The sequence below is a fragment of the Adiantum capillus-veneris genome, chromosome 2 (assembly GCF_014529385.1).
Source record: "Adiantum capillus-veneris isolate H3 chromosome 2, ASM1452938v2, whole genome shotgun sequence".
Taxonomy (NCBI): domain Eukaryota; kingdom Viridiplantae; phylum Streptophyta; class Polypodiopsida; order Polypodiales; family Pteridaceae; genus Adiantum; species Adiantum capillus-veneris.
In genome coordinates, this window is record NC_140932.1 from 96,136,849 (window position 1) to 96,207,731 (window position 70,883).

Sequence of the window (70,883 nt, forward strand, 5' to 3'; positions counted from 1 at the left end):
AGTTGTAAAACCTAAGGATGTGATCCGTGTCATGACTACACAAGTAATCCCACCAAACCAGGAACTAAAAGAGCCAGATTCTAGTCATAAGCACAGACCAAACCTTAAAGACCTAGCATTAGAACCAAGGATAGTACTGAATACCATGGATAACTCTTCCGAGGGATTTCACCAAGCTATACCTGAGGATTGTAAAGAGATAGATGGTCTTGACGAATTGTGGAAACAAGTTAGAGAGGCCAATGAAGCCGATGACCTAAGAAGACGAGTAGACAAGACTGGTGATGAACGAGGAGTGTTTCTACCACCAATCGAGGAATTTGAGACTGGATCTCAAATGAATCTAGACGTGCGATCGTATTGGGGCGACAAAGGATCTGTACAATCTATGGATAGTCAACCCCATTCGCTAAGAACACTACCTTCCTACATGGGAGAGTACGAGACCAAGTCAGATGTGGTTGCAGTCCCATCACAGAGACTGTCTCCCAACAAGGCCATCGATTCAAAGGGGCTAGTAGATATTCTATCTACCCCAGTCACCTGTACAATAATGCTAGCCGAGTTGCTCAGAATAAGACCAAACATGTGGGCTAATGTGGGTAAATGTCTAGAGAAATTTGGTGTAAAAACCCCAATGACTCAAATCGAAGAAGGCATCAAAGAGCTTGAAATGCCTCAACTAAATACTAGGCCAGTGCCATTAAACAAGGTAGGCGAGTATTACAAGGGAGAAGATGGAAACACCACCCTTCCTGTGGAATTCAATAATGTAAAAACCATGGCAATTCTTGGCAGTGGAGCTGGTGTGGCCATTGCAACCAAAGAGGTTTGGAAAAAATGGGGAAACCTGCCTTGATATCCACACGAATGACCCTGCAGCTTGCAGACGGACACAAGGAAAAGCCCCTAGGACTGCTAGAAAAAGTACTTGTTACTTCTTGTGGCATTAAATATGAACACACTTTTGCTGTTGTTGACTTTGGAAAGAAGAACAACTATGAAATCATTCTGGGAAGACCATTCATGCGACAATTGAAAATGGTCCAAGATTGGGGTTATGACCATATATATACCTGAGACATATGGAAACCATAACAAAGGTAAACTTGAGGGACCATAGTTATAGGGATGTGACAAGAACACCGGTTGAGGAGTTTGATTCCTCCACAGTAGCAGGATCAAAACTTCCAGCTTGGTTAGGTAAGCCTAAAGAACTGTGGATGTGTGGAGCTTCACAATGTGGTAGCTTGAAACGTGAGGAATGTATCCTAGAGCGGGTTATAGAGGATAGCGACTATATCCCAGAACCATTTCTTGAAGAAGAGTTAGAGACTTTTGGATGGGAAGACATCTTGGCTACTCTGGACGTGTGCGCCGTGGAGGATGCTCCCACAACAAAGCTTTGTGATGAAAATGGCTATGATGTCGTTCCTTATTTTGCAGTGAGTGTAATCCAGGAAAACGAAGAGAACCAGACATCAACAAGCTCTCGAAATAAGGAGCAAACAAAGAAATGTGGAGAATCAAAAGATGAAGAAGACGACGAGTTCTATGACTCTGTAGAACACTTCGAGCTTCCAGAAGATCAACGACCCGGGAATCAATGTCATCACTACACGAATAAAGTGCATCAAAAGTGGATTCCAAAGTCCTCGGTGAAGACACAGCCACAAGCATCCTCATACATGGCTCCTAATAAGGATGCAAAGACTCAGCTAGGAGGAATACGACCAGAGCAACGAGCTAACAATGCTCTAATCAATGGGCTAGAAAAGTTCTCCAAGAAACTACCACCCACGAGCAAACAGAAAGTAACTTTCCACTACCAGCCAAAAAATCAAGGGAAAGTACAAGAAGTCAACCTTGCTGAGGATAGTAGCGATAGTGATGAATCTTACGACATCCCCTATCATCAACTCAAACCATCACTATCACCAACCCCTTCAGCAACAACCATGACAGGTCAAAAGAACAGGACAACAAGTCAAAGCTAAAAAGCTCGACAAATCTGGATACCCAAAAGCCAGATCGGCCAAAAACAGATATGGATCAAGAAGACAAAGATCTCTAATGACAAATCACAAGATCCAACACCAAAACAAAAACAAGGAAAGCGTGCACAAACGGGTAAGAATATCACAAAGTCGCAAGCTTTCACAACTCAGGTTTGGGCTCCAAAGAAGTTGATTCAAGCACAAAAAAGTCAGGAATTCATTTGGATTCCAAAACAACCACAGTATCAACTTTCAAAGTCTAAATCCCGTCCCCAACCAAGCGTACAAGGGCTGAAGCAAAGACCACTGTCGACTCACACAACAAAAAGGTGGATCCCAAAGAAGTCTCTTCAAACACAAACGATGCACGGGCAAGTATGGATTCCCAAACGAGAGCCAGCAACAAAACAACCAATAATCGCAAAGAAATGGGTCCCAAAGAAGAACAACAAAACTGCTGTCAGTGCATCGCCGCTTGAATTCTTATAATTCTTCCTACGATTACAGTATAGTTAGAAGAGAGCAAGTCGCTTCAATCAAGCAACAATACAGGAGCTTCAAAGACCATTACATTGCTTAGAATAGGAAGCCTCGCCAAAAAATGTCAATAATCAAATTGCTTATACCCACATCTTGCACAACATAAATCTTTTCCATGCATTGACTGTGTATGCATAATAGGGGTACATTACAAGGCCTGCATAGGCACAACTTTTAATTGCCCAAGCACAACACATACCCTTTGCGATACCCTGTCGTAAAGGATGACTCCAAATAGGAAGGGGGGAGACATTCTGAATGCGGACCTAACATTATGACTAGTAGAGAGCAATGTTTTGTGAGATGCATTGAATTTTTGCGTTTTATTGTGATAATTTTTTGACGAAATTTAGAGTATATGCCCTCATAGTAGTGTTACAGAGGAGTATGGGGACAAAATCCATATATGAGCCCCTAGGGACATGTGTATACTGTACATAGCATTTAGATTTCTATTTGAATGATTTTTCTTTTGTTAAGTTTTTTTTTAAAGATTTTCTTTGTTTATTATTAAGAAAAAAATAAAAAAATCCATAATCCACATGAAGAAAGGACTGACGAGAGGCGTGAGCACTACAAAGAGAAGAAGGTACAGGAAAACGATGAAACTTCACGAAGTATGTCTCAGCAGCCACTACAACAGCCGAAGAACTTGTCACAAAGCAGTGTCAAACAGGAAACCGACAACTCATACAAGTCAGAGTCGAGTAGCTACGCCACAAAATGAGTGAGGTGTTAGTCCCAAAGCTTTAAGTAATATTCTCCGTGGTCTAAGCGTCTTAGCTATTCTAGGTACTGCTCGAGCTGGAAGAGTTGAGCATATTTACGTTGTGTCTCTCATGCTGGTATAGGTGAGCAAAAGAGTTGAAGTCTAAGTATTTAGATCTGGTGAAGTGAAGGAGAAGGTCCAAAAGACACTCACATACTGAGCACAGTGAGATACGAGTGGAGAAACTTCTATATCGAAAACCCTTTTTGGAAAGGTGGAAGCTATTGAGACATCTTTTGATGTCACATGTGCTACATTTATTCCTCGAAACACCCATCATCTCCTTCTTTCACATTGCATGCTTTTGTTGACAAATTTCTCATATGCATATAGAGTGTCCCATAATTGGCACTTGCATCAGGCACTCTTTCCGTGTTTCACCCAAGCACTCACCTTTCATGAACATGTACTTCACGTTCAACTGCTCAACTCCAATAAGAGCGTATACCAAAGGCATTTTTTTTCCCACCGGGTTTTTTCCCTTTGGTCATCCAGGTTTTAAACCCTAATCTAAAGACACCTATCACCATACTCTTGTACATATTCCTTCTACATCAACAATAAGGAAATGCTACTCAAATCAATTGACAAATGAATTGGAGCACCAATTTCAGATCATAGCATACTTCTCCTCAATGGCGAGTCGAAGAATGGCCTACAATGACAAAGTTGCAGACAACACTAACAACATGATTGCACAAGAACAAAGAAGTCCCAATGAAAAAGAGCAGACAAAAAAGTAATCAGAGGATCTCAAAAGATAAATGGTTATGATGATAGATGTCCGCTCTAATGGATCATAGTTCTTGTTGTGGTTAGACAAAGTTACAAGCAGTGCAACAGATGAAGCCAAAACGATAGCAAAGACCACATCGTCATCGACAATCAGGTCATGTCAGGGATGACATGAACACGGAAGGGGGGAATGTTGACCGCTGGGTCAACAACACAACATAACTCAAGTTTCGTACCAAAGTCTTATCTTTTGCGAGTTATGAAATGTTGCGGATTATGGCTATAAACGTCATTTGTAATGAGTAGTTATTCTAGTTTCAGAAGCTGGGGTGCAATGGCACTTCCAGATTGTAAATACAAAGCCATTTGACCCTTTCAACCCCATTTTTGGTTAAACCTAAGGTAGCCTTAGTATATAAGGTACCTAGGTCATTTTGTAAAGGAGACTTTTATCATAATCAAAACTTAGCGTTGCCGTCTACTGTGTGTGAGAGAGAAAGAGAGTGAACGTGAGCTTCATCCTCTCGCTACGCCCGGCTCGCTCAACACATTGGAGATCTGACTGCACCATTGTTGTAGGCTCGAGGAGAGCTACGCGACAACGCCAAGCATTCCACGCGAGACGAAGCGCACACACCGACGCATCTACGAGCTATTTGTGGCCGTAAGTGTATCAAACAATGTCTGTTTTCTGCGTGCTTGTAATCTATAGAATCGTGGCGACATAAGCTACGCATAGGTACTCATAAATTTCAGTTTCGGGCACTTTCAAAATTCTGCTCTGTCATCCTACGCGTTTTCCGCAGATGGGTTTAGAGTGAGGATTTTGAGTGTAGAAGCGTAGGGACAGGTGTATCCTAGTGAGGGGATGGTGTTCCTTAAGTTTCGTATGAATCTGGCATGATTAGGTGAGTTACCTTCCGTATGTGTGTATGCGGCTAGGTGGTGTAGTTGAGAGCAGTGAGGTTCCTGATTATGGTTTAGTTGGCCTTCCAGAGTGTTGTATGTGTAGGATGGTCTCAGCCTGACAAGCTTAAGCGATTTCCTCCGTGTGCCTATCGTGTCATCTGTGTCCTCGATTGACATTATGTTGATCTAGGTAGTGTTTGCATGCACTTCATGGGTATGTGAGTCGCTCCCGTCCAACAAGCGTCTCGAGGTAGTCTATTGCATCTGAGGTAGATAGAAACTCAATTGTTTCTACCAATCTTTGTGCACATTGTCTACTCACAATTACTCTTGCTTGGTATCTTTCGGCCCCACTGACCTGCAAAAGCTCTCAGGCTGCTCGTTACTTCTACCAAAAGCTCAGTATATTTGTTGCCTACATATTTTTGACTCATTTGAATTATGGCTTTTAAGGTTGGGGTTCTCATAGTGATGGAGCAAAAGACATCATGCACACACTTGCACACCCTCACACCTTAACACAACACAAAGAATTCACTCAATTTCCTCACCTCACACACAACCACTCAAGAGCTCAAAGAAAATCCTCCCCCCAAACCCAATTCAAGCTCCAAATGTCTTGACCTACAAGCCCTTGCTTGCCACATCGAACTAATCTAGTTTTGAAATCACACTTGATGGTGATCACAAGTTACAAGAAAAACCATAAAAACTCCAATCACAAAAGGCCTCTCTCAAACCATTGCAAAAGCTTCACCAAACTCCACTCTATTGGACTCTTTGGTGTAGCCTCAACCCTAATGGCATCGATACAGGTCACATAGTCTTACAAAAAGCCACACCTTCGTCCCTCAATTCCTTGCACACACACATCCATGGAAACCTCAAAACTTCCATAGACTCTCTCAAGTGCAAAATTGAAGAGAAGAAACTCTCATTCACTCATCCACACACTCAAAACAAGAAACGAACAAGACGAGACTGCATAGAATCACCTGTAGTAACCCTACTTCCTCCTTCACATCAACTCCACATACACTCCTCAAGCCTTGACACTCATGGAATCATGAGTGATGTGGCAATTTTTAGCCATTTTCACACCATTTTCGCTTTTTTTTCCTTTAGAGCTAGTTTTAGCCAGTTTTGCAATTCAAATGGATTGTACCTCTGGGGGAATGAGGATCCACTCTTCAACTCAACCATCCTTAAATTTATGTAGTGCTTGTGGGGGCTGCACAGACTCCTACTACCATATTTCTATAAATACTTCAAAGATCCCAAATATTCTAGCCGATTGATTTTGGGATGCTCAAAGGGTTCATCAATGATATCAAGATGCCAAAGAGCCTACTGGGGATAAAAGAACCAATCATTGTTCTATTAGTAGTGAAAGGTGACTGTTGTAGAATCACTACCAATCATACAAAATAGAAGATGATTTGGCAAACCCACCAAGCCAAGGCATCCAATTTTAGCAAACCATGATGACCATTAAGAGCCAAAGGTAGATTTAGTTATGAACCTTCAACCTTGGGAAAATGTGTGGGTTACCTTTTAAACTATGCTCTTTCAAGGAGTTTTAACACCCTTGCCACAAAAGAGAGAGGAAGAGGAGGAGGAGGAGGCTCACACATTCATATACATAGACCATAAAGTCGACCACTTTTTTGTATTTTGACCTCTACTACTAACTTGGGAGCTCTATTGGCAGATTATTTTGCATTGTCATAGATCTCACACAAATTTATATCAAGTCTAGCTAGAGGGAGTAAACTGTTATTGATAGGCAAACAAAAACTCTCTCTCAATCAAATATCTTCTGAGTAGGAAGAAGGCAAGGAGCCCTGCTACCTCCTCCTTTTTCATTCCCATAGAACAACAAACTTGTTAATAAAAGTGGCCAGATTGGGCTTTGTATGCAATCTCCCTTGGAGGTGAGATGAACTTGAAAGAGGAATGGAGATAAAAGTAAGGATGTAGAAGCTATAATTCATTGTTGCTAAGTTGCATGATATGCAAAGACTAAGTGACAAAGAAATGGGGCACATAGCCCTCCCTTCCTACCAGCCCAACAAGAGGTTTGTAATTCATATACGGTGCTCCATTGACCCCCTCGTCAGCCTGGTCCATGTCCCTTTCCAAGTGCCACCAGTTGCAATCCATTGCCCCATTTAGGCTAGCCAAGATGCTCTATGCAAGGGCACAGAGTGGAAACAGGAGTGAGTGAGATACTTCCAACTAAAGAAGAGAGGACTCATATAATTACTCCCCCACCTCAGCATTACCAATTACAACACATAAAACAAGAACGCATGTGTTACCAAGCCACTAAATGTTTGTGATTTAGACTTGCGCTATAGATGAACTGCCAAGAAGTATTGTGTTAACCACTCATAATTAGCATCTTGAACAAAAGAGCATTCCTGCCATAAGAGTGTCTAGATGGGTTCGATTTCTGATACTAGTGCAATTGTACCTCTTGGTGTTTTGTACCTGTGTGAGGCTAGGTGTCCCTTGGGATGAAGGACTCAGTAGCTCCGGTCGGCTTTTCGTGACTTCACCCAAGCCCTCCCCCGTCTTTTTGGATGACATGATGGAGGCCACCCCTCCAAGCTCTTTGTGCTGATGCAATGGCTGTCAAGATTTTTCCGTGACTGTCTATTCTTGTCAAAGTGTGCCGGTGCCTGTGAAGGGGTGTGATGTTGGTGGCAGCTTCATCTCACCATGTGGCCTTCATGGGGCAGCTTGACTTCGAAGGTCGAGGGTCAAAGAGCGTGGTCATCCTTCATAGATCGAGATCAGTTGGTGCAGCTACTACTGATGGCGGTTCAAGGATGGTTTTTCGGCTATAGTTGGGATGTTTTTAGGTGCATAATGTGTACAGTGGTAGTGGTGCCTTCTTGATGGCACCCGGGAGATATCTTGATAATGGGACTTCGGGTCCCGCCCCATCGACATTATATTGGTATGTTTCTAGTATTGATTGAGTACTCCAATAGTTAGTTATCGCTTGTTTTTGTCTAGATCATATGGATTATCTTTGGACTTGGTGTGGACTTGGCATCCATGGCTCACATTGAGTATGAACTTCTAGTTGTAAATTTTTTTATGGTTATACAATATAGCTCTCTCTATATAGGGGGTAACAGCTGGAGTAAATTCAAAAAAAGGGGAATCTTAGTTGATGCGAGGTGATGTCCATAGAATAGGGGGCAGTCCAGATAAACGAGGCAGGGCTGCGAAGCGCCAGTCCACGCGGGGGAGAGACGAGGAGAGGCCACGATGCTTGCATTGGAGTTAGCGGTTAGGGGTGCAAATCACATTCTTTTTTTTTAATAATGTATGGGTTACCTTTTGCAACGGGATCACGTGGCCTCGTCACTATATAGCATGGCCATATAGATTAGAGGGGATCTAGGGCAAAAATTTGGGGGGGCGAGGCGGCTTTAATCTCAGTCGTCGGATCATGCAGTGAACTAGGGATGGGTGAACTAAGGGTGAACTAGGGTCAGGTAAACTAGGGTGTGATCATGTGTCATGCCAACATGGGCAATGACATGCGCTAGCGTGGTGGTAGGGCATTCATGTGCCAATCGAGAGGTCCCACGTTCGACCCACACCCCACGAGGCAAGTGAACCAGGGGTGACCTTGGGTGCCATTTTTGCCCCGAGTTCACCCTTAGTTCACCAAAGATTGGATGGCTGAGATCAAAGCCGCTTCACACCCGCAAACTTGGGCCTTAGATCCCCCCTCATTGACCCCGTGTAAGATAGTGACGAGGATCACGTGGGTGGTGTGTTGGCTATTAGAGCCATCTCAAAGCGCAGCTCCTTCAAGTCGTGCTTGAGGACCAAGATAAGGACTATTAGGTTATGGCTAATGATAGCTTTTTTACCTAATCTCTAGGGCATTGCCCAGTTGTATTACAACTTTGTACTGCTCAAAGGAGGGTCTCACTTTGAGCATTTTTAAGGGGTCTTCCAATGATAGAAACTCGCATTGTTTTCTTTAGACACACACACACACACACACACACAGATAGAGAGAGAGAGAGAGAGAGAGAGAGAGAGCGGAAATGGAATGGAATGGAATCTTATATTAACATCTTCTAAAGGCCAAAATGACCTATGAGACCAAAGAGTTAAATCATGGTGAATTTGATACAAGCTCTGAATAGAAAGAAAGAAACTAACTAAACAAAAACACTACTAGAGCTATAAAAGGTGGGTATCAAGAGCCTAAGGGGTACATATACAAAAGGTGGGCATATATCTCATAGAAAGATTAAAAATGGTAAAGATGTGTTTATCAAAATCCGGAGATGGCTTGCATTGGTTGGTGCATGATTGTGTCGATGTCCTCCATGGTGACAGTCTCCACATTACGTCTCCCATGTCTTGCCAATATAGATCCAATCCTCTGCTACAACCTCCTCAGGTGATGGAAGCATCTCCTCATCATGGGCCTCCTGGATCTCCCCAAATATGCTGCTTGATCACTTAGTATACATCTGCTAGTGATATGCCATGTATCCCTCCATTGTGGATGCTCTCGTCTCTGCTCAGTCTCTGGATGGAAGAACATTGTGATCTTGTCCTTGGGTGTGTCTCCCAGTATGTGAGCCTCTCTCTCTCTCTCAATAGCCCTACTCAATGTCGATGAATCTCCAATAGATAGAGTCCAAGACATCTCTGATCTTTGTATCTCATAACTCTAGATAGAGGCCCAAAACCCCCTCTAAAGAGGAAATGAAAGTGACACATGTATCGCATAGTATGTTGTACAAGGGCATATATAGTGGAGCTCTATCTCTAGCTCTCTCTGGCACAACTGCCATAACCTAGCCTTAGTTGAGATGCCTCGATATCCACCAATTTCAATCTCCAACAGGTGTGATGATGTCCAAATCTATCCAATAGCACATCGTAAGCCATGGGACAAGTGAGTGTCCATTTAGGCAAGCCTAGATAAGAACCCATCCTCAATAAGCTAGAGAAAATGCTCTATGTATGTAGTCATCTTCGTGTCGTGGGACAAGTGAGTGTCCATGTAGGCAGGCCTAGATAAGAACCCATCCTCTATGAGCTAGAGAAAATGTTCTCTGTATGTAGTCATCTTCGTGCCCAACTCCTGTATAGGTTGTATCCATGTCCTTTGGTTATCCAACTGAACAGACCCTATCGTACAAGTCTAGTGGCCTCCCTCTATGTCACACACTTACATAGGGTGCATCTAGAGAATACTGAAAGGGGGGGAGCATGTTCATAGAGAAACCATGTAGCTCAAACCATGCTGCTATGTGTGCATACCAACATGATATTTATCCCTGTGTCGTCAAGTGTTGTGAGGACTCAAGAGCCAGCTGAGCATAACGATCTTGTGGCAGCTTCCATAAGCTCTGTATGAATGTCGTTGATCTTGCAAGAGCCCGTCCACCACTAGAGGAGAGGTAGCCAACTATGCTTTGATGATCGCATGGGGAACCAAGACCTTAGCCTTTATCATCTTGGAGATTGTGGATAAGTAGTCTCTCCATGTCTCATCACCCATCTGTACATCCATGCTAACGACTATGATGACATATTGAGGGTCTCCATATCTGCACTCCATTCAGCATAGCGAGGCAACATGAATATCAAAAGGTCATAGCTTGGTGCGAGGCTCCTAGAACTGAACCTGTGAACACATCCTCTCCAAACCTCCCAAAGTTGTGTATGATCTAGTTAGTCTAGCCTCTGTCAGTCTCCTCATGGAGAAATTTGGGCCACTAAAAAACACCCCACTATAAGTGTACAAATCCGTATACTCCACAATCATATCCATAAGTAAAACTGGGAGTTGATCTCTTGACCCATTGCACTGTAGTATTGAATACCATGACCTTAGTCTTCCCAAGGTTAACAGACATACCGGTACCCTGCACAAATGTATGTAAAGCATCAAGATGGTGTTGCATCCCCTCAGGTGAATCTAAATAATCATAATACCATCCGCATACAACAATAAGGGTATCAATGTCCCTGCGAACTATGCTCCTTTGTCACCCTCTCTCTTTATGTAGTCTAAAGCCTCATCCACATGCATGCCAAAAAGAGTGGGGGATAGTGGGCAACTTGTTTCACCCCAATGGTGAAGTGAATAATCTCAAACAACCCCAAGGGCATATGCACTCAAAGTGTAATTGTCTTGTACAAGGCCATGATCCCTCGTATGAGCTCTAGAGGCACTCCCAGCTCCTATAGCGTGTGTATCGATTTGTCCCTTGGAACTGTATCAAAAGCTTTGCAAAAATCCAAAAAGCTACAATAAATCCTGCTCTCATGAAATCTGCCCTCCTCCATGATGGCTCGTAGTGTGATCTAGGGTAGAGAAAATGTTGCATACATATAATTTGGATGGTATGTGTCCAATCATGATAGTGCAGTAATGCCCAAGCAAACTAGGTCACCAAATTTGAAAATAGGTACAATTGTGGACATACTCCAAGTATCAGGGAAACCCTCACACATAGCTCTATTGAACATAAAAGCAAGAAGATTATCCAAAATATCCTTTGCATGTATAAAATGCTCAGTTACCAAGCTATCACAATTATGTGTTCCTCCACTGCTTATCCTATCGCAATAGAATTATCTCCTACTGAGATAGGTAAGGTATTGTCTTTCATCATGCAAGGTGTTGAAAGGTAATCCATGACTATATGTGAGTGATGATGCCCATGAGCACCTCCCTCTGTAGTGTGACTCTCGTCTCTCTACACTCCTCATCATGCCAACTATTCTGGGGCATCTTCCGAGAACAAAAGGGTGGCTATGTCGGAAGGCATGTGTTGTTGCGTCATGTAGTGTCTTTGTCAAAACCTATGTGAGCTCAAGAAGAGGTCGCCCTGGTTCCTCCATGCAAAGGTGCATGTATATCCCATCAATATAGACAAGAGTATGTCTCCCTCCTAAATGTATAGAGAGTCTTGGGTGCCTATGATGGTGCAACTATATTGTAAGAGAACACAAGTGTAAAACTCATGACAGTGTGATCCATCGCCAACCCAAACTAGCAATGGCCCACCACAAAATCATCAATACATGGAATGAAGATGAGTATAGTCTGACTCTACTAGCTCCATGGTGATGGGGGGCAACAAGTGAAACCGCTCGACCATAAGGAATTTCTCAATACTATTTAGGATGGCTAAACCATGTGCACTACCCATCTCATCCATCTATTCTCTAGCTTGTGAGACTTTAGCCAGACTCATGTCAGTGGTATCAAGCTAGCTCAGCATCTCCACAAAGGTGTCGTAGAAGACTGACTGGCACTATGTAGTTCTAGCATTGAATTCTCCCATTATCATGATATCACCATCTCTGTATGTCCTCATCAAAAATGGTAAATTGTGATTGCCCTTTGAGCGCCACATAAGTTGGCGTACTTGGTTCAAAATAGCATATAGCAATATATGGGTATTTGACATTCCGTGGCCTCAGTCTCATCCACATATACCTAGCATGATCATCGATGCGAGAAATATGTATCATTGGTTTTAAATACTTGCTATAGAGCCACTCTGCCATACCCTCGTCCCCTAAGCTCTGATCTTGTCTGCTATCTATTGGCCAACTCCAGCTATATCCACTAACATGTGTTAAACTCTATTTAGGTGTTTGATGCGTCTCCAAGTAAAATAGAATGTCCCTCCCAATGAAATTGTCCAAAGGCTCCTACATCCATTCTTAGAGAGCCTCCTACTATCATGTGGTACGCTTCTAATCACATGGCAGCCGTCTCTATAGAAATCCACCTTCTCCTTCTCCCTTGCCGCCTTGATCTCTGGCATGAGCTCCATTATGTGTGCAAGGTGTGCCAAGGTAAGACCGTCTCCTAAGAAGACAATTGCCTTCCTTGAAGTTGGCCTCCTTTTTAAGATCTCTTTCTTTGCTTCCATTGAAGGGAAGCGCAAAATAAGTGCCTTTTCTTTGATCGAGGATGTGCGTATATTTGCCTTCTTTTCCCCATCCTCCATGCTTTGGTATGTGTGGGTGCTACCACCGACGTCATTGTCGTAAGCTCATTAACTTCCTCACCCGCATCATCAACTTTAATCTCGAATACATGTACATGCATAGATCGTATCCTCCTTTGTTCTTCCTCCAAAGTCATGCTAATGATAGTTGGGGTAGGCGTAGGGTCCGTGGTCTTCTCTTTCTTGGCCACTTCAATCCATTTTTCACCTTCCTTTCTTGCCTTATGCTTGAGGTTCGTCTTGACAACTTCAGCCCATTTGTTCTTCGCATCGAGCTTCTTCTCAATTCTCCCTATGATCTCCTTGGTCATCTCTTCTTTGATGGCTTCCTTGTCATTGAGTATCTCCCTCTCTTTTTGTCAAAAAGGTAGCAATAGTGCCTTCCAAAAGAATGATTCTCTCTTGGAGACTTTCTTTCTACTCTCTCTCTCTCTCCCCCTTTTGTCATGCTCGCAAAGAAAAAAAAAATCACGTTTCTCCATTCTTCTTCCATCTCCTTCCTCCAAGCTTTCATTTATATCTCCAATTTTGAAATGCCCTTGTCTGTGAGTGCCAATTTCAGCCTATCGTTGTTCATATCCGTGCTACTACTTGAGAGAGAGAGAGAGAGAGAGAGAGAGAGAGAGAGAGAGAACAAGAAGAAGAAGAAGAAGTTATTTTTAACGTCGTGGGTGAAAGCATATATAGGTGGTCCAAAAAGGGTTGTCTTGGACGCTCCTTTTTAAAGTAGTATTTGGGAACTTTTGAGTCTACATTTGATTTTTGGGGGAGGAAACTCAGTGATGAGTAACGAAGATGGAAGGAATCTTTTTAAAAAGAGGGGTATGCAATTTTTACCACCCCCGGTAGTTCTTGGACGTGTTCGACGTACACCCCCTTTGTCTCCTTCTCTGCGTGCGGGTTTTGCACAAAGCTACATGTTTAGGTATTCTCTATGCACGGTTTTTGCATAGAGCATAGCGCCTTTCACTCCTTATCTGTGCGGTGTTTTTGCAGCACATTCCCTTTCTTTCCTCTCCGCGCGGTTCTCTATTGTGTGTGTTTAGTTCTCTCTCTCTCTCTCTCTCTCTCTCTCTCTCTCTCTCTCTCTCTCTCTCTAGATAGGATGGAGCCTTCTCTTCAGTTAGGTGTGTGTAAGTGTCTGTGACATGTTTGGTCTTGTTGATGCCTGGGCTCTTCATGATGTATGTTCATGCGTTGAGCTCTTTTTCTTCAGGTTTTCTTGATTCGGCTCCGTGCCCACCAGTACACAATCGAGCAGAGTTTCTCGAGCAGTTCAAAGGTTGCTTAAGCGATACTGGGCGACAAATAAAAGGGAACAAAGAGAGAAGCAAAGGCAACATACTCTCTGTGCTAAAAAGCGGAAGGATGTCGAGCTCGATGAGAAGCTAAAAAGGAAGATTCTTCATGACATGTCAAGGTGCTGGCAAGAGTAGACACAAGGATTGGCAATTAAACTCCAAGGAGAGATTTTTGAACAGTTACTCTAGCAACCAATAGTTTGCAACCTGTATATGTAGTTTCGATCTCATAGACCACCTGCAAGTGCTATCTAAACCACTAGCAAGTGGTTCTGAACCACTATCAAGTGCTATCTTAACCACTAGCAACAACTGGTTTTGAACCACTAGTAAGCATTATCTTAACCACTTGCCAGTGGGTGGTTAAGAACCACTTGCCAATGGTTCAAAACCACCTGCAAGTTCTATCTAAACCACTAGCAAGTAGTGGTTCTGAACCATTAGCAAGAGCTATCTTAACCACTGGAAAAAGTCTATCTTAACCATTGCAAGTGGTTCAAAACCACTGGCAAGTGCTATCTTAACCACTAGCAAAAGGTTCAGAACCACTGGGAAGTGATATCTTAACCACTAGCAAGTGGTTCATAACCACTAGCTAGTGATTCATAACCACTTTCAAAGTGCTTGCAAGTGGAATAGAAGACTTTAGCAAGTGGTCCAGAAGGCCTTTGCAAGTGGTTCAGAACCTCTTTCAAGTGGTTCAAAACCTCTTTCAAGTGGTTCTTAACCACTTGCTAGTGGCTACCAGTTTACATAATGCAAATGGTTTTCAACCACTTGCATGTGGTCCACAGTTCACAAGTGGTATAGCTTACACTTCTGCCCACTAGCCCGCTGATTTTTATCTTCTACAAAAGCCCTAAGAAAAACTACTAAAACAATTTTAAATCAACTTATAATAAGACATCTTGCAAGGCACACAACAAAATGGTCGATTGAATAGGAAATCATGTTTCTACATTAGAAATCGGTATAGAATTCGGTAATATGTCGGTTTTTTTCCCATTTTACAAAACAAAAGAAGTTATCATCATGAGTTACACTATCAAACTCATCATGGGTATCTACATACATAATCACATGTACACAACTCTTAAGATTTTTGTTGAGAACGGAGATCAGAAGGCGACCTTTTATAATGTGGTAGTGGAGGTGGTGGAGGCAGCACTTTGCATTGGCCACTTGATAATTTTTCCCTCACAGATTCAACGTCCTGAAGTTGCTATCACCTTCTTCTAGCATCCAGTTTACAAGTAGTGATCAGCTCCGACCGATTTTTTATTTTCTTCCACTCATAGACAAATGGCAAAACTTCATGATGCATAAACCTCTCCCATTGGTCTTCCGTCTGGTCCTCTAGAGAAGGCAAGATAACCTAGGAGTCTTTGTCGTTCACGCAACACCTGGGATATTTTTCATCTAGCAGGACGGTGTTATCTTTGTTGAATTGTGGAAACTCTTTCCAAAAAGTGCCCAGGACTAGAAAGAGCATTTGTTCCCCTTGCTCGTCAAGCCATGAGCTTCTACTGCATGCTTCCTTTGCAATCCACCCATTCAAGCACTTGTGTACATGAGGCAAGCACAATTCTAACCTCTTTTCAAGGTCTTGGTAGCGGCTTGTGTTCCAGACGTACACTTCAACAATCTGGCTAGCCCAAAGAACAAACCACTCTACAAAATGGTACACATAGTGGTTCAGATTATTGTCCTGCTTCACCTTCCAAAAGTGCATCATGTCCACGTTAGGCGGGCTTGGTCCCTCTCTCTTGTCGGGAGTGACCAAAGCATATCATTAATATTAATGATCAAGGCAGGCCTATTATCCTCCAAAAGGTGAGGAACATGACACTGAGTTACTAGGGGTGTCTCCCGATCAAAGTGCCCCAGGTCTTCTTGAGCACAATGCCAGTGCCCAACATTACCAATCACTTGTATTTTTACTACAGCGCCCAAAAAAACACACTCAATAAATTGTAGTGAAGATTGACACCATGAGACAAAAAATATATCTTATATTTAAAATAAGTAAATAGCACAAAAAACACATGGAACTTAAAGTTTCCAATGTGTTCGGGTTTTGGGGGTTTTTGATTAGTACTTTTCTTTGTATTCGGATGATGCACTCCTTCCTCCTGTTGTCGCTTGTGTTTCTTCCTCAGGGTATCTGCAATTACTCGTAATGTCTCCACATCCTCTGTGTCCTCCACTTTATCCACAGTTTCCAATTTTAGGATCACAATAAGGTTTAGGGGGAAAAAACCGAAATCTGCTCGAACAAAAATGAAACACTACATATATGCACTTCATTACCTTCCTGGTTGTTGATTGAGAGCTTGTTAAAGTCATGCCCAATGGTTTCCTTGCCATGGTTCTCAACCACGAAGGGTCCAACCTCGGGGTCCTCCACTCTATCCCCACTTTTGACAACAACCTTGCCATGTTGAAAACCCTCAAATAGCTCTATGTTGTTCTCGCCAAGTTCAAACAGTTCTATATTGTTCTCATTAAGTTTAAGCAGATGAGAACTTTTGTCAGCATTGGTTTCTGTGAAGAAAAAAATCATGTTAAGGGACTTATCTCATGACAAGCAGATTTAAGCTAAGTTAAGCGGATCCATAAATTCTCTTCGAAACATCAAGTCTTCTAATTCAAATTCCAAAACCATATTCTTTTGCTACCAACCACATCATAAACAACAGTGGCAAAGAGTAATATCATTTCATGCTTGGATGGACTTAAGTGCACAAGCTTGAATGCTTCTATTCAACTTCTTCTAAAGAATTCGAAGCAAATTAAAACATGATTGACAAATCTTATCAAAATGCTTTCTAGGCATTTCTGAGAGCTTTCTAACCACTTGTTTAGCACTTCTAAACCACTTATTGAGCACCATTGAGCACTAGAGCACTTTCTAACCACCTGGTCACCACTTTCTAAGCATCTAGTTACCACTTTCTTAACAACATAAGGCATTTCAAATCACTTTCTAACAACCTATTTAGCAACATTGAGCACTTCAAAGCACTTTCTTACCACCAAGTCACCACTTTGTACTCCTTGTGAGCAGAGAAAGTGATTCGGAGTGCAGATTGGTTCCTTGAAAGCACTTTGAAGTACTTTCTAAGCACCATTCAGCAATGTGAAGCAATTCAAAGCAGTCTCTTCACTCAATCCTTACCACTTGGTCTAAACTTCATAACCACCTAGTAAGCAGTTAAGAGCTATGTCAAAGTACTTTCAAGAACCCTTTTAGAAGTTTCTCACCACTTTTTGACCACCTATTAAGCCCTTTCAAGCGTATTGTAGGCACCATTGAGCACTTCAAAGAACTTTCTAAGCACCTGGTTACCACTTTCTTGGCACCATAAAGCATTTCAAATCACTTTCTGAACACCTATTGAGCAACAGTGAGCACTTCAAAGCACTTTCTTACCACCTAGTCACCACATTTACTCCTTGTGAGCAGTTAAAGTGCTTCAAATTGCAGATTGGTTCCTTGAAAGCACTTTGAAGTACTTTCTAAGCACCATTCAGTATTGTGGAGCACTTACAAGCAATCTCTTCACTCAATCCTTTCCACTTGGTCAAAACTTTATAACCACCTAGTAAATAATAGAGAGCTATGTCAAAGCACTTCAAAGTACATTCAAGGACCCTTTCAACACTTTCAAGCACTTTCTCACCACTTTATGACCACATGTTAAGCACTTTCAAGCATATTGTAGGCACCATTGAGTATTTCAAAGCACTTTCTAACCACCTGGTTCTGACCACCTATTAAGAAATATTGAGCACTTTAAAGCACTTTCTTACCACCTAGTCATCACTATGTGCCCCTTGTGAGGAGTTTACGTGCTTCAAAGTGTTGATTGCTTCCTTGGTCAAAACTTTATAAGCAAGTACTTTCTAAGCACCATTCAGTATTGTGGAGCACTTACAAGCAATCTCTTCACTCAATCCTTTCCACTTGGTCAAAACTTTATAACCACCTAGTAAATAATAGAGAGCTATGTCAAAGCACTTCAAAGTACATTCAAGGACCCTTTCAACACTTTCAAGCACTTTCTCACCACTTTATGACCACATGTTAAGCACTTTCAAGCATATTGTAGGCACCATTGAGTATTTCAAAGCACTTTCTAACCACCTGGTTCTGACCACCTATTAAAAAATATTGAGCACTTTAAAGCACTTTCTTACCACCTAGTCATCACTATGTGCCCCTTGTGAGGAGTTTACGTGCTTCAAAGTGTTGATTGCTTCCTTGAAATCACTTTGAAGTACTTTCTAAGCACCATTCAGCATTGTGGAGCACTTCAAAGCAGTCTTTTCACTCAATCCTTACCACTTGGTCAAAACTTCATAACCACCTAGTAAGCTATATAGAGCTATATCAAATCACTTCAAAGTACTTTGAAAGACCTTTTTAGCACTTTGAAACACTTTCTTACTACCTATCGAGCATTTTCAAGCATATTGTAGGACCATTGAGCACTTCAAAGCACTTTTAGGTGCTTTTAAGGCATTTGTGAGCACTTTCTAGGCACCAGTGAGCACTATAAAGCTTTTTCTAACCACTTGGTCAGCACTTTCTACTCCAAGTAAGCAGTTTAGACCTATCCCAAAGCACTTCATAACATGAAGCACTTCTAGTTTAAAGTCTAACCACTTGGTCAACACATTCTACTTATTTAATGAGCAATTTGAATTTATCACAAAGCACTTCTAGGCACTTTTAGCAACAAGCTTACCAGCAAGGAGTCCATATCTTCTTTAAGCCGCCCCGAATCAGTAGTGGCACTTGCCTTGGACAGCATCTTGATGATAGTTGTGACCTCTACCTCTTTGCGGTCTACCTCCTGTGGATTTGAATCGGGTGAGGTCTTGAGCACCTCCAGCTCCTTGTTTAGTTGGTCCAATTCCCGGTAGAAGTCACTGTAAGCAGAAAAATGCCCTTCATTTCTAAGCCACAGGTCCCTCTTTTCCTACAAGCTGCACTTTCACCTGGCCCAACAACCTTTTTTGCTCATTCTCCTGGCCACTAAGTCCCTTCGCCATACTAAGCACCAGCTGAATATAAATTGGCGTCTTTATTGCCTGAAATGGCTGCAGCTTGCTTGTTGACATTGTCGGTATTGATGACAAGGCACCATCACAGATAGATGTTTCTATTTGAATGACACATGGCAAGCCATAATTGGTGCGAAACTTGTTGATCTTCCGCTCCAAACCCCCTTTTTGCATCTTGCAGTTTTCAAGGACGTTGCCACCAAACCTTGCCCATGCAATCTGATATCCAGTCGGATCACTCGCTGCTGCTGGACACCTCTCACCACGAAACCCCGTGCAAATTTTGCTAACAACTCACCATTGGATGGGGTTGCTTGATATACCTTCTGGTACAAAAGCCAGCACTCGTCAACAAACTCATCGCTCACATGGTTGAGAAATAGCTTTGTGATTTTCTTGTGCAGGCACTTGAAGACACTCAGCCACTCCTCATCGGAGATATCTTTATATGTGAGCTCTTTAGGTAGCTTCCCCTTTAGGCCGAGCTCGTACTCCTCATGCAGTTCCTCGGTCGAGAAGCAAAATCTTGATATCCACGGACACTCCAATGCTGCAAGCACCAGAAAATAGAGCTTGTTGAAAACCCAGGTTTGCAAGCTTTGCAAACATTGAAGCAATGGAAAAAAACAATGCAAAACATACACATGCATACCTTTGGATGACTTTGTTGAGAGCTTCGAGTTGGATGCAATGCATTCCACCAGGCACGGCATTTACCTCCACTTTTGATGGACTGCTTCGCGTCGCTTGCTCATTGGGTAGAGGGGTTTGATCTTGAAGTTCAAGTTCAAACATTGTGCCCTTCCCAGTCATGTGCCTTGGTAACCCGCGTGCAGGTGACTTCATCTTGCAGTCTACAGTTTGACTATATAGTAAAGAGGATGAGCTTATGAGCACGCAGAGAAAGACGAATGCCTACAACTCCAAGTGCTACAATATGATGCATGCAAAGCTTGTCTTCGGTAAAGCAGACAGGCAAAACGAGACATGCAAACATGTAAGCCTCAGCAGTTCAAAATTGTTTGTGAGCACGATTTGCGACCTCTGTTTACGGAAAGGATGTATGTCTTATGAGCACGAGGAGAAAGACTAATGCATGCATACAGCTCCAAGTGCTACAGTATTCATGATGCATGCAAAGCTTCACTTCAAAAGCGGCACATGCAGATATAGAAACCTCAACAATTTAAAATGGCAATAGGGTTTACCTTCTCAATCCGACAGAGCAAAGCCGAGAGTGAATGAGTTGAGTGTTTTGAGTTTCGAAGCTCAGGGAGATCACGTAGCACGTGGAAAGAATCTGTCAAAAGTTGACATCGTCCTATGACAAGCCATGATATCACACATATTCTTGAAATGATGACTAACCCGCCCCTCCCTACATTCAGTGACCCCTTCCAGCTACCAAGGCCATTAACATTTCAAAATTCCCCTTTTCTTTTTTGAACTTATCACAAATTCCTTTCCACAGCAATCTCTTGGTGGTACCCCAAAAAATGAAATAGTGGTACCATCAATACATGCATAAACTCTTGTAGGAAACTATCCCAAGAGACCTTAAAGATCTATCCAACGAGAAGAGTTGAACTCAAGACCTGTTATTCAAAAGAGAAATGGCATAACCAAACTACAACACTTGGGTGATAGAAAGGTTACCATTTTCCTCTATTTATTAGCGCGAGCGCGCACACACACCCGACAGGCCACAACTCTGGACATCTATCTGCAACCTGCACACACCCAAGAAGAAGAGAGTTTGAACGTATCCCAAGAGACCTTAAAGATCTATCCGACGAGAAGAGTTGAACTCAAGACTTGTTATTCAAGAGGGAAATGGCATAACCAATCTACCACACTTGGGTGATAGAAAGGTTATACCATTTTCCTCTATTTATTAGAGCACACACGCACACACCCGAGTAGAGTTTTAACGTCTTGGGAAACTATCCCAAGAGACCAGGGGAGAGAGAGAGAGAGAGAGCTCATTAGCTGTGGCCAACAAAGAGGGGGAGAGCATCAACTCGCCACTGTGGCACACAGAGAGAGAGAGAGAGAGAGAGAGAGAGAGAGAGAGAGAGAGAGCTCTGCGCAAGAGAGAGATCTGCCACAATCTTTAGAGAGCCTGTGGGCAAAGAGAGAGAGAGAGAGAGAGAGAGAGAGAGAGAGAGAGAGTTATAAATAACCATAAGCACAAAAAATTCATCCCCAATGTTATCGTTCCCATAATTTACTTTGTCATAATGGTACAAGAAACTATTTGCAATAAATTACATTAGATATTACCCATTGAGGTGGAAAATTTGCATACAATTACACCATATCCAGATTCCACACAGCTAGCAAAATAGCACTTCATAATAAATGCCGTCTCGTGCACACCACCTGTGATTGCACATGCTTATCATACTTTTTCAGAACAATACTTGACAGGGATACTTGGCCTAAAGACGATACATCAAAAACAGTGTCACCCATCACGTTCGAATGACAGGCCGTGTGAGACCCATACCGGACCCACTGCCCACATGTTTGAATACAGAGGCCTGCAAGCCTTCATCGTGGCCTGCAAATCCTGTTCCTCCCTTTTCAAGAATTACAACATGCTTGGACTTGCATGGCCTGCTGCATACAGTGCATGCATTATCTTTCAGCAAAAAATTATCCACACACTTTTTACAAAAGACGTGACCGCAGGTCTTGAGAGCAGCAAGCGTAAGAGTGTTGGTAAATGTCGTATTGCAGCATGGACACATAAACTTGGGATCAAGAAAGTTTTCTCCATTTTCCTTCGATAGCTCAGTGAAACAGACAGGAAAAAGGTCTTTCAATTTCAACTTTTCCTTCCCTTCGGGGCATACCGTATCCGTATTAGGTGCATCGACACGTTCCAGAGCCTCTGGAGTTGCAGATGGCAGCCAAAACGCTTTCATCGTCCTCAGAGCTTCCTCTTCATATGACGTCACCCTCACACTGTTGGCACCATGGAAGCCGCTGCCCTTGTCTGCCACCGCATTCTTTCCAGTGAACAGAGGATCTGCACCATTGTTCTGACGCTCAAAAGCCTCCAGCTCTTGCTCTTTCAGTGCAGCCTGCCTTTCCAGCTCCTCTTCTTGGTCTTGCTTCTGTTGAGCAGCAAAACTGGCAATCTTCCTGCATTTCGCTCCCTATGTTAGCATGCATCTCATATTCATAACAAAAATGACTACTACAATCTTATTCACCATTAATTCAAAAAACAAAAGTTAAAGTGCATTCACTACAAATTACCCGATTACAACCTTATGATCCGCATGGACCCCGCGGGGGCGGGGGCGGGGGGGGGGGGGGGGGGGGGGGGGGGGGGGGGGGGGCGCACCATTGTCGACTGGCCCTTGAGACTCTCGCACACCCCTAGGGCTCCGGCTGTCCCTCCTGAAGGGAGGTTTTTTTCCCCAGGCCAGATTTTCAATTTCTGCATTTATGGACTCTGTTCGAATTAGTTCTTACATAAAGTTTTCTGCCAACGTATCGCAGCTTTAGGCTGTGGGCTGCCCATTATATACAGTTTTTGTACTGCCCTGGGGGGCAAGCCTATTTTGGCATCCTTAGGAGTTTCCTGTAGGCTGTGATAGAAGCAGCCCTGTTCTTGTCCAGAGAGAGAGAGAGAGAGAGAAGAAGATGAGTATTTTAACCTCGTAGGAAACTATCCCAAGAGACCTTAAAGATCTATCTGACTAGGAGAGTTGAACTCAAGACCTGTTATGTAAGAGAGAGAGAGAGAGAGAGAGAGGTAGTTCCATTATCGTCCTCGGAGGTCACATATGACACATGTCACAAAGTGATGACGTGGCGGACAGCAGAAACCCTAATTTTTGCCAAAAACCCTAAAATTCCTGCAAACCCTAATTTTTGCCAAAAACCCTAATTCCGGAAATCGCGGAGGCTGAAAAACAAAATTTTGAAAATGATGAGCAACGCAAATTTCGCTTTTTCTCTACTTAATAAGAAAGAGAGAGAGAATGCTTTTGCTTTCAAGTTTGGACTCTCTGTGAGAGAGAGAGCAATTGCTTTTGATTTGAAGCTTTTGGGGCTCTGCTTTTGGGCATCTCTTGTAACCTTTAAATTAGTGGTGAGGGCCTCACTTCTTAGAGCATCTGGACGTAGAGTCTAAGAGTGAATCCCGACCCACTCTCTTGTACTTTGAACTGATTAATACAAAAACAAATACCGAAAGGGGCGCCAGTTTTTGGGGCCAATATCTCTAGGTACGGAACTCCGCTGGCCAGTGCAAATCTATTGTGATCTGTGAATTGTTTTGAAGTGGTTATTTGGTGCTGTCGCGATTGATTCTTGACTTGGAGTGTCCAAGTTTGTTACAGTGGTATCAAAGCACGGCCGATTTCTCTTCTACGGGAAATCCGATCCCCAATTTTTTTTCCGCGGCACCTATGGCTTCAGGCAATGATCAGTCGACACCCTCTGCATCTGGAGATGCGGGTAGGGATCACAACGAAGATTCTGGCACGGAGTATGGCCCGCCTACGCATACTCAGGCAGAGCAGCAAGAGATGGAGCGTCGTCAATCGATTGGCGATGCAACAAAGATGATGCTCAATTTTGCCAAGGATCCGAAGATGGCAAAATATATGAACCAGACCTCTTTGGAAGAGGTACAGACGGAGTGGCAGAGAACCAAAACACAACTCCCGAAACCCGCTCTCAAGAAACCTTCTGCCTCCAAGAAATATACGGAGAAGGAACTGGAGAACATGGTTGATGCACGGATTGCTCAGCTTTTCGACGTGCAAAAGAAAGACAAAAAACACGGCAAAAAGCAGAAGAAAGGCACTGACTTCCCGGGATATTTGGGTCGTCAGTCGACATTCGACAAGGCAAACAAACAGAAGAAGCGTGTCAAGTTTGAAGGCTTACCCAGTTCTTCTTCTTCTTCTGACAGTTCTTCTAGCTCTTCAGACTCGAGCGACGAAGATAGAAAAAGCAAAAAGCGAAGTAAGAAACAAAGCTTCGGAAAGGGCAAGAAAAAGGCAAAGAAGGCTACATCTCGCCCAAAGACTGACAGTTCTACTGAGGACTCGTCTACAGACAGCTCAGATTCCGATGACGGAAAATTTTACGCGAACAAGAAGAATTTTTTTTACAAAGCTAACCAGTATGACTTTCTCGAAGATAAAAGCAAGAAAGTCCGAGAGTTTAAGGAAGGTGGCCACTCGATCAAGTTTGATACTTTTTCAGGATACTCAGATGCTTCGAAGGCTTTGTCTTTTATACAGCAGTTTGACATCGCTTTCGCGGGAGGACGCTATTCAGAGCACTCCAAGATTCGGAGAGCTACCTCTTACTTTAAGAGGAAAGCTCGTACTTGGTGGTCCACACTTCTTTTAAACAAAACTGCGCCAGTTAAATGAAATATAAGAAGCTTTTTATTTCTTCTTGGTTGACGCAAGAAGATGAACGAGATATACGAGCTGCTTGGAACCATCTTCGGATGACCAAGAAAGATACAATCAATGCTTATTGTGAAAGATTCTGGAGCTCTTTTCTACCCGCCTCTTCATTCAAGAAGATCTCATTCAGACAACAGATTGAGCGGTTTACCTTGGGTCTACCTACAGAGATCCGAGATCACTGCTTGGAACAGAAGTCAGCTTCTATTCAAGAGTTGATGAGTCATGCAAAGCGGAGCTTTGCCATTCACTCTGGCAGTCTGACCAACCCCACAGATGAGGCCATGACACAACGGGCCGAACAGACTTCTGGGAATGAAAGTAGAAAGAAAAAGAGCAACCCAGAGAAAAAGGATGCACGACCCAAGCTTACTCTTGAGGAGAGAGCTCGCTTCATCAAAGAGGGGAAGTGCTTTGGATGCAGGGAACATGGACATATCTCCGCGAAGTGCCCTAAAAAGGCACAAAAAGAACAGAATGATAAAGACGACGACAAGCCTGAGAGTTCGAGAGCAGCTGAGGAACGTGGCAGAAAAGGCAGATAGAAAAACAAAACTGGTACCACATGGAGTGGAACCTGCACCGAATCTAATGAATGAAAGTACAAACTTTGCCGCTTTTGGGGCAAAGTGAAGGATCAGGAAGCTCTTTTGAAGGAGCCTAGGCCAACTTCTTTTCACTTGGAATTGGCGGCTCGATTTGGAAATTACGCCCAACAGACTGACGCCACAGACGGAGGTAGTTCGACTGGCACCCGGATGGGATGTTGCCATTACACCGAGCATTGGCAAATTTCGTTTGCAATGACAGGGGTGTTCAGGGCACGCGAGTGACGTTCTACTCAGGATCCCTTGGTACCACAAGAACTACGTCGTGGTTGACTACCAGGCCGAGAAAGCGACTTTGATAAATGAAGGGCTTAGAGATTGTACTTGATGAACTTCAGTTTCTTACTCATCCTTTTGGGAGAGAACTGAACGATGGATAAAGGTTGAATATGTTTTGACCTCATCAAAAGAACATCAAGATTTTTCTCCACACTCATGCCGATTGCTTTTCAAAGGGCCTCAAGATCAAACCATTGATCTGATACCTGGACGCACGCCACCGAATCAGCCACCTTACCGTGTGAGCCGAGTACAGAATGAAAAGATTATGAACCCAGTGAAAGACCTCTTGGAAAAGGGTCTTGTCCAGCCTAGTACTTCACCGTATTGCTCTCCAGTGTTGTTGGTTTTGAAGAAAGACGGATCTTGGAGAATGTGCATCGAGTATAGCACTCTCAACGAAATCACCATCAAGAATAGATTTCCGATTCCTAGGATCGATGATATACTCGACAGGTTACAAGGATCCTCGTGCTTTAGCAAGATTGACTTGAAGAGTGGATATCATCATATCAGGATAGCGCCAGGAGATGTCTACAAGACAGCTTTTCGGACGACTTTTGGGTTATTTGAGTTTTTGGTGATGCCTTTTGGCTTAACCAATGCTCTTGCGACATTTAACCAGATGATAGACAGGATTTTTCGAGAGTACGGGCTATTTGTTGGCACTTTCTTTGACGACATCATTCTTTTCTTCAAGAATGAGGCAGAACACAGAGATCATCTCCTTCAAGTCTTTCAGGCATTACAAGATCACACGTTAGTGATTAATGCAAAGAAAAGTGAATTTTTCCTACCAGAGATACACTTTTTGGGACACATTGTGTCAGCAGTAGGAGTGCAAATGGACCCGGCCAAGATAGAAACTATCCGTGATTGGCCCGATTTGAGGAATGTCCATGAAGTTAGAAGCTTCTTGGGACTGTGTTCGTACTACAGGCGCTTCATACGAAAGTTTGCAGAGGTTGCTTCCCCTTTGCATATCTTGACACAGAAAGGAGTATCTTTCTCATGGGGATCCACAGAGGTGACTGCCTTTCAGACCTTGAAAGAGAAATTGACTACAGGACCTGTTTTGACTTTGCCGGACTTGCAAAAGTCATTTGAAGTATATTGTGATGCTTGTGGTCGTAGTTTATGTGCGGTCTTGATGCAAGAAGGCCGTGTCATAGCTTATGAGAGCCGATTGTTCTCTAGGCCGGAGATGACAGCACAGATATATGAGAAAGAGATTTTGGCGGTTATCCATGCTCTTACTCAGTGGCGACATTACCTACTCGGAGCGGATTTTACCGTCTTTACAGACCATCAGAGTTTACGCTACTTCTAATCACAGAAGCAGCTTCCAGAAAAGCAGATGCGGTGGGCAAACATCTTATCACAGTTTCACTTCCAGATTGTCCATGAGCAAGGACAGAAGAATGTGGTGGCAGATGCTTTGTCTCGGAAGCCATTGGATCTCGCTATTTCCACGATACATCATAGGAGCTTCCAGGATATGGTCGATCAGTATGCCACAGATACAGATTTTGCAGATATTTTCACACGGATACGGGATGGGAAGACAGTAGCTGGATACTCCCTTCGAGAAGCCTACTTGATGAAAAAGACTATGTTGTGCGTTACCCAACCGTTGAGGGAAAAGGTTATGACTGAATGCCACTGTCCACCTTTTACGAGTAACCGCAGCATTGATACCACCATGAAGGGGTAGAGAGATACTTCTCTGGGCCGAGACTCAAAAAGGATGTGGAAGAGTTTATGCGCAATTGCTTAGTATGCCAGAAGGTCAATTTTGATAGGCATAAGGCACAGGGATTGTTAAAGCCTTTACCCATACCCACCCACCCCTGGAAAAGTATTGAAATGGATTTCATTTTTTATCTCCCGAAAACACAGAATGATCACGATGATTTTCCGATTACATGGCACGTCTGAGACCATTGTCTCCGACAGAGACCCCAGATTTATGAGTTTGTTTTGAAGGCAATTTGGGAGAACGTTGGCACGCAGTTGCAGTTCTCGTCATCGTTCCACTTGCAGACTGACGGGCAATTTGAGATTGCCAATTCAGTGGTTTTAGATTTATTGAAGTCTTGTATCTTGGATCAGAAGACTCAATGGGAAAAGAACTTACCTTTGGTGGAATTTGCCTACAATAACACAATACACTCTTCGACGGGGAAGACACCATTTGAGATTGTTGAAAGTGCTGCGAAGGTTCCATCCTTCCTGAGCACGAAAGATTAGATATTTGAAGCGGACAAATATTCGCGAGATTTGGATACAGCTTTTGCCAAGGTTCGCGAGACTTTGAAGGAGTCTCAAGAACGACAGAAAAAGGCAGCGGATCGCCATCGTCGCGACTTGAAACTGAAGAAGGATGATTGGGTGCTCTTACTTTTGAGAAGGCACGCCTAAGAAAGAAAAAGGGAAAGGAGAGGCTTTTTCCAAAGCTTAGTATGCGATACTACAGACCTTTCCAGATAACTGAAAAGATAAATGATGTCTCCTTCTGATTGAAACTACGAGATACTTGGAGGATTCACAATGCATTGCATGTGAGTCTCTTGAAACCTGTTAAGGGTGATGTGCCTGATGATGGGGAGCCTGATGAGCAACCCGCAATGGAAGAAAACAAGGAGACCCTTGTTCCTGAACAGATTTTGGCACATACGGATACGAAGAAAGGTAAAGTCCGAAGGCGGTTCTTGGTTAAGTTCAACTTTCCTACATTTGATGCGAAGTGGACGGAGAAGGAGGACCTAGCAGATACTCCTTGGATTGTGAAACTTTAACTCGATGTTTTGGTTTAGCATAGTCTACTCAAAACGAAACCCAGAAATTCAGCTTGGCCGAAGATCTAGTGCAGTGGGATGCACAAGAGGGGAGTTACTCCGCTCCTTTGTCAACAGATGTCTTGATTTTGATACTAAAGTCACTAATGCCTCTTTGAGCTTCAGGGATACTGAGAGCTGACAGTATTCTACTGGATGACTTTATGAAATGGAATTCCTGATAATGATACTGATTTGTTCTTGACTTCTTTTGAGTGTACAAACTGATAGACGAAATGATTGCAGCATTTTGGTCTACTTGATCTCGAATAGACATGGTTGCAATAGGGGTTAGTCAATCGGACATCGATGAGGTCCCGATTGGACCTAGATGTGATTGCTAGCTACATTGCCGATAAATCATGGTCTAAGATCCGAATGAATGTTGAATCTCATGTGATGTCTGGTGATATTCTGTGATGTCGTGTGATGTGACTGTCGATTTTGTACATGTGCTAGATGTGTGTTCCTAGTATGTAGGTACCAACAGTCGATGTCTACTAAGACGGTTTATGGCTTTTGTCGGTTTTGCAAGCGTAAACGCGGTCGATTACAATGCTTTCAAGAGGGGGGTATGTCACAAAGTGATGACGTGGCAGACAACAAAAACCCTAATTTCTGCCAAAAACCCTAAAATTCTTGCAAACCCTAATTTTTGCCAAGAGCCCTAATTCCGGAAATCGCGGAGGCTGAAAAGAAAAAATTTGAAAATGATGAGCGACGCAAATTTCACTTTTTCTCTACTTAATGAGAAAGAGAGAGAATGTTTTTTCTTTCATGTTTTGACTCTCTGTGAGAGAGAGAGAGAGAGAGAGAGCAATTGCTTTTGATTTGAAGCTTTTGGGGCTCTGCTTTTGGGCATCCCTTGTAACCTTTAAATTAGTGGTGAGGGCCTCACTTCACAGAGCATCTGGACGCAGAGTCTGAGAGTGAATCCCGACCCACTCTCTTGTACTTTGAACTGATTAATACATAAACAAATACCGAAAGGGGCGCCAATCTTTGGGGCCAATATCTCTAGGCACGGAACTCCGCCAGGCCAGTGCAAATCTATTGTGATCAGTGAATTGTTTTGAAGTGGTTATTTGGTGCTGTCGCGATTGATTCTTGACTTGGAGTGTCCAAGTTTGTTACAACCCATGCGACCAAAAAGGCATACAAAGGTATCTCGTCTCTCACACAGCAGAGGGGGAATGGTTGATATAATTAGCAGGGGGGCCTAAGGTCTACAAGATGGATGATAAATGGTGGTTTGATGATGTAAGGTGCAGCGGAAGTGAATGTTGTGGAATTCCGCCACTCTGTGTCACGTGTGCTCCCGCTCTTTCAGTTTCAGTTGTTATTGAAGTGCTAAAAGTCTGTTCAGCCTCTTTTTTTCTATTGGCACGTGGTGCTCGTCTTGTGACACTTGCCATGTCCTTGGAGCATGCGGTTGTGTCGTAATGAACTCCACCACTACATAGCATTATCTTTAAGATATCCCATTGCTCGAGAAATCTTTGATTCTTCCGTATAGTTCCCCAAAGCATAGATGTTGTCGAATTGTTGAAGGAACTGTAAAGCTCTCTTCTCATCTTTCACTCCAAAAAAGGTGAAAAATTTTACGATCATGCCACCATCTTTGAAATCCTTTGGCTCATGAAGCGCGTACCCCAGATACAGATAATCAGGATATCCATACGAGCTCCAATCATTGTATCCACGTGGGGGAGGTGGTGGCAACAGCGGTGGCAAGGGCGGTGGCCCTAAATCAAGGCCCAACAATTGCACCATGTTCCTAAAGACTCCCCTAATTGGAACACACGGCTTAGAAGGTTGCCGGTTGGGAGCTCTTGTACTTTCTGGTGCCAGAGGAGGTGGTACCACCTGGGGCATCAAAGGGGGTAACATGTAATTCAGAAACTGTTGGAAACTCTGCAGCATTGGGAGATTCTACTGAAAATTCCACGAAAGTATGTCGCGAAGCTCATTGAGAAGAAACAGCCGAATCCATAAACACCATCGTGCTCTATCTGTTCTTTGGTAGGACCAGTATGCTTTCTAAAAAGCACACGATCATAGCTCTAATATCACTGTAGCGGGAGGACACCACGTGCCAACGAAAAAGAGCATCTGAGATAACTTTAAGCATTTCAAAACTGAACTGAACTATGAGAGAGAGAGAGAGAGAGAGAGAGACCAACACATGAGACGCAAAGTGTCACAAACTGCTGATGTGCCAAGCCACCGCTCTGCGTCACAAACTGCTGATGTGCCAAGCCACCGCAAAACGGAGCTAACCTACAAATCCCAGCCGAGGAGCCTAAACCCTAGAAGCAGCACGTGTTGCCGAGTGGCCTATTTTTTTAAACAAGAGTTCCCACCAATTAATGGGACCCCGTCTGATGGGGCCCAAAGGACCTAAAGACAATAAATAAAGCAGGACCAACACACACAAATCTCTTGCGAAATTGTTGGTGACATGGCAGCTATACGGACGCCTGCGTTTTCCGCTAATGATGTGGCAGGCTCTGCGAGTTGCACCTGCAAGTGCTAAGTTGGCAGAGTTTTACGGAATTCCGCAAATTGCGTTGGATTGCTTTTGGGACCATATGCTTTTAGAGTTTGATGCTTTTCATGTAATTGCTTTTGAGAGGCCAAGGACCTTTAAATATGAGCCAAGGGCTCATTCTCTGGCATGCTTTAGCATGAAAGTATAGAGGATGGATGTAAGGTGCAGCGGAAGTGAATGTTAAACTTTGCTCAAGATGAGTGCTCCGAACTGTGCTCAAGGTTCCTTTTACTTACGGAAGGGAGAGCCTTCCGTTCCTTTAGTGAGACAGTGCAATGGACACAAACAAAGTGGTGAACATTGTGAATGAAGGTGCTGAGACTGAGAGATAGAGAGAGAAGAATACAACACCAGAATGTTGTCAAAAACCCTCCTCCGAAGGCCCCACTCTCTATGGCGAGAGCGGTCTACTTATGATTGCACAAATCTCTACAATGCTTGGACTTGCCGACGATGTCGACGACGATGAGGACGACGACAAGACGGCCTGAAATCTGAAAATGCTAAGGGCTGAAATCTGCAAATCTTTATCTGCTGAATTTTGACTCTATGTCGATGACGATGTCGATGGCGACGATGCGACGACGACGCGCTGAAAACGCAGATGCTGAAATCTGCGTTTTCCGGGCTGAATCTGCAAACTTCAATGGATCCTACTGTGCGGCGAGGAACTGCTGCGGGAAGGTGAAATCTGCGAGGTTCGGGACTTCTTCTGCTGTGTCTAAACGCTGAAAACTGAAAACGCTGGTCTTCTTGTTGACTTGTAGCGACGGAACTGTAAAAACGCTGGCTGTTATGCTGCTCCAAAAACAATAGGCTGATAGGGTGTCATGCGGGGAGAATCTGCTAACGCTAGGAGATCTGCTGTCTTGTGGTCGCCGGGGCTGCTCTGCAATGCAAAAACGCCAAGGCTGATCTGGAACTGAAAGCGCTAGCCTCTGCTGTTGGGTAAAAACGCTAGGCCTCTGTGGCGGTCCTGCTGAGAAGTTACATGTTGAGCAAGGTGCTCCTGCTGCCTCTTCTGCTAGAAAGTGCTAGCGCTAGGTTTATATATATACAAACTTATGAAATTTTCCCTACCTAGTTCCCAACAAAAGTCACTTAAAAATAATAAGTGAAAAGTGTCAAGAATAGGGAAAATAGGTCTATGCATTGTAAAAATGCTCCTGATGGATTCTGATGCAAACCTGATGATCATGTTGTGTGCAACCAGAGGATATGCATCTATTCTAAGTGTCTGGACATGCACGGTCTAGGAACAGACTCACAAAAGTGTCAGATCGCTTCCTATTCTAGACTGACTGAACTGAACTGAACCCTTGTCATGAAGTAGCTTGTCCACATACACATACGGTTATATGTCACGTGACATCCCCTCCTTTTCAAAGTGAGGTATTGATACCAAACTGTATGGCGTCGAGGGAGATCGCCAACAGCGTCTGGAATCCTGGAAAGGACTCTTCATCAGCCCACTCTGATGCGTGGGTCATGTGATACTTGAACTTCATAAAGGTCTGCAATGCTTGCTTCTTTGGGCCGTGCCGAAAGCGACACAAAGTCTTATGTGGCTCCTTCAATGCTTCAACTTCGTCGATAGTCATGCTTCTTCCTTCTTCAAAAATCTCCGAGGCTGAAAATTCCTGAAACCACTTCCAACACAAACATGAACATATCCATTCCATGTAAAGTGACTGGAAAAATACTATTCCTTCGAAAAAACTGTGCATGCAATGCAGATGAACAAAGTGACGGAGTGTCAAACTGTTCATCAAACACACGTCCATCTTTGAACAAGTTGATAGTATGTCCTTGAAAGCTAATTGTTGGATCATATTGGAATAACCAATGCTAACCAAGAATCATGTCGTAATAAGATAGAGGCATGACTCAAAATCCAATTGATCTGCATAAGTTTGAATCTCGAACTGCAACTGTCGAATTGTTTGATCACAAGCTAATTCCACATCATATAAGTAAGATGTCTTCTGAGTTGGTAAGCCAAGCTGTTGAACTATCTGAGTGCTGACGAAATTATTCGAACATCCGCTGTCCACCAAAATGTTGATGGAGCGACCATTTAGAGTTCCAAGAAGGCTCAAAACTTGCTTTGAGAGAGGCTCCAAAACTGAAGAATTGCACAGAGCGTGCTTCATAGGAATAGTCATATCCTCTGAGACACGAATCGTATTGACCACAGATTTTCCTTTATCCTTAGCAAAATCTGGTTGGTCAACATTTGATGATGTTTCCGCGTTGGAATTTCTTTTCAAATTAGACGGATTTGGTCTCTTTGGACATTGATACCATCTATGGTCACCACCGCAAATTGTACATAATCCTTCCTTCTTTAAAGTCGAAGATCCATTTGACGAAGAGCCTTGCTGAGTATTTGAATGCCGATCTTGAGAAAAATCACGTCCTTTACCACGATCAAGTGGAGGAACATTTTAAGAAGATCTGCTTTGAGATTGTCGATCTTGAGAATAGAACCTTGAAGTTGAATAAGTTGCGTTGCTTGCTGTCTGAACTGAGACTGATGTTGTTGACTTTGGCTATAGCTGTCTCTGTGATCGCGCTATGAAAAGCGAGCGTTGTTTGAAGATCTGTCACCAGAGAGAAAATTCCGTGTAGGGCGCCGATTATCGCCAAGACGCTCCACATCAGCAAGTGCAGCATCCAAGGAGGTAGGGTTGAATGTGTGCACAACGTCCTTCAGGTTAGGGTCGAGTCCGTCAATAAAGCTGTGAAGTTTATCAGAGGGACTAAGGGTCTCTATCTCCTGAGTTAGCCTCTGGAACTCTGTGATGTACGCGGCCAAGGAACCTGTCTGGCTCAGGCGGCAAAGAGAGGACCAGGCATGAAAATCCACGTTGGCAAGTTCGAACGCCTTGCGAATAGCACGCCGGAATTTATCCCAAGAAGATGTGTGTTTACCATCAGCAACCCGTCGTTGCCAATAGGGGTGTTCAGGGCACGCGAGTGACGTTCTACTCAGGATCCCTTGGTACCACAAGAACTACGCCGTGGTTGACTACCGGGCCGAGAAAGCGACTTTGATAAATGAAGGGCTTAGAGATTGTACTTGATGAACTTCAGTTTCTTACTCATTCTTTTGGGAGAGAACTGAACGATGGATAAAGGTTGAATATGTTTCGACCTGATCAAAAGAACGCCAAGATTTTTCTCCACACTCATGCCGATTGCTTTTCAGTGAAGATCAAACCATCGATCTGATACCTGGAAGCACGCCACCGAACCAACCACCCTACCATGTGAGCTGAGCACAGAATGAAGAGATTATGAACCAAGTGAAAAACCTCTTGAAAAAGGGTCTTGTCCAGCCTAGTACTTCACCGTATTGCTCTCCAGTGTTGTTGGTTTTGAAGAAAGACGGATCTTGGAGAATGTGCATCGATTATAGAGCTCTCAACAAAATCACTGTCAAGAACAGATTTCCAATCCCTAGGATCGATGATATACTCGACAGGTTACAGGGATCCTCGTACTTTAGCAGGATTGACTTGAAGAGTGGATATCATCAGATCAGGATCGCGCCGGGAGACGTGTACAAGACAGCTTTTCGGACGACTTTTGGGTTATTTGAGTTTTTTGGTGATGCCTTTTGGTTTAAACAAAAGCTTCTGCGACATTTAACCGGATGATGGACAGGATTTTTCGAGAGTACAGGCTATTTGTTGGCACTTTCTTTGATGATATCATTGTTTCTACAAGAATGAGGCAGAACATAGAGATCATCTGCTTCAGGTCTTTCAGGCATTACGAGATCACAAGTTAGTGATTAATGCAAAGAAAAGTGAATTTTTCCTACCAGAGATACACTTTTTGGGACACATTGTGTCAGCAGGCAGGAGTGCAAATGGATCCAGCCAAGATAGAGACTATCCGTGATTGGCCCGATTTGAGGAATGTCCATGAAGTTAGAAGCTTCTTGGGACTGTGTTCGTACTACAAGCGGTTCATACGAAAGTTTGCAGAGGTTGCTTCCCCTTTGCATACCTTGACACAGAAAGGAGTACCTTTTTCGTGAAGACCCACAGAGGTGACTGCCTTTCGGACATTGAAAGAGAAATTGACTATGGGACCTATTTTGACTTTGCCGGACTTGCAGACGTCATTTGAAGTATATTGTGATGCTTGTGGTCGTAGTCTGGGCACGGTCTTGATGCAAGAAGGCCATGTCATAGCTTATGAGAGTCGTTTGTTCTCTAGGCCGGAGATGACAGCACAGATTTATGAGAAAGAGCTTTTGGCGGTTATCCATGCTCTTACTCAATGGCGGCATTACCTACTCGGAGCGGATTTTACTGTCTTTACAGACCATCAGAGTTTGCGCTACTTCTTGTCACATAAGCAGCTTTCGAAAAAGCAGATGCGGTGGGCGAACATCTTGTCACAGTTCCACTTCCAGATTGTCCATGTGCAGAGACAGAAGAATGTGGTGGCAGATGCTTTGTCTCGGAAACCGTTGGTTCTGGCTGTTTCCGCGATACATCATAAGAGCTTCGAGGATATGGTCGATCAGTATGCCACAGATACAGATTTTGCAGATATTTTCACACGGATACGAGATGGGGAGACAATAGCTGGATACTCCCTTCGGGAAGGCTACTTGATGAAAAAGACTATGTTGTGCATTACACAGCCGTTGAGGGATAAGGTTATGACTGAATGCCACTGTCCATCTTTTACGGGTCACCGCGGCATTGCTACCACCATGAAGGGGGTAGAGAGATACTTCTTTGGGCCGAGACTCAAAAAGGATGTGGAAGAGTTTTTGCGCAGTTGCTTGGTATGCAAGAAGGTCATGTTTGACAGGCATAAGGCACAGGGATTGTTACAGCCTTTACCCATACCCACCCACCCCTGGGAAAGTATTGCAATGGATTTCATTTTTGATCTCCCAAGAACACAGAATGATCACGATGATTTTCCGATTACATGGCACGTCTGAGACGATTGTCTCCGACAGAGACCCCAGATTTATGAGTTTGTTTTGGAAGGCAATTTGGGAGAACATTGGCACGCAGTTGCAGTTCTCGTCATCGTTCCACTTGCAGACTGACGGGCAATTTGAGATACCCAATTCAATGATTTTAGATTTATTGAAGTCTTGTATCTCGGAACAGAAGACTCAATGGGAAAAGAACTTACCTTTGGTGGAATTTGCCTACAATAACACGATACACTCTTCGACGGAGAAGACGCCATGTGAGATTGTTGAAAGTGCTGCGAAGGTTCCATCCTTCCTGAGCACGAAAGATTAGATATTTGAAGCGGACGAATATTCGCGAGATTTGGATACGGCTTTTGCCAAGGTTCGCGAGACTTTGCAGGAGTCTCAAGAACGACAGAAAAAGGCAGCGGATCGCCATCGTCGCGACTTGAAATTGAAGGAGGATGATTGGGAGCTCTTACGTTTAGAGAAGGCACGCCTACGAAAGAAAAAGGGAAAGGAGAGGCTTTTTCCAAAGCTTAGTATGCGATACTACGGACCTTCCCAGATCACTGACAAGATAAATGATGTCTCCTTCCAATTGAAACTGCCAGATACTTGGAGGATTCACAATGCATTGCATGTGAGTCTCTTGAAACCTGTTAAGGGTGATGTGCCTGATGATGGGGAGCCTGATGAGCAACCCGAACTGGAAGAAAACGAGAAGATCCTTGTTCATGAACAGATTTTGGCACATAACAATACGAAGAAAGGTAAAGTCCGAAGGCGGTTCTTGGTTAAGTTCAAGAACTTTCCTGCATTTGATGCGAAGTGGATGGAGGAAGAGGACCTAGCAGATACTCCTCGGATTGTGAAACTTTACCTCGATGTTTTGGTTTAGCATAGTCTACTCCAAACGGAACCCAAAATTCAGCTTGGCCCGAGATCTGGTGCAATGGGATGCACAAGAGGAGAGTCACTCCACTCCTTTGTCAACAGATGCCTCGATTTTGATACTAAAGTCACTGATGTCTCTTTGAGCTTCAGGGATACTGAGAGCTGACAATATTCTGCTGGATGACTTTATGAAATGGAATTCCTGATAATGATACTGATTTGTTCTTGACTTCTTGTGAGTGCAGGAACTAATAGACGAAATGACTGCCGCATTTTGGTCTGATTGATCTCGAATAGACATGGTTGCAATAGGGGTTAGTCAATCGGACATCGATGAGGTCCCGATTGGACCTAGATGTGATTGCTAGCTACATTGCCGATAAATCATGGTCTAAGATCCGAATGAATGTTGAATGTCATGTGATGTCTGGTGATGACCTGTGATGTCGTGTGATGTGACTGTTGATTTTGTACATGTGCTAGATGTGTGTTCCTAGTACGTAGGTACTAACAGTCGATGTCTGCTAAGACGGTTTATTGCTTTTGTCGGTTTTGCAGGCGTAATCGCGGTCGATTACAATGCTTTCAAGAGGGGGGTATGTCACAAAGTGATGACGTGGCGGACAACAAAAACCCTAATTTCTACCAAAAACCCTAAAATTCCTGCAAACCCTAATTTCTGCCAAAAACCCTAATTTTTGGAAATCGCGGAGGCTTTTAACAAAAAAAAATAAAAAATTTTGGAAAATGATGAGCGACGCAAATTTTGCTTTTTCTCTACAATATGAGAAAGAGAGAGAATGCTTTTGCTTTCAAGTTTTGACTCTCTATGAGAGAGAGAGAGCTATTGCTTTTGATTTGAAGCTTTTGGGGCTCTGCTTTTGGGTATCCCTTGTAACCTAAATTAGTGGTGAGGGCCTCACTTCTCAGAGCATTTGGATGCAGAGTCTGAGAGTGAAACCCTAGCCACTCTCTTGTACTTTGATCTGATTAATATAAAAAGAAATACCGAAAGGGGCGCCAGTCTTTGGGGCCAATATCTCTAGGCACGGAACTCCGCCGGGCCAGTGCAAATCTATTGTGATCTGTGAATTGTTTTGAAGTGGTTATTTGCGGTTGATTCTTGACTTGGAGTGTCCAAGTCTGTTACAAATTGTCCAAGTCTGTTACATCTTCTTCTGTGCAGCATTAAGAATTTGATAAATAATTGAAGTTCGCGATTGTCTACCTCTTCAGTTGGATCTAGTTCCTTTGGTTCGTCCACTAAAGCTTCGGAAGAAGGTGTTGAAGATGCTGCATTAGTAGTCCGAGAAATAGCAAGACGACTTCGAGAAGTGTTTTGCGTCTGCATCTGATCCAAGCGTGTAAAGTGATGCGAGACTTGTGGAAAGTGTGGCCATCTGCTCCTTGATAAGAGTAAGGACGTCATCAGATTGACCACCTTCGTCCTAAGAACTCGGCATGGTTACGCCTCAAAGGGAACCCTCGAACAGGTGCAAGTTCTAGGACACGTACTCCAGGAGCGGAAATTATATTTAGAACAGGTTCTGGCTCTAGGGTCATGTAATAATCTCGAATGAACCACCACTTCGGGTTCCGGCAGGATTTTGTCTGGAATCTCGTCTATGTACGAGAGAAAGTGGATTGGAACATCGAAGGTATCGTCGGCCATGATGGCGAAAAGTTCCGCGAGCGAAGAGTGCACAATAGGCCAGGGGGCGAATGGGAGAGAGTGAAGCGCTGGCTGCAAATGTTCTCAGGAAAGCATTGTTGGCTGTTGGGTTGATGTTTTGTTCATTTTTTTTGAATAGGTATGTTCACATAGGCTTTAAAAAAGGGGTCTTGGGCGGCCACTTAAATCAAGTGAATTAAGGTCACTTTAATAATTGACTTGCTGCCATCGTAAATTGCCCAACGTAAAAAAAATAAAGGTCAACGCGTAGAAAATGGCTGCCGCTTGGGAAATATGTTGTCCCTTGGTGATGTGCCGCTTGGGAGATGTGCCACTTGGGAGAGGGTGTGATGCAAATTGACTCCGACGAAAGGGTGCAATTCAACCAGCTTTCCAGAATTTCCGCCAAAGGGTGCTCACACGAAAGGGTGCTCACGAAAGGGTGCTCACACGAAGGGGTACTCAGATGAACAAGTACACCTTGGAACTTGAAAAGGCAATCTTTCACATTGATGCTGCAATTGACCCATGCAGCATCAAGAACATGACCGGTACGCTTACACACAGCCATGCTGCTATCTATGGTCTTATGTAGTATGTATAATACTAGAACATAAGCAACTTTAGATTACCTCATGCCGAGATGTGTGCGTAGGCCACCGTTCTTCTGATTCCATACAACGCCGAGAGAGGGTAGAGTGTAGCGGCGAGGTTGAGAGGCTCACAACCTTCGGGTCCCCAGAAAAAAATTTGCTCTGATACCACTGTAAGGATTCTAGGTGCTAATCCTTAATTAAATACTTAAACTCATGATTAAGACTTAAGAAACTTGAATTGAACTCATAAACAAGACTTAGAAGACTCTGTGTTGATTTTGAATGTGCGATACAAGGCTCCTTATATAGGAGACGAAGAGACACAAATGAAAAGACACGTCTCATGATGAAGAGACGCGACTTTAGACGTACAGACACATCCTTTCGGCGAAGAGCTGCAACCATTGGGCAAAGAGTCGCACCCGTAGAGCGAAGGGGTGTGACCAATCGTCAAAGGAGTGTGGCTTTTGCGAAGAGGCACAGTCTCTTGAACGAAGGGGTGTGACCATCCAAGCGCAGGGGTCCTTGGCATGGCACTTTGCGTATCTGCAACTAGGAGTAGATGTAATACTGTTAACATAGTCACAATCGTGACAATTTTGGTACGGGTTTCATGAGAAAAGCCAATCGTCTTTTTCAAAATCGATTGATGTCGAGGTAGCTTTGAGCTTTGTTTGAGAATCTGTTTGTGATCCTGTTTGGAATTTGTTTGAAATGGATGGTATCTGTTTTAAACTTATCTTGGTGCCAATTTGAATAGTTTTGACTTACTGGTTTTAATAATTGGTAGTTTACTCCCGGGTGTAGTAGCGAGAAATGATGTTTGAGAATGCTTACACATATTCATGGCCTGGACCCTTGTGGTTATTTGCGGGGGGAGTATATGTTTGAAAAGTGTTGTTTTTACTCATGGTCCGGACCCTCATGGTTATTTACAGGGGGAGTATTGTTGTTACTCATGGCCCACACCTAGATGGTTGTTTACGGGGGGGAGTAATAAGAAGTCCTGAGTAGTGGTTACTCTCAGCGCCTCCAAACGACTCAGGCTGCGGTCAGGGGGGGCATTTGGTTGTAAAAGGCCTCTATATCTCATCGCCCAGACCTTTTTAGGTTCTTTGTGGGAGGAGTGATGAGGGAGTCGTTGAACACCTCATGGCCCGGACCTGGATGGTTATTTGCTAATCGACAGCTTTATGATTCAATGTCTTGTAACATGCATATGTTGATCAGCACGGTCTGGGTGTGATGGCTAATTTTGCTATGCTAGAATATCAAGAGCTCCGATCTGAATTAAGAATATACTCCTTATTGGATAAGATTTTTCTCGGAAGCTAACGACCAAGGATATCAAGAGCTCCAATTTGAAATGAGAAAACGATTGTCCCTCAAAATGACCCTTGAAAATTTATTTGAGCTAACTTGAGTTGTTTTGCACATATGTTGTAATCGCGGACGATTACTTTTTTTCAAGAAGGGGAAATGCCACAAACTCTTGGCGTGTCAAGCCACTAAAGAACGGAGCCAACCTACAGAACCCAGCCAAGGGGCCTAAACCCTAGAAGCAACACAAGAAGTTTTACCAATTTGCAAAGTGTTACCATATAGCCTACTTTTTAACCAGGAGTTCCCACCAACTTATGGAACCCCGTCCAATGGGGCCAGAGGACCTAAAGACAATAAATAAAGCAGGACCAACACACACACAAATCTCTTGCGAAATTGTTGATGACGTAGCAGCTATACGGACGCCCGCGTTTTACGCGATGACGTGGCGGGCTGTGCGAACTTCCACAGATTGCGTCGACAAGTGCTGATGTAACAAAGTTGTACGGAATACCGCAAATTGCATAGGACTGCTTTTGGGACTAGATGCTTTTAGGGTTTGATGCTTTTCATGTAACTGCTTCTGAAAGGCCAAAGGCCTTAAAATCAAAGTTACTTGGAATGGGAACGGGGAACCGGAACGGGGGGCTCCGAAACGGTACCGGAACGTATAGGCGGGGACCGGAACGGGAACGCCGGAACGGTCCACCAAAAAACGCTGAAATTAGCCTCAAAACAACCTATAAGTTAGGAAACAACTATAAGCCAAGCTTCTAACACCTACTTGGATAATTAGAATCATGTTCAAGCATGTTTTAAGTTTCAACATGTCGCTTGTGCGCGATGCGCGTTAGTGGTTGCGGATGTAAATTCAATTTACCGGGGTTGTAGACACCTCATAACATACTAAGTGCATCACAAATAACATTATCTAGGAAGTGCAAAGATTGAAGAGCTCAATAAAGTTGAATAGACAGAAAGACGGATTAAAAACTTAAAAGACTATGACTATAAATTCAAGTGTGGCTTATAAGGCCAGCCAAGGCACTACAAAAAGGTAAGCACTGAGAAAAGATAAGAGTCGAGGCTCAAGAGTAAAGACTAGCCACTATGGACTCAAGAGCTCAATACATAGATGCCAAAATGCCATAATGGAAACATGTCAAGGGCCAAGGCTCAAGGACCAGTGGCAGAAGAGCCAGCCTGCCAATCTGTAGTGGTGTCATGGAGATCATGGATGTCATCCCAATCCTCATCCCCAACAGGCTCGTCCGCATCATCCACTTCATGTAAAACCTCTGTAGATCCACCCTCCCCAAGTATCTCCGCCTCTGCCTCCATCTCCCACTGTAGAAAGGGATCTGATACTTTGGATGCCAACTTGCAAAGCATACGCAAGTTTGCACTCACAAATACAAGATCATTTGCTTTCTCCACTGCAAGTCGGTTTCTCTTCCTAGATGCAACATGGCTATAAACACTCCACAATTGCTCCAAGCAAGAGGAGCTAACCGCTTGGCTGAGGATGCGGATAGCTAGTCTCTGAAGCTCTGGCCCATCTGAGCCATAGTCCTGCCACCACAAAACTGAGGAGATCTTGGTGCGATCAACTTGGGCATCGGCAAGCCCAAATGATCCTCGCATATCCCTGTACATAGCAAGTTGATCCTTGATTTTGCGGCGCTCTTCTCGATCAGGGTGAAACATGGTCAAGATCTCGTTCCATTGCTTGGTCACCTCCCCATCATGCTCCTGTCGTGCACCTTGAAACTCTGGATCCAGCACAAAAGCCGCACCATGGAAAGGGGAAGCATAGGCGTCCCATCTGCTCTGACAAAGCAAGCTAATCTCCTCAAACCTATCTGCATCTGGCTCAAGTGTTTGGAGGGCCTCCACCATGCGATCCATGGCCTCATAAACCTTGCCAATGCAAGGTTGCATGCCATCAACTACTCGAAGCAAGTGGAGTACCGGCTGTACCATTTGGTCTATAGTCTTCAGTGACTCCCAAAACTGGGGATCCTCTGACTTGCTTGCACATAAGATCCCTGCGACTGAACCTGCGTAGGATGAGGAAGTATACTCCGTACTGATGAGGGTCTGCCGCACTGCACTCTGACATTCGCATAGGCGATGAACCATTAGGTAGTTGTAGGCAAAGCGGGTCTCGCAATACTTCAAGAGAACCTTACCCCCTGACCGCTTCAAGAATGCAGCACGAAGGAGATTGTGATTGTTGATAAAGGACACTATCTTGGACACACTTGTAATGAGAGGCTCAATCCAAGGTAGGCGCCCTATATCCTTTAAAAGGTTGTTGAGACAATGTGCCATACAAAATGACACTTTGATGCGGGGATACATGCCCTCCAAAATGGCGCCGGCTGCCCTGTTTGATGCCTCCCCATCCGTGACAAGCTGCAACACCATCTTTGGGCCAATGATCTCTATGGCAGACGCCCACTCTCCAGCAAGCACATCGGCGGATTTCCCTGTTTCTGTGGCGTCATGTGAGTGGGCAAAGTACATCTCTCCCTTGCAATAAGCCACAAGCCCATGAATGGATCTCCTCCTTGTGTCGCTCCATCCATCTGCAATGAGTGTCACTCCATACTTGGCCCATTGTCGCTTCATGTTTACGGCTGCCATCTCCACAACGGCCTTCTCTCTATCAAGAAGAGTAGTACGGAGGGCCTCTGAAGTGGGCGGCACGTAGCGTGGCCCGTAATCCCCAATCCTTGTGCACATTGCCTTGAAGTAGTCCGACCTATACAATGTACATGTCACAAAGGTCAAAAGAGAAGACAATGTAGATTGAAAAACAAACATACTAGTTATGGTCATTATATGAAAGAGCATTGAGAACTTGGAACTTACCGAGCCTTTATGAAAGGGATATGATCGTGATAAAAAAAGCGGGCAACGGCGGCATCCACATCCTCCTTCTTTTTGGGATCCCATGACGAATCTAGAGTTCGTTGACGATGGGTGGGATGAGAGGGAGTGCTCGTTTGAAATGATGATTGAGCCGCCGCACTACTACCTCCAACGGAAGCGTGCAAATGAGTGGTAGAAGAAGGAAAAACCAAGTGATTGGGGTCAATGACTTTCCGCTTGGGTCGATCATTTGCTTTGGCTCTTATGATGGCATCCTTGATCTCAAGCTCCTTCTTCTTCTCGACCGTCACATTAATGCAAAGTTTCACTTGCTCCCCCACTATGTGAAGAAGATGTGCTCGAACCTTGCTTGTCCCGGATTTGCGTTGAAATCCACATAGTTTGCACGTCCATGATCTTGCACCGCCTTCTTTGCCCAAGACTTCGGAGTGCACCTCATCCCACCATGAAGGCTCATTCTTCTTTCCTCTCTTACCAACCGAGGGACCTTCATTTGATGCGGAAGCTTGTGCCATGTTGATGGCGCTTGAGACTTGAGGCTTGAAACTCAAGAGAGAGATGGAGGGATGGAGCTTGAAAGTTGAGAGAGGGATGGAGCTTGAGAGAGGGATGCGATGAAGGAAATTGGAATCGAGCTTGCAAGTTGCGAGAGGGATGAAGCTTCAACCTTGAGAGCTTGTGGCTTCAAGCTTGAGAGAGAGGGTGAGAGGCTTGAAGCTTCAAGCTTGAGAGAGGGTGTGAGAGAGTGGCTTCAAGCTTCAAGCTTGAGAGGGAGGGAGAGAGTGGCGCTTCAAGACTCAAGTAGCAATGCGGGAGAGTGAGGGCTATGAAATTGTGAGGGGTGTGCATTAGCTTTTATAGGAGAAAATAGTGAAGACACCCCCCCCCCCCCCCCCAACACACACACACCTCTAGTGTGAACCATCCCATGAGTGGGCGCTCCAAAAACTGCCGCCTGTTTTTGAAATTTAAAAACTGCCACCCAGATTTGAATTTTAAAAACTGCCACCAGACGTTCGTTCCGGCCGTTCGGCCCGGCTGGAACGCCGTTCCGCTGTTACGTTCCGGAACCGGAACGTCCGCCCGTTCCTGTAGCCGTTTCCCCGGCCGGCCTTGCTCGGAACGCCGTTATGGAACGAAATGCCCCCGTTCCGCCCGTTCCGTGTTACTGTGCTTAAAATATGAGCCAAGGGCTCATTCTCTTGCATGCTTCAATGTGAAGGCGCAATGAATGGAGTACCGTCCATGTATTGAGTTCAAGCAATATAAAGAAATACCGAAAGGGGCGCCAAGGTTTGGGGCTAGTTTCTCCGCCACTCCTCGTCTCGTGTGTCGTGCACTCTCTCTCTTTTAGTTCAGTTGTTATTTTAAGTGCTTAAAGTTGTTCAGTTTGTTCTATCCCGTTGCCACGTGGTGCCCGTCCCCGTGACACAGAGTGGCGGAGTTCCACTCCAAGAGAGCAATGGCTCCAAACCCTGGCGCCCCTTTTGGTATTTCTTTATATTGCTTCACCAAAGTACAACTCCCATGGCTCTACTCTGCATCTCCCGCGAGTAGACTATCAAAGAGAGCCCATGGGTCTTATTTAAAGGCCCTTGACCTACCAAAAGCAGTACATGAAAAGCACCAACTAAAAAGCATATGGTGCCAAAAGCTGTCAGCACGTAAAACGCGGAAACAGTACAGCTACCACGTCAACTGTTGTCAACGCAAATCGCGAGCTGCCATACAGAGCCACATGGCATGCTGAGAATGTCCAAAAGCGTTTTCTTACAAACTTTCTCCAAGTCAAGACAGAAACACTATATATGCTCTGCTTCTTGAGTCGGGATCTCTTCCAATTGAGGTTATGAGCATGGAAAGGGTGTGGAGTATATGATAAAGATGTGTCAAAACCCCTCACGTCGACTTCCTACAATTACATGAAAGCAAGAAAAAAAGTTTAACAACGCATAAAAGCGAGATCTTGAGCACGGGATGGATGCAAGACATAAAGAAGTGGTTTGGAGATGAGATGCATTACACTCGCTACATGATGCCTCGATCGACTCCCAAGTAAATGAAGCTTTTCTACAATGCCAATGTATTACGGCTTGGGAGCAATCCGATGGGTCATGCTTCATACATTACACCACCCATATTGACCCCAACTACAAAACCATTTCTTCGCTGAAAGAGGAAACCATACTCACCCTTACATCCTTGAGCCTATCCCCTTGTCAACGATATGCACTATCTCCTTTCAATGCGAGGCAAGGCGTTGGGGAAATGCAGAAGAGTCAAACCAATTGTGCACATTACACTCACTCCAAGTTCGAGAGTTTGAGTACCACACACTACTAGAGTGCTCAACCAGGACTTATACCTACACACTTTTCTCTCCCAGCCACAGTGTAGGCTCTGTGGGCTCTCCATTGTGACTCTCATCACCACAATTTTGGAGCATCAAGAATCACTCATCAACCGCACACATACTACATTACACATATATACATATTAGCATGAACATTTCAGAAAACACCTTGGGCGTAGCGTAACTCTCCTAAAACAAGCAATACTGAAAAGGGATCACCCTCAGGGATGTGTGAGACTCAGCAACAACAACTAAGGGGTAGCACTCACAAAATAATGCTAGTAACGGACACCAAAGAGGATTTCTCTAGACATTTTACGATGGTTTTCCTCATGGTATGTTTCCTTATCCTCATCATCGTTGTCCAATTAAAGTCTCTTTTCTGTCAATTTCTCCATAGGAGATGATACCTTATTGGTCCCTCGTGATCAAACAAACTAAATACTTAGGCAAACTCCAAGTGTGGCAATCATGCATTCAAATTCTCGTCTCATGCGAATGCAAGGATCATGTGTAGTGCTTTTCTGTACATTACACAGAAATAAGTACAAAGCAAGACTCAAGGTCAAAATGTGGAGGAAAAACAAGACAAGCCAAAAAGAATGAGAGAGGCCAAAAATGAGAGAAGATTCTTTGTAAGATACTCACATCCAGTAAGATTATGGCACCAATGAAATGACATACATTTGAACTAACACAAGCAGATCACACATCATAAAAATTTAACCTAAACACTAAGATTATTTAATATTATACTCACATTTGTAGGTCTAATGCAGCAGCAATGCCACTAAAATTTAGTCCTTGCCATGACATATCTGTATCTAGACACATAACTCAATAACAGATTAACCTAGACCATTCCTTGACGTGTCCACAACTTGATGAAACATTGCAAGTCTAATTCAACACGGACTATTCCTCTCTCTCTCTCTCTCTCTCTCTCTCTCTCTCTCTCTCTCTCTCTCTCTCTCATTCCTTGACGTGTCCACGACTTGATGAAACATTGCAAGTCTGATTCAACATGAATCATCCCTACTTGACTCTCTCTCTCTCTCTCTCTCTCTCTCTCTCTCTCTCTCTCTCTCTCTCTCTCTCTCTCTCTCTCTCTCTCTCTCTCTCTCTCTCTCTCTCTCTCTCTCTCTCTACCTTTTGATGTCTTTCTTCTGTGCGAGCAGGCAGTGCAGGATGCATTCCTTGCAGAAAAGGTGGCCTTTGGGGCAGCACAGGGGGTCAATGAAGGGCTTGAGGCAGATGCAGCAGGCGTGGAAGGGCTTGATGGAGTCCTTGCCGAGGCGCTGCCTTTGAGTGCCATAGCCCAGCTTGCGTTTCTCATCGTACGTGAAGAAGGCGAGATCGTTGTTGTTCTTGGAGTGGCGCTGCGGCATCTTTCGTCACCGTGTTCTCTCTGCTCTCTCGCTCGCTCTCTTATACCGAAGGTCGGTTTGTGTGCAAAAGAACAACAAGGTCGTCTACAGTAGAGGAGGGCACTGCCTTAAAGTAAAAGTTAAAATCGCTGGCTCAAAGTGTTATTAAATTATGCTTGGCGATTCACAGTAGTAAATGATATAATTTGTGATCTGGGTTATGGAAGATATGTGGTTTCTAGTAGTAACTTACTGAAAAGTGTGGTGCAAGAGAAAAAGTATTCAAGATCTGAACCAATATGTCCCACTCCTCATGTGTTGTATGTTACTCTTGCTGAGAGAATTTCTTGAGAACAGCGTTGCAAAATGACTATTTATTGCATTGTGTCCTAACATTTGCAACCTTCCCAGCAAGAAGAAAAATACACATTACGAGGGTTACAATCAAAAACCTTTTCCTATCATTTTATGTGTTCACTAAGGTCACCGTTGCGCTGTCTGGTGTAACTCAAGCATGATTCGACCTATGAGCAGAAATTCGCATTGTCACACTGAGTTAACCTTCCTCGAGTAGTTTAAGGCAAGTCCCGTAAGGTGCGAGGTATTGAACTCTTTGAGAGGCTGTGTGTAATGGTCTCACACTTTGACATGTTGAGCTAAAGTATAGAATGTTCCCTAACCTCGAGCTAGATTTTTTGGGCAAAAAAACACCTTAAAGAATGAACAAATTCTAACATAAAATAATAGGTATCATAAAATCTGAATCTCAAGGCATTTGCTTTGTATAGAATCATTGCCTTAAGGGCTTGAAATGAAATAATTCAACCTTTGTGAGGATGGTCGGTTTTTCCTTGTTATTGGTTCACATGTAGTTGATGGTAGGTAGCATTACTGCCCTCGCCACTGCAACCAACCAAGGCAATTCTCAACATGGAGAATCACCAAATCAAGGCTCAGCTATGCCACGCAAGCCCGCCTTGGTTTCCAATGAAGGGGCAAAAGTCAAAGGTCTTGAAAGTGAGCCCAGAAGCCACCGATTCCGTACGTTTATCAACCCAGAATGTAATAGGCTCTAAACAGTCTGATTATGTGGTCATTGGGTCAACGAAGTTCACAAAGCAATTGACAAACTTGAAGACTTTGTGGAAAGATGTTCACGATGCTTACAAATTAAAGAGGACTCTGACACATGGGGTTATGGTACAAGTCCTATTTTTACAGTACACTTGGGACCAAGTGGCCAGATCGAGAAAGTTACAATTGATGAGAAAGAAATTAAAAGGTGACGATCAACAGATGATGTCATTCCAGGTTTTGACAATAGTGGCAACAAGGAACAAGCACAACAAAAGGTATTTCTAGCCCAAAGCATTGCAAAGGATTTGGAGTTAGGAAAGATGGATCTTAACAGACATAGCACTGTGTTCACAGTGGTACAACACCCAAGTAATATGAGAGTTCTACTAGTCGTCAAAAGTTGCTAAAGCAGATTGATGTTAACGTGCACAGAGTTGCTCCTATTTTGAAATGGACTACGATCAACTGGTACGATATTTTTGTGAGCACTTGGAAGTTGGTGGACCTTCAAAAATGAAGGACCGTATGAGACAATGGAGAACCTGGATTGAGGCAGCAGGCTTATTAAGATAGGTGTGGGCATGGGTTGGAAAAAAAATGTATTTTGTGAGCACTTGGTGGAGCTTCTAAAAATGAACCACCATAAGTGAGACAAATTAGCTAAAGGGAGAGAATCTCACATGATGGAGAACCAAGATTGACGCTTATAATTAAGTTAGGTGAGGGCATTGCCTTCATTCCACACAATGAATTGAATTTGCACTCAATGGAAGAATTACAATTGAATTGAAATTTAAGGGTGTGTGCAGATTTACATTACAAGAAAGCTCTTAGGCTCAATAATGTTACAAAGAGGAATTAACCAGCTTAATTAAGCTTCAAGACGTTGTAAAACTTGGAAAAAGGCGAGGGCTATATTGGTGGGGTGAAGGGTTGGAGGATTTAGTTGGATGTAGCGGCAGTAAATGCATGAGTCTTCAATCGACTCTTTGAAATCTAGCAGGAGGTCCTCAGAATAGCATGTCTCGTCTACCATGGTTGCGCCATCCGCATCCATCATTGCATCATCATACTACATGACATGCTCATCCTCATCATCATCGTTATGGGCATCTGTGTCACGTGCATGGAGTGCATCCACGTCATCCTCGGTGCATGCGCTGTCAACCTGACCCTTTCCTACGGCGATGCCATCCGCCTGTGCAAAGCTGTGCCCTGCAGTCCTATGGCCGCAACAGTCAGATTCATCACATGAATTTGCGATGATCTGCACTGTAATCAAGCCCTGCAAACAGATTTGCGCTATACTACTGTCTGAAGACGAGCAGCTGCATTGCCGGCCTGGTGTTACCTGAAAGTTTGCAGAGGATGCCGTGCTGTAGTGGCCCTCCTCAGAATCCACACTACTGCGACCGAATGTTGTATGTGCTGCACCGAATGCAGTCCTGGAGCTTCCTGCTGTGCAGTTGCGGAGCCGGCTGCTGCAGTGGCTCATCACGTTGGCTGACGCCGCTTCCACGTCATGCAAGAGTCGATCCCCGTCGCGGATAATCATGTCGAAGCTGCAATTTTATGACTCTTCACACTCAAAGGGTTCGTACAAAATGTCGTCGCCAAGATGGGCTTGGTTGTCCAGGACGAGTTGGGAGGGCTTCCTGGTTGACCACGTGGTGGATGCGGAAGGAGTCACTGTGGAGCCGATAAGCGCAGCTCAGCAGGTAACAAGTCTTAACAACAAAAATAGCAATCCAATGCATGCCGTCCACCTAAAAACATACCCTTGCTCGGCAACTCCCGATTGGCATGAGGCCCTATGGCCATGGCGACAAAATTCCTCCGCATAGACCCTACCTAACGGCAGTGCCAATAAAAGAAAGCACTCACCTAGAGAGGGTAGCATGCATCATTCCCTCGTGTTCCTCCTCCCACTTTCCCAAGCGCAAAGAACTTGACCCGACAGCAAGGCCCACGGCATAAGCTAATTAGAGCCATTGTTGTGAAACATCAAAGTCTCGATGATCCACAATAGAGAAGAGGAAGAGAAGTTCCATTCTTGAATAGATAGGCAAAGGAGAAGCAAGCCAAGATAGATGATGAGGGAGTTGACCAAGGCCTGATCCTCATCAAAATTGCCCCCACCCATCCCCTATTGGGATAAGCAAGTGTGTTTCACACTCCAAGAGTCTAATTATATGTTATAAAAGGAACTAGAGTGCTTCATTAGCCGCATTTGTGTCAAATTCAAGTGAGTCCGAGGGTAAGAGTAAACAACAACCTAGAAGAGGAAAGCTTAGAGAGAGAGAGAGAGAGAGAGAGAGAGCTTGTGCTTTGTTTTCCACAAATCTTTGTACCTTAAGTCTGACATGGTCTTATGTTGACAACGCCATGATCTTCATGTCCCAATTTTGATATGTCTAATATGTCCTTAGCTTTTAGATTGTATAATTGTTTGATTCAATCTCTCTTTACTGTGTGCATTCTTATCATTTGTGTAAGTTTCATTTGGAGATTCAATAAGAGTATATATCCCTAGAGAAGAAAATGGAGAGAAAGAAGAAGAAAGAGAGAGAGAGAGAGAGAGAGAAAGAGATTGTTACCTTTCACAAAAGCAAGTTCTGTTGTTTCTTGATTGGTACCATCTCTAGTACATTACGATCGTAATGCCCTAATTTTGAGTCGTGTACCTCGCAAAAGAACCATAAGAAGGGCTAGAATTATATACATTGATGATATGGATCACTTGAAATATATTCACTTGCAGATGTTGTTTCCTTTTTATGTTTGGAAAGAAAAAAACATGCAAGTCTCCTTGCATGGGGAGTTTGCACACTCCTCCCCAAATTTTATAATATAAGAGAACGTGCCATTCCCATGGCAGCGTGCAATTTCCAGTGCGTTCATTTCACTGCGTCCTTAGTAATGAGTATAGTATTCAGAGTATTTTATGTACCCTTTTGTTTTGAGTACATTCATTTTCCAATTGTCGTAACGAACACGGTGATGGCTAAAGCTTTGTGAATGAGTTTGCCGACATGATGCTTGTTTCCTCCTATTGGTATATCTTGCAATCTCATCATGGATTCTCATTCGTATGAAGGCGTTGTGTAAGGCCATATACTTTCAAAGAGCTAACAGAACGAGAGGAAGTGTTTCGAGAGAGACGTTTCCTTAAACTAGCCCAGAACTTCGTCGCAAGAGTGCAAGAGACTCAGTCTGAAGAGAAACCATCACCTCGCTTACTAATCTAAAGTGTCTCCCATGGGAAGGACGGCCAGGCAATCTTCATCTCAATGGTGATAGACCATTCACATAAAGCTTATAGCATCATTTAAAGCAACTTTGGGTACAAATTAATCATGAACCATTGCAGCAACACAATCCATCCCTAAATTGGTCGACCTTGTAGGAACCCGAGATTAAGATTTCTTGCATTTCCACCTTGGAATTGATTTTTGCTACTGGATGGCAATCAAGACATACCGTCGGCTACTTGGATGGTTGTGCCTTGACAATGCCCACAACTATAATCTCCTTTGTCTTTAGCAACTATGGTATTGGAATGTTGATACTCAACCCCTCTTTTGGCTTCCTTTAAGGATTTAAGTTTAGCATAGACATCATCCGATCATTGATGGTTGTAACCTCCAACCAGGAAGGAATGTACTTGATTATCAACTTCAATGTAGGCCTTCGCTAGCTTTTTCCATACTCCTAAGAACCTTCTCGTGTCTTGTACTCTTGTTGCATCCTTTTCCATACCTACACTGGCATAGATGCTACGCATCAATGTATAAGCAATTGCACAGTTGTCTTTATTGAGCACCCAATCAAAGCAAAGTTCTCCTGATGTCACATCGTTATGTGTATTACAAGAGCCAAGCAAGGAGGTCCATCTGATAATATCCACAAAAAAAATGGTATACATTCCATTAGATCCTCTGACTCCTTTAAAAGTCCCGCTGTACCAAGGACATCCACCATAGAATTATAGTGCTCTAGGATAGGTTCTAAGTTATGGTCCCTCACCTGCATGACTACAAGCGGAGAAAAAACTTATGAAAGTCACATCATTTGGCTTAAGAATTAAATCTAACATGCTCTGAAATATACTAGAAGCCAAGGAGAAGTTTCTCTGTAGAGCACAACCATCAAATATCGCACTCTAAGTAACAAGATTCCTTACTTTCAACCGTTGCAATAGCATGTGAGCATCCTCTAGACTCCGGCAACTCGTGTACATATTTATAAGTGTGTTGCCTACATGGAAATCAGATTCATGCCACTTGTCCATTACCTATGCATGAATCGATTCTCCATGTTTTAAAGCAACAATGTTGGTAAAAGCCTTTATCAAAGAAACGAATGTAACCCTATTTGGTTCTAATCCTCTCTACACCATCCCTTCAAGCAACTAAGGCACTCCATGACATACGATCTTTGTAAGGTAGTCTATCAAATACTGCACGAGCCTCCTCCATGTTGCCGCGCTTGCCATACATATCAATAAGGGAGCTGCCAATAAATGGGTCGATATCTAGGCCCCTTCCGATAACTTGGCCATGTACCCATTTGCCATGCTCTTCAGCTGCAACAATGTGACTTTGAACTTCAAAGGGCTTGTCTATCATTTCTTCATTACCACAGGCTCTCAAAATGCAAGCAAAGATAATGGCATCTAGAATGAGGTCCTCCTGTTGCATTTGATAGAAGCAATTCAGAGGCCCCTCATTGTGCCCATGTTGGGCATGTCCTCCATTAAGAGCAATCCAACAGACTACATTTTGAATCACAATTCTATCAAGAAGCTCTTTTTCAAGTGCCCCACACTTGGCCTACATGTCCACCGATGCATTGGCAATAAAAGTACCTTTTGCCACCATACCATTATCGAGAATCTCAGCACCCCTGTCCATTAACTCAATGCATGCACATGCTTTCAAAATGCAAGCATATGTGACTGTGTCTGGGGGCATTGCTTTGAGTTGCATTGTACAAAAACAATCCAAAGCCTCTTCTCCATTTCCATATATGCACATATCCTGCAAAGAGGGCATTCCAAGACACGACATTTGGCATCAAAATCCCATCAAATGTTTCTTGTGCTCTACCACAAAGATCGTACTTGGCATATGTCTCTACCAATGCATTGGCAAGGATGATATCTTTCAACAAATGTCCATCCCTTTGCAATATAAGATGTATTTCTTCAACCTCTTCTACCCCCTGTGGTGACACATGCTTTCAAGAGGTAGAGGAAGGTGATAAAATTTTGTGGGACACTCCGAGATCGCATCCTGTAGAAACAATTGAATGCATCCTCACCACCCTCATGTTGAGCGTACCCTAAAATAAGAGCACTCCATGCAACTACATTGCATTCTGAAATCTGATTGAAAACCTCTTGTGCCTTGTCAAGAAGGCCACACTTGCAATACATGTCCACCAACGCAGTTCCAACAATGATATTTTGATTGAGCAGTCCCTCATCTACAATCTGAGCATGAAGTCCTTCGCCCTGTTTTTAGTCTCCCAAGCTACCAACAAGCTTTCAAAGCAAATACATAGGTGATTACTTTTGGAAAAAGTCATGCTCGCTGCATTTGTTCAAAATGCATCAAAGCTTCTCGACAATACCCTTGTTGAGCATATCCTACAATTAGGGATGTTCATGAGACTACACTTCGAACAGTGAATTGGCCAGAGGTTTCTTGAGCTTTTCCAAGTATGTTGCACTTTGCATACATACCTAACATTGCAGTACCTACAAAATTGTTTTGTTTTAAAAGTCCTTTCTTGATAACTTATGCATGAAGTTGTTGGCCTTTTCCTATTACTCCAGAGATGACACATGCTTTCAAAAGAAAGGTGAAGAGGAACCCATCTAGAGAAATTCCCTGTCGTTGCATGCCTTTTTTGAGCCTCCCAAGCTGCCACAATCTTTCAAAGCAAATACAAAGGTGATTGCGTTTGGAAAAAGCCCTCCTTGTTTCATCTATTCAAAATACATCAAAGCTTCTCGACAATACCCTTGTTGAGCATATCCTGCAAATAGGGCTATCCATGAGACGAAAAGGCTTTTTGATCTTTTCCAAGCATGTCGCACTTTGCATACATATCTAACAGTGCAGTACCTACAAAATTGTCTTGTTTTAAAGGTCCTTTCTTGATAACTTCTACATGAAATTGTTGGCCTTTGCCTAATGCTCCAGAGATGCCGCATGCTTTCAAAAGAAAGCTAAAGGTGAGCCCATCTGGAGAGATTCCCTAGTGTTGCATGCCTTCAAAGCAAATAATAGCTTCGTCTCCACGCCCATGCTTGACATAGTCTCCAATCATGTTATTCCATGTCACAATATTTGGAGATGGAAGCTCATCATACACTTCTTGAGCTGTGGACAACATACCCAGAAGCGGCAAATGTATGCAACAAGTGCATTCCGAGATTCCACACTCCACACTAAAAGCTCATTGAGCACTAGTGTAGAGCCAAATGCCTTGAAGATGCAAGCATAGCCTTCAAGACAAAAGTACATCTCATTGAATTTGGAGAGATACACTTGCTTTGCATCAACTGGATGCAACGTAGAGATTTCTGGCCCTGCTCTTGTTTCCTAGGCCTCCTAATATCTTGGGTGGATTCCACCCCCAAGCTATGCACGAGCAATGTGCACTAAGCACCCTACCTGTGTGTGTCACGTGTGCTCCATGGCCCCAATGCTATAGATGACATTACAAGAACTAAGGGGTCTGGGTGGTGTTTGGTGCTTCATTTTGAGTCTGAAACTCCTGGATGATGGCCCATCCACCGCGGCAGACTGTCCACTTACCCCCTGCACAAGCCTCAGTCACCTGAGAGAGAGAGAGAGAGAGAGAGAGAGAGAGAGAGAGAGAGAGAGAGAGAGAGAGAGAGAGAGAGAGAGAGAGAGAGAGAGAGAGAGAGAGAGAGAGAGAGAGAGTTCAATTGTGCTCTTCAAAACCCCTGCAAAACCCTAACTTCCCTCCTGTATAGACTGTTGTTGCACATGCCCACATCCCGCCTACTATTGTTGTGACTGTTGCAGGTAGCTGCCATCACTACACCAACCGACGACCACGTCATCCATCACCTACAACAGTGCCCTACATTGGCTGACAATGGATCTTGGATCACTCTATTAGGATTGTAGTGGCCCGTTTAGTGAAGCTGCCATACGCCAATGTTGTGGTTGCTGCTGCTACATCATCACCATCACATTTTCGGTAGCCTATATTGGATGGGGTGCACACAGGGTGGGCCGTGAAGCGCGCACACTACTCCCACAATGCACTCCTATTGTCCTCCACACACACTCAGATACAAAACCCCTCCTAGTGAGGGTAAAAAGTGCCCTAGCAACTATTGAAGGAGAGAGGAGGAGAGAGACGGTATCCACCAAAGCCTCCAAAAGATGGGCATCTCTACTTCTCCAAAGAGAAAATCACCCAAGAAGGGATGAGTTTGACTAAGGACCCCTAGACAACATCAAAAGATGCACTGAGGGGTGACCACTGCACATAACCTTGAAGGATAGGTTAGAAGAGGCTGAAGATGATATAACCAAAACTGCTGCCATTGGAAGGAGCCCTACACCCACAAAATTGTGTGAGCTTCCATTATCAGGCAGTGTGGTCACAACATGACCATTGTTCTTCATGGGGGAACGGAGAAGATCGTGCTTATCAAACACTTTGGTGTTAAATGTACAATTAGTGTAGGAATTATGTGCTAAATGATAAATTTCAACCTGAATAACATTAGAGTTACTTGAGATCTCATGAATAGGAACCAATTGTCGTCCATGCAGTTTCTTGGTCTTTTTCTTAAGGTAATCTTGAATTTTGTGGCTCGTCTGGCCACAACCAAAATAAGCTCCCTTCTTCACTGCATCAACAATGATAGCATGCTTTTGCCACATCATCCTCGACATCGATCACGGCTTTATCAGTAATCAAGGACCAACGATAATCTTCATGCAGACCCCAACAAATACATATGCACAGTGTAATGGAATTGGCCTATTAACTTGAGAGTAGCGGAAATTAATGAGAGTAGTTTTGAGAAATTACTTTGTGAGCATAGCGGGGAACATAATTGACAGAAGCAACATTAACATAGCATTTCGTTAACTTGGCATGAACAATACTTTTGCAAGAGAGATAATTTAGAGAACATGACAAAAATTGAGGATCGGGTTTATGGAGCTACTCCCCCCTCCAATAGGCATTTGTATTTTGATTTCTCCCATTAAGAGAAACTTGTTACAATACAATCTTTGTGTTCCTTGTGACCTAGGTGATGCAATGAAGATGGAAAGTTTCATGCATCACAAGCATAACATAAACTTTGGAGAAATCTTTAACTATTACAAGCCTCAGTCCCAAGACCTCAAACACCTTCGAAGGTGGAGAGAGATAACAGGCAATGAGGGTAGGAAAGAGGAAGGAGAAACATTTCATAGGAGAAAGAATTAGCTCCTCACTTATCATAACTCTTCTTGCTAGCATACATAATAGCATAGTAATGAAGATGGAGAAGATGGCAAGCTTAAGCATTGAAGCATGGCTCTTGGTTGGATTTGCACTCCATAGCCAACAGTGTTGGTGTAGTCTCTCAACCTCTACTTGCTTGGAGAAGGAGAGGGAGCTCTTGCACTTTGCACAATGCATAATGAGAGTGTGTGTGGGAGAGTATACCCCCTAAGCAACCCCCTAGCTTGCTTTGGTTGACCCCCCTCGTAGCTCATGCTTGAAGCTCATTGGACCCCTCCAGGCCTAGCCAATCACAAGCAGGAGGCATTACAAGCAACAAGGATAGCCTTAGGACAAGTGTCCCCCTTTCCCCTTTGAGAGAGAGGACTTGATAAATGCAAAGATAATTAATTAAATCTCCTAAATTATCATTGGACCCCTTGGGTGGCCAACCAATAGGCTTCAGGTACACCATGAGGGCAACATGAGGAGGAACTTGACAAGTGTCCCTTATGCTTTCTTTGTACCAAGTATGCCTTGTGTGAGTGTGTGGGTGTTCTCTCTCATCCCCCCTCATGTAGGGCTTGCCCCCTCCTTGTAGGGATTGGATCTTTGACTTTTGACACCTCAAGCCCGTCAAGCTTAGGCCCAGTTCCCACCACAAGCTTGGCCCTTAAGCACTTTAAGCTTGGGTTGGGTTCTCACCTCAAGTACAACCCTAGTATCTCAAGCATGACAAGCATCTCAATCATCAAGCACCTCAAGCATCTCAAGCATCTCAGTCATCAGACACCTCAAGCACCTTAAGCTTAGGCCGGGTTCCCACCTCAAGCACCTCAAAGCTTGGGCCGGGTTCCCACCTCAAGCTCAGCCCTAGCTTACCTAAGGTCAAAAGGACTTTTACACTAATTATTGGAGGTCTCAATGAAGCTAACCCTAAGGTCTTATGCTCCATTGGTTAGCCTTGCTCTTTGATAGACCATCTCTCATTTGGGCCCCTTTACCATTGGCCCCGTGTAGAGATAGATCTATAAGCACATGTCTATATCTCAACCCTTGTTCCCATTATTCTCCTACATTAAATGATCAGTTTAATATGAGAAAATCATTTGGGTTGGTTAGATATTAGATTTTATGACATTACCCCTCTCGTGAAATCATAGTCGTCCTCGACTATGAGGTAGAAGAGATAAAGCCCTAGTCATTAGTCAATCTTACTTAGCGGTGGGTAGAGGATCCCTTTTTACCCTACGACATCTTTCCAGAATGGATGACTAATCCATTTGGTGCTTGGGAGACATAGTTGCCGCAAGCATGTCTGCTCTTTAGTCCCTTTCATTCTCCCAAAGTAGAGTGACAAATTCTACTTGGTGTTTGAGAGACGTCGTCATCACAAACATGATTCTAAGCATGCATACTATTTAAATTTGTGCACAATTAAAAAGAGAACTAGTCTTATAAGACAAAAACATGGGTCATTTAAAAGAAATTTGTACATTTGCTTACTCTAATGTAGCATTGTAAGCATTGACAAGGTTCATACTATCCTTAAGTTGTAATCCTTGCATCCATCTAGCATCTTCAAAAGGATAATTTTTGAACTTAATAAGATACCGTCGGATAATCTTACCATGTAGTAGTACCTTGTCTTCATGCCGAAGGATAGCTTCGGGTTGTAGCACCTATTCTTGGTCTTCAACTTTGGGAGGGTCTTCAATAATTGGTTCACTTGGCGGCTCTCCTTTGTGGGCTTAAGTAGGCTCACATGAAAAGCATTGTGTATGAGCCAATGGTTGGGCAACTTGAGTTGGTAGGCCATCTCATTGATAGGTTTCAAAGTTTGGAAAGGACCATAGTATCTTTTTGCTAGCTTAGCATAATACTTTTGATGGCCCAGGGGATTTTTGCCCGTGGTTTGCCTCAATCGAGCTTTAGGAAACTTAAGCAAGACCCAATCATTTTCTTTGAATGTTAAGGCCCTTCTGTGCTTGTCAACAACAACTTTTTGCCTTTGTTGAGATATGGATATAGCCTCCTTAATCTTTTGAAAAGATTCTTGTAGGTCACGGCTATACTCATTGGCAGTGAAGATCTTCCCATGTACTTTGAGTAACAAGGGACTCTTAGGTCTTCCCTCAATGGTCTCAAAGGTGCTTTCCTGTAGAAGTATGTACAGTTTTATTGTAGGCATACTCTACAAGAGGTAAGTACTTTCCCATTGTGAGCGTTGATCCACTTTGGCAACATAAGTTTTGAGTAGATCGAGTATCGTAAGATTGGCTATCTCACTTTGGCCATCCGTCGCGGGTGATAGGCCGAAGAGAAATTCAATCTTGTTCCTAGATTTTCAAAGAGACCTTTCTAAAAATTACTGGACATTCTAGGATCTCTATCTGACATGATGTTTGAAAATACATGTTGGTAATCGATGGTGTTTGAAAATATGTGATATGAAGGGAGTTGCCATTTGGTGTGCCTTAATAGTCTTTTTGATAGGAATAAAGTGTGCTTGCTTGCTAAATCTGTTGACTATTGTCTATATTCCTGTATTCCCATGGATAGACTTGGCCAATCCAAAGATGAAATCTATGGATATACTCTCCCATAGTGAATTTGAGATAGGCAATGGCTGGAGTAATCCAGGTTGCTTCCCTCTATCATATCTTGTCTTTTGGCATACTACACATTTTGAAAAATACTCTTGTATGTCCACTTTCATGGTAGGCCAATAGAAATACGTCTCTACTCCTCCAAGAGTAGGTTGAATTCCTCTATGCCCCTCATAGGGAGGAGCATGGGATTCATACATAACTTTCTCATGAAGGGAATGGGTAACACATAGCCTATTGCCGTGGAGAAGATAACCATCGTGCAAGGTGAATGGTTCCTCTTTCTTCCCCAAAGCAAGGCTTGTCTACATACTTGTGGATAGACTCATGAGAGAGAAGCTTCAAGCTGCACCATTCGATAAGCACTTTGTCCTTTGCATCACTTGCAAGGAATTTCTTCATGATGGAAACTCATAGAGTTTTCCATGTCTTTGGGGATTCAACGTTGCCACGAAGGCTAGCCCACCATTGACGAGCTGATTTTTGGAAGTGCATACCTACATGGCACAGCTTGGAGGACTCTATGAAGCCCTCGTCTCCAAAGGCCGCATCAAATTGCTGGATGCAGGCCAACACTTTGTTAGGTAGCACCAAAGGTACCATCATAGGTGAGAAAAGAGATACTCTTTCCTCCCTCCTTGAACTTCTTTATCTTTTGTGACCTTTGCCATGCAGGGTATGATTTGCAATGTCCTCCCCTCTTGTATTCTCTAGGAGAATAGCCATATCTTTCATCGGAAGAGGAGGAAGGTGAAGAAGAAGGAGAAAAGGGTGACCTCTTTCTAGCCCTTTTCTTCCTTTCTTTCCTCTCTTCCCTTTCAGAATGATGAGGAGAAGGACTGTGTGCTAATCTTTTCCTCTTGGGAGGAGTGGGCGATCGTCTAGACCACCGTCTTCGTGGAGCCACATCTTCAGAGGAGCTTAAAGTTTCATTGCTTTCTTGCTATTTGTATTCCTCCTCTCGAATGGGGAGAGTCTTCTTTTGGGGGTCTCTTCAAGAGGCCTCCTAAGCTCTCTCTCTCTCCTCTTGGAGAGGAAGGGAAAATTCCATAAGCGTGAAGTTGTTGTGTAACTTCGGCTTGCAAGGCAAGGTTGCCCATAGCTTGTTGTAACCTAGTAACGAGATAATTCACAAACATGGGAGCATCATCATTAGCACCTTCATGTGCAAAATCAAAGCTATCAATGTTCATTCTACTCTCTTGATTATTATCAGCCATGTTAACAAAATTTTTGTGCGTACTTAGTGTATTCTTTGGAAATTCAAAACCTTAGTTGCCACTCCTCTTAGCCTTTGAAAATTGGCTCTTAAGTATCTACACCCACGGCTCGAAGTGGTTAATTATAGAGAGTAGTGGAGTAGGTCTAACGTAGCAGAGTTGCCAAGGGCTAGCTCCTTTCAGATTTCTTATGGCTCAATAATGGTAAAGCCGTAGACAAGTCTAAAAAGACTCCATTATTAAGTCCAAAGCTCTCGAGGTGTGCACCATATCCCACATAGTGGACTCAACAAAACCGATAATAGATCCCAGTTCCACTTACCCTAATATAATTAACAACATCAACCATTTATAGGGTACTTAAGGACCTCTCTTCTTAAGCAAGAAAAGAGAAACCAAATTCTCTGATACCAATGTAATGGAATTGGCCATTAACTTGAGAGTAGCGGAAATTAATGAGAGTACTTTTGAGAAATTACTTTGTGAGCATAGCAGGTGAACATAATTGATAGTAGCAACATCAACATAGCACTTTGTTAACTTGGCATGAACAATACTTTTGCAAGAGAGAGAATTTAGAGAACATGACAATAGTTGAGGACTGGATTTATGTGGAGCTGATCCCCCCTCCAATAGGCATTTGTATTATGATTTCTCCCATTAAGAGAAACTTGTTACAATACAATCTTTGTGTTCCTTGTGATCTAGGTGATGCAATGAAGATGGAAAGCTTCATGCATTACAAGCATAACATAAACTTTGGAGAAAGCTTTAACTATCCAAAGCCTCAGTCCCAAGACCTCAAACACCTTTGAAGGGGGAGAGGGCTAGCAAGGAATGAGGGTAGGGAAGAGGAAGAAGAAACATTTCATAGGAGAAAGAATTAGTTCCTCACTTATCATAACTCTTATTGCTAGCATACATAATAGCATAGTAATGCAGATGGAGAAGATGGCAAGCTTAAGCATTGAAGTATGGCTCTTGGTTGGATTTGCACTCCATAGCCAAGAGTGTTGGTGTAGTCTCTCAACCTCTACTTGCTTGGAGAAGGAGAGGGAGATCTTGCACTTTGCACAATGCATAATGAGTGTGTGTGTGTGTGTGTGTGTGTGTGTGTGTGGGAGAGTATACCCCCTAGCTTGCATTGGTTGACCCCCCCTTGTAGCTCATGCTTGAAGCTCATTGTACCCCTCCAGGCCTAGCCAATCACAAGTAGGAGGCATTACAAGCAACAAGGGTAGCCTTGGACAAGTGTCCCTCTTTCCCCTTTGAGAGAGAGGACTTGATAAATGCAAAGATAATTAATTAAATCTCCTAAATTATCATTGGACCCCTTGGGTGGCCAACCAATAGGCTTCAGGCACACCATGAGGGCAACATGAGGAGGAACTTGACAAGTGTCCCTTATGCTTTCTTTGTACCAAGTATGCCATGTGTGAGTGTGTGGGTGTTCTCTCTCATCCCCCCTCATGTAGGGCTCGCCCCCTCCTTGTAGGGATTGGATCTTTGACTTTTGACACCTCAAGCCCCTAAAGCTTAGGCCCAGTTCCCACCACAAGCTTGGACCTTAAGCACTTAAGCTTGGGCTGGGTTCTCACCTCAAGTACAACCCTAGTATCTCAAGCATGACAAGCATCTCAATCATCAAGCACCTCAAGCATCTCAAGCATCTCAGTCATCAGACACCTCAAGCACCTTAAGCTTAGGCCGGGTTCCCACCTCAAGCACCTCAAAGCTTGGGCCGGGTTCCCACCCCAAGCTCAACCCTAGCTTACCTAAGGTCAAAGGACCTTTACAATAACTATTGGAGGTCTTCAATGAAGCTAACCCTAAGGTCTTATGCTCCATTGGTTAGCCTTGCTCTTTGATAGACCATCTCTCATTTGGGCCCCTTTACCATTGGCCCCGTGTTGAGATAGATCTATAAGCACATGTCAATATCTTAATCGTTTATTCTCCCACATTAAATGATCAGTTTAATATGAGAAAATCATTTGGGTTGGTTAGATATTAGATTTCATGACACACAGCATGTGTAGAGTCCACCTTACAGAAGGTGAGTGCCTCTTTGAACGCCATAGTATACTTGTCAAAGGACAAAGTTTTCATTGAAAGACTCTGTAGCTTAGCATAAGCTTTCAGAGGATCCATTTTTGTGAAACTCTTCTTAAGTTTGACATAAAAAATCAACCCAAGTCGTGGGCTTCTCTGTCACAAAGTGATGATGTGGCATGACCACCCAGACATATACTCAAATAAAAATGGCTTAAGTGTTCCAAAATTATGAGGTCCCATCCAAATGGAGACACTATGAGTTAAAATAAAGCAAATGCATAAGAACTGCTTACGTGGCAAACCATATGGAAACCCGCATAATACATGAGCTGCTGAGGTGGCAGGCTGTACGGATGCCCGCTCTTTGCGGCTCTTTTCATGCTGGCAGTTTCTCTCCCCCATATTGGCTTGGGAGCATTGAGCAGAGAGAGGACATATAAATATACCTTGATAAGTTTAGAATAGTCTGAACTCACAAATTATAAGAAGGAATACGACACTCATAAAACTATAAAATCAAGGGACACAAGACAAGAAAAGAAAAAAAAACTAAATCACTTCATTTGCTATGAAACAAAAGTAGATAAATCAAAACATTATTAACTTAAAAATATTTTTAGAGAAGGCATGCACAAAATAAGTTGAGGCAACTTACTTTGCTAAAACTTAAAACAAGTACTCAAATTTAAACAAAAAAGGATAAGACATCTTAAAAACTTAATCCTAGAAATCAAACTTCACACAACAAGGAATTTGTTCTAAATGAACAAATTCTCATGCAAGTTTGTATAGAGGCCATTCCTGCTTTGTACAGAGGTCATTCATGCTTTGAAAGTACTCTACAAAACCAACAAGTTGAGTTTCTATCACCCTCCGAAGGTGATGGGCATACTCAGCCATGATAAAGGCTAGCATTTGTCAAGCTAGAGTAAAAATACTAGAAGCGCTAGAGAGGACCCTCGGACATTGTACTTTGCTTGAAAATTAATATAAAAAGAAATATTGAAAGGGGCGCCAGACTTTGGGGCCAATACTTCTGGGCACAGAACTATGTCGGGCCGTGTCATCTCTCTTTAAGTTGTGATTACATTTATTAAGTGATTTTCAATTGCTCTTCAAGTGTCATGCCAGGTTCCCGACTTAGAGTGTCCAAGTCTGTTACAGTGGTATTAGAGCTCAGTTGATTCTCCTTCTACGAGAAATCCGATCCCTTCTACCGCGACACACATGGTGACGAATCTTGTAAGGATTAGACTAATACACCTGACAACTCAAGGTTAGGTGAAAACATGGAAGACTCAAATGGACAACGGCCACCTTCTATCGACTTGCGAGAAGAGTACGTGCCATTCCCACATGATTCCCACCCACAAAGTATGAACGATTGGAGATGCAATGTCAACAGCAAGTTGATGCCTGTGCTCAACAGATGCTCCAATATTCAAAAGATCCTCAGTATGCGATTTTTTTTTACCAAGCAGCCAATTGACGAAATGCATTCTCGATGGCTTATAGCCATCAATTCTCCTTTGAAGCCAGCTTTGAAGAAAAAACCTACTCCGCGGGTGTATATGGAGGATGAACTTGACGAAGTAGTAGAAAGGTGGGTCAATCAACTCTTTGAAGACCAAGAAGCAGCCGAAGAGACTTAGTCAAGAATCAGATTAACCTGGCTACTTGGGTCACAAGTCTACTTTTGCAAATGCACAAAAGACAAAGAAGTGCGTATGCTTTGAGGGTGTTTTCACTATATCATCCAATTCTGATAGTTTTGACATCTCTTCCTCTTTTGATTCTAGTGATGAGGAGAGAAAGAGCAAAGAAGGAAGAAAGACTCAAGCACACGGCAAGAACAAGAAGAAGGCTAAGAAGAGCAAATCCCACCGATGATCTCAAAAGTATTCAGACAATTTTGAGGAGGATTCATCCTTTTCTAAGAGTTCGGACTCCTATGAGCAGATGTTTTACTCTAAGAGGAAGCAATTTTACAAAGCCAACCAATATGACTTTCTCAAGGATAAGAGCAAGAACACCAAAGACTTCAAGGAGGGTGGACAAACTCTAAAGTTTGATACTTTTTTGGGTTTTTGACATACTCAAAATGCCCTCACTTTCATTCAACAGTTCAACATAGCTCTAGAGGGCGCTATTCAAACCACTCCAAGGTCAAGAGGGCAGCATCTTACCTAAAGGGAAACGCAAAAACATGGTGGTCCACCCTACTGCTACGAAAAGAAGCACTAACAAAGTGGCTACAATTCGAGCGACTTTTCACTTCTTCTTGGCTCACTCAGGAGTACGAATGTGATGTGATGACCGCTCGGAATCATCTTCGGCCGGATAACCAAGGAAGATACTTTAGACATTTACTCCCAGAGATTTTGGGATACTTTTCTACCTACCTCTTCTTTTAAAAAGATCACCTTTAAGCAACAGATCGAGTGATTTTGTTGTGGTCTACCTACAAAGATACGAGATTACTATTTACTACAAAAGTCCGAGTCCATACAACAACTGATTGGACATGCTAAGCAAGGGTTTGCAATGAATGTGGGTACTCTTATGTATCCGACTAATCAACTCTTGCTTTGTAGATGATCTTTTTGTTCCTGATGTTCCTTCTTTTCAAGATTTTATGTACTTGAATTCGAGTTTTGTAGGTGGAGGAATTTATCCCAAGGAGTTTTGTGAACTTAACTGTAAGGCTGCAATCTTTGATGGTCCCTAAGTAAAAGGAACCCCTTTCTGAGTTAACACATGCAAAGGAGAAGCTATTTCTGCAAATTTTTGAATGTGCCACCGATAATAGGAGCACAAACCCAAAAAGCTTTGAACTTCATGAATGGTCTCAACTTTGACTAACACGGGTCTATACCTGCACTTTCCTTCAAAGGTGAATGTGGGCTTATCCTGGATTCATCTAGGTATATATGGTCTCAACTTTGATCGGTCCCATCTTCACACATTCCGCTGAGATGATGTGTCCAAAAAGTGTATCTCTAGCAAGAAAAACTCGCTCTTTTTTGCATTTACAACCAATTTATGTCGTCGTAGTGCCTGGAAAACCTGTAACAAATGTGTTTGTGTTGTAGCTCATTCTTGCAAACAACAATGATGTCGTCAAATAAAGTGCCCACAAATGATTGATACTCTCTGAAAATGCTATCCATCATGCGATTGAATGTAGCTGGAGTATTCGTGAGACCAAAGGGCATCACCAAATACTCATATAAACCAAAATTCGTTCTGAAAGCTATCTTGTAGACATCCCCAGGAGCAATTTGGATATGATTATAACCACTCTTCATATCAATTCGGCTAAAGCAAGTAGAACCCTGAAGTATGTCAAGTATATCATTAATCCTCGGGATAGGGAATTTATTCTTGATAGTGATTTTATTGAGAGCTCTATAGTCAATGCACATTCTCCAATATCCATCTTTCTTTAAAACTAGCAACATAGGTGAACAAAATGTGAAATACTACGCTGGATGAGACCTTCTCAAGAAGTTCTTTTACCCGATTCATTATTTCTTCATTTTGGGCTCGGCTAACTCGGTAAAGTGGCCGGTTCGGTGGTGTACTACCAGAAATGAAGTCAATCGTGGATCTTCAGGACGTGAAGGAGGTAAGTTGCCTGGTAATCCCTCAAAGAAACAATCAGCTTGAGCTTGCATAAAATCTTGTCGTTCTTTTTTGAGGTCTGACATATTTTACCTTTGATCATCATTGAGTTCTTTTAAGAAAATTGAGTAAACAAAAGGACTGGATTTTATTAGTTTGGAAACGGTGAAGCCGATACAAGTGGGACAGACTCGCCCTTTAGTTTTACATCAAGTACAATCTCTTTGCCATTCTCATTCTTCAAGATGGCCTTGCTTGCCCTATAATCGACCACGACACTATTCTTGTGGAACCAAGGGATTCGTAGGAGGACGTCACACCCTTCCAAAGACATGATGTAAAAATTCTTCATGCCCTAATTACCCCTGACAATGCAACCGAAGTTTGCCAATGACAAGTGTAATGGCAACATCCCGTCCGAGTGCCGCTATAACAACCTTGGCTGGTGCCCCATTTCCTTGGGCATAATTCCAAGTTGAGTCACCGATTTGAGGGAAAGAAAGTTGGCCTTGGCTCCGCCATCAAAAAAATCAAGGGCTTCTTGGCCTCACACTTTGCTCGGTGCTCTGTAAAGTTTCGTACTTTCATCCATCTGATCAGGGTCGATCCCCACACAATCTGGTACCGGTCTTGCTTTTGTCTTTCCTTTTCTTCCGTGCTCTTTGATTGTTGTGGAGCTCTCTGTCTTTTCTTTTGGTTGTCCTTTGGGTGCCTTGTTTGGGCACTGAGCCAACATGCCCATGTTCTCCACTGTCCATAACACTTTCCCTCTTTGAGATACTCAATTCGCTCTTTCGCTGTCAAACGGGGGCGTGTGTCTTTCTTTTTTTGAAACTTTCCTCTTCTTTTGTTACCGTTATTTTAAATTTTGTCTGGTCTTGGTCATTGCACAACTTGTGCAAAAATATTGGGCAAGTGTTAGCATGGACAAGACGCTCCACAAAATCAAACTCATGGGTAAAATGATAGAAATTAGTAAGAAAAACACTGCACAATTGGTGCCCATAGAGATTCCAATTATTTTCTTGAAAAGAGCATCAACAACTATACATAAATTATCCAAAAGAAAATAAAACCAGCCCGTAGGGCGGTAGACTTTGGCTTTAGCTCAATCATTACTTTAACTTTACAACACAAGGAACTTCATGAATAAGCCTATGACTGGAATTCAACACTTCAAGACATTTCACGAGTAGACAGCGACACCCTGTAGGCCCCAAAGACATGCGCCCCTTGAGAAAAATTTGTAAACTTCTACAAGTTGTCCCGCTTTTATCCGGCTGAAATTGCTCTACTCTAACCCGATTTTGGCAACATAACCACAGTAGAAGTCTCCACGGACAAAATCCCAAGTATGCAGTGACTTTCCACGCACTTTAGAGAACTTTACAAAACTTGGCAAGAATTTGCAGCACACTGGACGCTCTATTTTGTGCTCCAATTTGCATGCTGATCACTTCTGTGGATAGCCCTCGAGCTCTCGCACCTGTGGGTCACTTGCCCCTTGAATTAGACGAGATTCTCCGCAAGAAATCTCTCTAAATTGTTCTGCACAAGCACCTAATGCTTTCCTAAGGCTCCCCTGGAAAATAAACAAACCGAATGCTTTCACCTAACCCTCACCAAGCCGTGCAAACCTGTCCATGGCTATAATTGCAGGTTTTGGACCCAATTTCGACAGCATAACGACGCAAAAATCCATGTAGGTCAAAAGTACACGTCAATGACACTTTCCCTTATGATATGGAAGCTTTCCAATGAGTTGCAGGTCAATTTCAGCATGTTGTAAATTTTTGTTTGCCATTGTTAGTTGCCTATTGCCCTGTACACGCATCCCAATGCATTTCTAAGACTCCCCTGGCGATTCCTTGCAGTTTAGGTGCGAAACTCTAAACCTACAGAAAAACACAGCATGCTGTAATTCTATGTTTTGGACCATTTTGAGCGGAGCTAGCATGCCTACGCATGTTTGAGGTGAAGGAGAGGAGCCGAGAGCATAGCGGAAGAGGAAGATGAATACACACACACTCACACACATACACCACCATAGCCACACACACACAGGTTGGAGGGGGAGAGCCGACACACAATGTGTGCCCTCTTTCTTTCTTCTCTATCTTATGCACTTAGGCACAATACACACTCTACTTTGTGTTAGTGGCTCAAACAAGTGTATAGCTGTACACTTAGGGTCAGTAGCAGTTAGTGATGGGCGGTCGACCACATGGCCATTAAACCTAGCATTCTCCCATTTGATGGCCAATGTGGGAGACCATAAGAATGAAAGAGAACCACGCTTCACCCAATGCCCATCAACTCACAACAATGTTGAAACTGATGGCTGGAGAGACTGTTAGTGAGTGCATCCGCTGTGTTCTCTAACGTACGAATCTTCACTAAATCAAGGCTATTGTTTGCCAAGCATTCATGACTGAAGTGATAACGCACATCATTGTGTTTTGTTCTGGAATGAAACACTAGGATTGTTAGCCAAGGCAATAGCACTCTGACTGTCACAATGAAGAACTGGTGTACATTGCTCCAATCCAAGATCTTTCACTAGGCGAGCAAGCCTAATAACTTCGTTGCATGCCTCACTCAATGCAACATACTCTGGCTCTGTGGTAGAAATGGATGTACAGTCTTGAAGAACGAACCTCCAAGAAATAGAAAAACGAGAAAATGTGTTAATCCAACCCGTTGTTGATTTATGACAGTCAACACAGCCTGCATAATCACTGTCTACAAATTCTTGAATGGATGACTCTCCACGACCATAGCATAACTCTCTATCCATAGTGCCACTCAAGTATCTGAGAATCGACTTGACAGCATCCCAATGCTTTTTACTAGGGTTAGATGTAAATCTGCTAACAACTCCCAGTGCATGTGCAATGTCAGGTCTTGTAGCCACCATGGAATACATGAGACTACTGATAGCCGTTCTTCGGCTCTTTGTAATTGCCACAATGAGTTACTTCACCCTACCAAAATCACCCAAACACTGTGGCTATCCCTACCATTTCACTGTACATAGGCGTGCGTGAGTCACGGGACTTTTCCCATATCTTCTTAAAAAACCCTCAATTAGCTAGTCATTGGGCTAGTTGAGCCAAAAAAAATAATAAAACATAAAAAATATAAGTATATTATGGCCCATGCGTATGTAATATATTTCTTTGTATATAGGGCCTAAATAAAAGATTTTTTCATAATTATTTTGGTATTTATTTAAATATTTCTACCTAGGTGTGTGTTATTTATGCTCTGTACATTGCCTCACCATTACCACAATTTTTTCTTACCATTTTTCATACTCTTTATTCCATATAGAAATATTTTCATGTAAGCTTCTCTTATATTTGGTGTAACTCCACCCCAACAAAAATCCAAAAAAACTAGTTTTATTTATGTGTATATTTTTTCACTATTGTGATTTTTCCCTTCCTACATCTATTTTGTTTTTTTTTCTAAAAAATTAGAACACCAAAAATATTTATCTTTTTATGGTAGCCTCATAATGAGAGAGATTTCTTTTGACCCCTTTATATTTTTTCCACTTATATTATTTATATTTGACATGTACATATTTTTTAGACCCCTCAATATTTGATTTTCTTAGTTGTACTATTCACTTATATCATGATCTCAACAATATCTTCAATTATAGACCTACCAAATAAGGTCAAGGGTAGGTGGCATGTATACATGCACTATGGAGGGCTCACTCTTGGAGGTATTCAAAAGAATCATCCAAAGAAGGACCCCACAAGGACCTTGTGCAGTGGAAAAAAACGGTCGGTTTTGCTGAATTTTTAAAGTTCACTTGCTCTCCGAATTTGAAAAGGTGATACAAACAAAAGTTGTAGCTCGTGGGCTGAACTTTTTCCTCAAATTTTTTCATATTTTTTTGAGCTACGAGCTGTGAGCTATGATTTTATTAGTGGACCCCAGTTTTCCCATGCTATGCAGCCACACTCTCTCTTCCACTTTATCATTTTCCTCTTTCACACACACTTCTCCACTCATCATCCCCACCTCTCTCACCACTCCTCTCTGCACCCTACTCACCTTCTCCTCAACCTTGAAGAATAAGAGAAACCATGGTGAACTCATACCTCCCACACACAATTCCATTCCAAAATTGACCACCTAGTCTCATTTTTCCTCCTCCAATTTACCCATATCTATCAAAAAAACCACAAAATTCAGCCTCTTCTCTTAAAAGACAGCATCATGGTGGTTGATTACTCAGATTCAATTACCTTGTCTCTCAAGGAAGGTCAAGAGTGGAGAAAAAATGTACCGTCAAAGCTAGTTGACCGTCAACAAGCGTCAAAATTGGCCCTACTCAAGACACTTGGAGCATCAACCTTGTAAGAAATCCACATTTTCTTACCTCTTAAGAGTTTTTCTTCCTTATTTGTATCCTACATGGATACTCCCATTGTAAATATCCAATTCCATTTGTAAATTAATACTAACTCTACTAACACTAACCCACTATGAAAAGTCCTATCACCTCCATTTCTCTCCTCTCTCTTTCCCCACCAACTTCTTGATAATTCCAAGCAAAAGAAATTAGATAAATTGCTGAAAATCTAACCCAACCATGGTTAGAGGAGTAACCCTAGCCTTCAAAATTGCTATAAAAGGAGGGTGTAGCTAGCACAACAAGGGGGAGCCATAA

General features: G+C 43.2%; 6 protein-coding genes across 7 annotated transcripts; all 6 read right to left on the reverse strand.

Annotated features, from left to right (window-relative positions):
* Positions 1–6,747: 6,747 nt before the first annotated feature.
* LOC147463241 (uncharacterized) lies at positions 6,748–12,971 on the reverse strand. Its single transcript, XM_086495893.1, has 3 exons — positions 12,750–12,971; positions 7,444–7,584; positions 6,748–7,140 (listed from the first exon to the last, which is right to left on the reverse strand). The coding sequence occupies exons 1-3, from the start codon at positions 12,969–12,971 to the stop codon at positions 6,973–6,975; spliced, it is 531 nt and encodes a 176-aa protein (XP_086352019.1). The 3' UTR covers positions 6,748–6,972.
* A 3,708-nt stretch (positions 12,972–16,679) lies between these two features.
* On the reverse strand, positions 16,680–21,499 carry LOC147463242 (uncharacterized). Of its 2 annotated transcripts, XR_015185021.1 has the most exons (5): positions 20,999–21,499; positions 20,551–20,642; positions 19,995–20,207; positions 19,024–19,892; positions 16,680–16,816 (listed from the first exon to the last, which is right to left on the reverse strand). XR_015185021.1 is itself a non-coding variant. In XM_086487815.1 (4 exons), exons 1-4 carry the CDS (start codon positions 20,999–21,001, stop codon positions 19,838–19,840), a joined length of 363 nt encoding a protein of 120 aa, XP_086343941.1. In that variant the 5' UTR covers positions 21,002–21,499; the 3' UTR covers positions 17,801–19,837. The 2 variants fall into 2 exon arrangements, 1 of the variants encoding a protein (XP_086343941.1); XM_086487815.1 differs by lacking the exon at positions 16,680–16,816 and having other exon boundaries at positions 17,801–19,892.
* Positions 21,500–21,529: 30 nt separating this feature from the next.
* Positions 21,530–47,230, reverse strand: LOC147463243 (E3 ubiquitin-protein ligase CSU1-like). Its single transcript, XM_086487812.1, has 2 exons — positions 46,904–47,230; positions 21,530–22,492 (listed from the first exon to the last, which is right to left on the reverse strand). The coding sequence occupies exons 1-2, from the start codon at positions 47,140–47,142 to the stop codon at positions 21,817–21,819; spliced, it is 915 nt and encodes a 304-aa protein (XP_086343938.1). The 5' UTR covers positions 47,143–47,230; the 3' UTR covers positions 21,530–21,816.
* LOC147463244 (uncharacterized) lies at positions 41,312–44,202 on the reverse strand. Its single transcript, XM_086528274.1, has one exon. The coding sequence runs from the start codon at positions 43,462–43,464 to the stop codon at positions 41,680–41,682; it is 1,785 nt and encodes a 594-aa protein (XP_086384400.1). The 5' UTR covers positions 43,465–44,202; the 3' UTR covers positions 41,312–41,679.
* Positions 47,231–48,984: 1,754 nt separating the features above from the next.
* On the reverse strand, positions 48,985–49,908 carry LOC147463245 (uncharacterized). The gene has a single exon (XM_086528285.1). It carries the CDS (start codon positions 49,751–49,753, stop codon positions 49,271–49,273), a length of 483 nt encoding a protein of 160 aa, XP_086384411.1. The 5' UTR covers positions 49,754–49,908; the 3' UTR covers positions 48,985–49,270.
* A 2,693-nt stretch (positions 49,909–52,601) lies between these two features.
* On the reverse strand, positions 52,602–56,144 carry LOC147463246 (pentatricopeptide repeat-containing protein At5g65570-like). The gene is made up of 5 exons (XM_086495906.1): positions 55,737–56,144; positions 53,570–53,713; positions 53,338–53,421; positions 53,066–53,237; positions 52,602–52,972 (listed from the first exon to the last, which is right to left on the reverse strand). Exons 1-5 carry the CDS (start codon positions 56,142–56,144, stop codon positions 52,602–52,604), a joined length of 1,179 nt encoding a protein of 392 aa, XP_086352032.1.
* Between the last annotated feature and the right edge of the window lie 14,739 nt (positions 56,145–70,883).

Bases quoted from the DNA above. Each gene is read 5' to 3' on its own strand.
- LOC147463241 (XM_086495893.1), bottom strand. From the start codon at position 12,971: ATGGAGGATGGGGAAAAGAAGGCAAATATACGCACATCCTCGATCAAA. The intron at 7,585-12,749 runs GTGGATTTCTAT...AAATCTTGACAG, and splicing joins CGGCAAGGGAGAAGGAGAAG to CCATTGCATCAGCACAAAGA. The intron at 7,141-7,443 runs GTACAAAACACC...GCCCTTGCATAG, and splicing joins GGACACCTAGCCTCACACAG to AGCATCTTGGCTAGCCTAAA.
- LOC147463242 (XM_086487815.1), bottom strand. The intron at 20,208-20,550 runs GTAAACCCTATT...TTTACTATATAG, and splicing joins TGCTCTGTCGGATTGAGAAG to TCAAACTGTAGACTGCAAGA. The intron at 19,893-19,994 runs GTATGCATGTGT...TGGTGCTTGCAG, and splicing joins CTCAACAAAGTCATCCAAAG to CATTGGAGTGTCCGTGGATA.
- LOC147463244 (XM_086528274.1), bottom strand. From the start codon at position 43,464: ATGGGATCCCAAAAAGAAGGAGGATGTGGATGCCGCCGTTGCCCGCTT.
- LOC147463243 (XM_086487812.1), bottom strand. From the start codon at position 47,142: ATGCCGCAGCGCCACTCCAAGAACAACAACGATCTCGCCTTCTTCACG. The intron at 22,493-46,903 runs GTAGAGAGAGAG...AGCGAAATGCAG, and splicing joins CAGAAGAAAGACATCAAAAG to GAAGATTGCCAGTTTTGCTG.
- LOC147463245 (XM_086528285.1), bottom strand. From the start codon at position 49,753: ATGATTATCCGCGACGGGGATCGACTCTTGCATGACGTGGAAGCGGCG.
- LOC147463246 (XM_086495906.1), bottom strand. From the start codon at position 56,144: ATGTCGAGGATGATGTGGCAAAAGCATGCTATCATTGTTGATGCAGTG. The intron at 53,714-55,736 runs GTTATGTGCAGT...GACTAAAAACAG, and splicing joins CTTCTAACCTATCCTTCAAG to GGCGAAGGACTTCATGCTCA. The intron at 53,422-53,569 runs GTAGTTGCATGG...GTGTCACCACAG, and splicing joins ATCAGATTTCAGAATGCAAT to GGGGTAGAAGAGGTTGAAGA.